This window comes from Psittacula echo (genome assembly GCF_963264785.1).
Source record: "Psittacula echo genome assembly, chromosome: 1".
Taxonomy (NCBI): Eukaryota; Metazoa; Chordata; class Aves; order Psittaciformes; family Psittacidae; genus Psittacula; species Psittacula echo.
In genome coordinates this window covers 160756843-160828280 of record NC_137735.1, presented here as the reverse complement: position 1 = coordinate 160828280, position 71438 = coordinate 160756843, and the positions used below count along the sequence as shown (strand labels likewise).

The 71438-nt window shown below is 42.0% G+C and overlaps 1 protein-coding gene across 1 annotated transcript; it reads left to right on the top strand.

Annotated features, from left to right (window-relative positions):
• Positions 1 to 15591: 15591 nt before the first annotated feature.
• Positions 15592 to 70344, top strand: LOC308217413 (uncharacterized protein; the record flags this gene model as incomplete). The annotated part of the gene is given in 43 exon segments (XM_080610473.1): positions 15592 to 15794; positions 18297 to 18411; positions 18655 to 18828; positions 18941 to 19047; positions 19575 to 19712; positions 20242 to 20375; positions 22882 to 22932; positions 25909 to 25942; positions 26026 to 26095; positions 27424 to 27484; positions 27874 to 28319; positions 28321 to 28863; positions 29580 to 29740; positions 30584 to 30714; positions 30819 to 30874; positions 31654 to 31791; positions 32147 to 32255; positions 33914 to 33942; positions 34046 to 34112; positions 34204 to 34248; positions 35238 to 35323; positions 35744 to 36721; positions 37535 to 37543; positions 37577 to 37773; positions 38485 to 38634; positions 39569 to 39602; positions 39833 to 39971; positions 43185 to 43398; positions 45376 to 45559; positions 46041 to 46187; positions 47374 to 48327; positions 50173 to 50325; positions 51224 to 51399; positions 51592 to 51685; positions 54555 to 54629; positions 55769 to 55903; positions 56943 to 57055; positions 57440 to 57581; positions 58453 to 58734; positions 59280 to 59515; positions 60199 to 60445; positions 68614 to 68659; positions 70132 to 70344. Coding segments are annotated over 43 exon segments (7755 nt in total). The 3' UTR covers positions 70284 to 70344.
• Positions 70345 to 71438: the final 1094 nt, after the last annotated feature.

Here is a 71438-nt window from a genome sequence, read left to right as displayed (position 1 = left end):
GAGCTCCGAGAGGAGCACCTGGGCAGGCTGCACCGTGCAGCGGCCCACGGTGACTTGGCCTGGCTGAGGCGGTGGCACTGGTGGCTGAAGAGGGTCGGCATTGACAAGCGAGACAAGCAGAAGCGGTGAGGGGCTGGGGGCTACTGATGGGACACCTTGGCTGCTTCTGACAGGTGTTGCGATGAGAGGCTCCGAGGCAAGCTCTGCTGGTCCTCAGCAGCCCCCAAGCCCAAGGAGTGTGTTGTGGACCTGCTGATCCAGCGAGAACATCAGCATGGCATGAGCAAGTGCCCTGGCAGCTTTTGGGTGCCATGCGGAAGTGTCTCCCCTTGAGGCTTTGTGTGGGGTCACCTTCAGGTTAATGGCTTGGCAAGCGAGATGTGCCCTGTCAGCTGGGAGAGTGAGCTCGGGAGCTTTTCGTTGCTTGTAGCCACCAGGTTGGCTCAAATGCTGTTGGACGTGCACGCTGCCAACCTGCCGCTTTGTCGTGGTCTCCCTGCAGGGTTTGTTTTGGGGTTGCTCAGGCACCACCAGTTCTCTTCTGCCCTGTGGGTGATCAGCACAGGATTGCAGCAGCAGCAGCAAGCGGGAGGAACAGAGTGTAGGCAGGGTCCCCAGGGCTGCGTGGGGACACAGCTTTGGCTCTTTCGTTGTCTGCCTATGTTAAGTTCATACGTTTACTTCTTAGGACACCCCTGCATCTCGCTTGTGCGAATGGCCATGTGGATGTCATCAAATACCTAGTGCGAAACAGCTGCCGGCTGAACCTTGCTGACAGTTTCAAGAGGTCACCGCTGATGAAGGTATGACAAATATGTTACGCTCTTGTAAGCTGGGCTTACTGACTTTGCATTAAATGGGAGGTGTCTGGCAGGATTCTTGACACAGGCCTGTGTAGAAACATGCATGTTGTACTCGGCGCGGAATAGGCATGTGTTAGCTAATCTTTGAAGATGTCCTCCTTGCGCAGAGTTTGGAAGCTGTGCGAGTTGTGACAGTGACACATAAACACTGGAAGTGTTTCCCTTGTGCGTTGATCCCAGGCAGTGGAGTGCCAGCAAGAGAAATGCGTGGCTATCCTGCTGGAGCATGGTGCTGACCCGAATCTGGCTGATGCTGATGGCAACACGGCCCTTCACCTGGCTGTCCTGTCTCCTAATACAACTGTAGCAGGGCTCTTACTTGAGCATAATGCCAATATTGATGCTCAGAACCAGGTAACCTTGGCAGCTGGTAAAGCTGCGCTTTGGAAAAGGTGCCAAACTCGTCTGTGTTTTTCTAAATGGAATTATTTATTCTTTCAGGATGGTTATACCGCCCTTAATCTTGCTGTCTCCAGACATCAGGAGGAGATGGTAGAGTTTCTTCAGAAAAAAGGAGCTGAGAGGCGTGCTCAAGATCAGCGTGAAAGGTGAGGGGGTTTGTCAAAATGACACACAGGTCTCCTTAGCCATCTGTAAGTGTGGCTGATGAGAGGCATGGGCGTGAGTTTTGAAAAAGAAGGAGCCACGGGGAAGGAGTCCCCTGGAGTGACGGGTAAAAGCCGGTCTGCATTTGACTGCTCTCATGCCTCAACTGTTCTCATACTTTCCGCGTGGGAGACTGCAAAAAAGCATCACCCCAGAGACGCAGACCCAGACCCTGCAGGAAACTTGCCATTAGCTCAGCAGCACCACTGCTTTGCAGAAGGGGGCTTTTTAAGGAGGGGCATAGCTGGTGCATAAGTGCTGTCAATGGAAGCGTTGGGAGAAAGAGAGGTAACACCGTGCAATGGGCAAGGTCCATAAAGTGAAACATGAGGAGAAAACCTCTTGCTACGAGGAGGATGGTCAGGCAGTCAAAGAGCGCAGCCTCCATCCGTGGTGGCTTTACAGAGCAGAGCAGGAGCCCTGAAACAGCATGTCTGACCTCATAGCTGAATCTGCTTTGTGGAGGTGGTTGACCTAGAGACCTCGTGAGGTCCCTTCCAACCTGAATTCTCCAGTGCTTCCGTGTATTTGGCTTTGCCTTCTCCGTGCTTGTACGAAAAGGAATTGCTCTGGGAGCAAGCAGAGATTAGAATGATGACAATGCAGTGCCTGCAGAAGCAGATATATATCATAGCAACTTTTAGATGCTTTAGGACTTCTCTAACAGTTGTCATTTTTGCTGGGGATATGAATGCAATCCAAATTCTTCTTTGGCATGATAGTGATGTTCTTACAACTCTGGCTTCATGGCTATGGATCCCGCTCACGTGTCTCAATGTGTTGAGTACGTGAGGTTTATGGTGTCATTAAGAAGGGCTGAGTTATCAGAGCATCAGTGTCTGTGCTGATTTATGAACCTTTTTGGTAACAGCACCAAGGTTTGATGCTACGTTGAGACCTTTGTTGAAGCTGGGCTTAGTGATGTCTTCTGATATATCTCCTTCCCCTGTCAAGAATGGATGTGGGAATGGAGAAATTCCACCCACCAGGTGTTCTTAGAATTCCCGCTTGCGTTGCCAAGCTCTGCTCAAGCCCTGTCACCAGAAACTACCTGCCTTTTGTTTCAGTGGGGCTCCGACTGATAGCCCTTTAGTTAAACCCCTACGCAGTGGGGTTTAACTGTGAAAAGTTCTCCTCTGCTTGTGCGTAGCTTTACACCCGTAGGCAAAGCTTCTTGAAGGCGGCTACCTGTGCTTAAAAGGTAGGCTAAGGAAAATTTCCTCATGGTAGTAGCCGGCTGACAGCACTACCCTATCCTTAGGAACATGCCTTGTCTTGCCCATGAACAGCTGCACTTGTCACTGTATGCCAACTTCATTTCTTCTCCGCTTGCTGCATTCTGTTAGCCTCTGTCAATTGGAAGTTAGAAGGGCACCTGGGTAAACTGTGTCATCTAAACAGCTTTAGGAATAAAGCATGTTTGATGGGCGTTACTCTAGGGGAAGAAAGGTCTTTACTCCTTATGCCAGTGTTCTGCACAGTATGAGTGTTTTGCTAGTGCACTGCTTTTCAAAGAAGCTTTGGTCAGAGCGAGTGCTTTTGTGCTGTTACCGTGGGGCGTTAAGCTTCCCTTCAACAATGTGGTTGTTTCTGTCAACTCTATTTCCTCTCTTTCTGTATTTATCCTTAGTGAGCTACTGGTAGAAGATGTAGATAGTGAAAACATGGAAGACCCTCATGCAGGTGGTGCAGAAGACAAGGTGGTTCTCAGCAGCTCCGTCCCTGTGAGGACTGTTGACAAGGCTGCACTTGCTCAGGATGCCAGAGGTAGGATCCTTAAGTGTGAAAGAGTCAGTGAGGAAAATCAGTGTGGCCTGCAGCAAAACCGTTCTTCGTCTTTTGGATAATGGGAAAAATGGGAGTGAGAGCAGCACTGAATGTGTTGCTTCTTACCTCATTTGTAGGTGGCCAACCAGTTGGAGAAGTGGAGCAAGAGCACGGTGCTGAATTTCCTGAGGATTTCGAGGTACTTCCTCTGAGAGATGCAGTGGGGTTCCCCTTGCTTTGGGCATATTTACCTCTGGGCTCACTGACCTGCTGCTCCTGCCACACAGAGAGGTCATTAGTTTTGCAGGTGCCTGCTGGTGGCAAGTAACATTTACTGTCTTTGAATTTACTCTGAAGACTGACCCAGTTACTAACAGTGCACCTCATATGCACGTGCTCTTAGAGCATCCTTTTTGCTCATGTAACAAATGTTTTTTAGGCCTGCGCACGGCTGCAGCAGGAGCTTGCTGATGCTCTTAAAAAGCAAGCTGTGTCAGAAGCTTTACTGGAAGTTACTAATCACTACAACAGAGTCTCGTATGAAGAGAATCTGTGCTTGCAAAAGGAATTGGAGACTGTTAAAGCTGAGGTATGGAAAGCCTGTCACTATAGGAATAAACCTGTGGGTGTCAGAAGTCACGGAGAGGGCAGGAGAGGCAGCATTGGTGCTTCAAAGCGTGCTATAGGAAATCAGTAGAGGCATGGGAGAGGCCAGGACAAAAGATGATGAAGCAGTGCAGTTTGTGTTCATCTGCCAGTCGACACAAAAGCGTGAATGTACTCTTCATGTAGAGGGTATGCGCAGATACATGCAGTACCTGAACTCTTCAGCAGCAGCTGACTCCTCTGTGTGAAAAAAGCTCACCTGACTACTGTGGATTCTTCCTGCGATTTGACAGATCCGGGAGTTGGAAGAATGTCAGCTTCAGTCCGAGCATTGTGTCCGAGACTTGGAGACCCTCTTGGATAATAAGGAAAGAGAAGTAGCAGCTTCTTCCCAGAAACTGCAGGACCTCCTGTTGGCATCTTTTGGGACTAATCCTGCTATCAAAGCTATGGAAGAACAAGTGCAGTGGTAAGAGAATAACACAGGGAAGGAAGCTGGCTGTCGCGTTCTGGAACTGTGCGAAACCATCAGGATAGTCTTCTTGTATCGCAGCAAGTCGATACGCTATTGTGGAGGGCGCTTTTGGATTTGACTGTGTTATTTCATGCTGTTCTTTCTGAATTGGTGCTCTGGTGGATTCCTGTAATAAGACCTGTATTTCTTTCTAAGCCTTGAAATGGAATACTCCAGATTGGACGCCATGGTCCAGCAACAAAGCAGTAGGACTGAAGCCCTTCAGAGAGACCTGCAAGCCTCTGCCTCAGTAAGCTGGTCGTAAACGTCCCTTTCTTGTGAGCTCCTGAGCCTAGTTATCTGTTCCTGTGGGGAAATTTTAAGAAGAGGTTTTCCTGGAGAGCCTGGGGAAAACTCAGTTCCAGAATACAGGCTGCTCAGAAAGCAGCCTGGTCCATTCCCCAGCTTTCTGATTTTGAGAGTTTCCGCTGGTACTATAGGAGGTCCTGCGTGACTCTCCAAAGGGTGAGGATGTGACACTCGTTCATTTCCTTCATAGCAGCTTGTCTGGTGCTGTGTTCTGAATTTGTGACAAAAACAACGTTAACACTAACACAGGGATGATGAATCCCTTCTCTGGAAGAGAGGGGAGTAACGGCGCAGCAAATCAAACAACTGTGTGAAGTTGGCTTTCCCAAGATCAGCTCCTGAGCCCTCTCTTAGGCACAAGTTGAGCGGGAGCAGTTCAGGTTTTGCTTTTCTAAATGGTGGCCTTGTTTCCCAGGACACGATGGAATGAGGCGATGCAGAAAAAATTCTGTAACATTGCTCACTAATAGCTGTCTGAGCCCACCCTTTCTTAGGCATGGGGACCCAGCAGTAGAGTTCCACAAAGGGCTTTTGAGGTTGCTCTGGCCATTCAGGAACATGTAACGTTTTATCTAGTCTGCTCGTTGTTCAGCTCTATTGCTAAAGCAGCCATGTGTCAGAGCTACGTTTGTTTTCAGAAGGTCTTCTTGTAGAAAGCGTCAACTGCCTTTGCAGTGGCTCATTTTTAGTCCAAAAGTAAGGTTTTGGGTGTGACTGTTGGAAGAGACCTTTTTTTGAATGACATGGAAGGGCATTATATGTTTAGGTGGCTTTAATTCTCAAGCTTCTACTTTCTCTTCAGGCACTCTTTCAAGTGCTTACTTACGCTAGTTTCGTCGACTTGTTGTTGTTGTCGTTCACGTTTCTTAAGTAAAAGACAGGACATGATGTTTTACGTTAACTGGGTGTAGAAAAGGTGTGTTTCTGGAGCGGGAGGAAGAGGAAGACACAGCTACAGATGACCATTGGGACCCTTTGCAAGTCTGATATTTCCCGCAAATTTTTGAAAATAATCTGCAGCTTTGACCTAAAGAGAATACATCTTCCTCCACGAGTGCTGTAAAAGCTGCCTTCTGACCGCTACTTAATTAATCTTCAAGTGCAATGGAAAAGAGAGAGCATGCGTATCTTGTCCTGTCAGTTCTGTAATGCAGCTTTGACTGGTGACAGCATATAAAAATTCCTCTAAAGCAAGATACCCGGTTTCTGAGGAAACCAGAAGGGCCTAGGTATGGGTGTGTTTGATTTCCCATGAGCATCTCAGGATTTTTTTCCTCTACAGGTGGGTGACCCTTCCCAGCAGCTGAAGGAAGAGTCTAAAAAATGCGTGCGGCTAGAAGCACAAAATCGCGATTTGCAAGAACAGTTGTCCGCCGTGCGTGAGAGCCATGGAAAACTGGAGAAGAGCAAATGCCAGCTGGAAGAAGAGGTGGCTAAGCTCAAACGTCATATGGAGACTAAGATGGTGGATCACAGCCAGGCAGAGCAGTACGAAAGAGAGGTAGAAGGACGAGCTGTGCAAGGAAGAAGACGAAGACTAAGAAAAGTCAATCTGGTTCCTCAGGTAAGTGAATTTCTCACATGTGTCTGTAGTTGCTATTATAGATTTCTGTTATGGTCACCATTACCTGGGGTTTTATTTTTGTTGCTGGATTCCACGTGTTCGTGCTGTGTTCCTGGAGTGTGGTGGGAGAAGGGAGTATGGCTGGCCCAGCTTACTCACTGAGTAAAGCTGGGCCCTCAAAACTGAGTATGTGCAATTCACTGGCAGGGAGAGATCAGCCCCTGAGCTCTCTGTTAAGCACAAGCTGAGCGGAAAGCAGTTCAGGTTTTGTTTTTCTGAATGGTGTCATTGTTTCCCAGGACACAATGTGGAACCTGAGGAAGGCTATCAGGAATGATGTGAAAGCTGTTCTTGTTTGAATGAAGTTCCTGGCTTCACTTTAGTTTTAACACCGGGTTAGGAGATGATAATTACAGTCTTGATGGCCAATCTCTTCATCAGTTTCTGTTCTCTGCCGCCTCTCTACCTCCTTCTCTGTCCGCTGTCTGCAGGTTGGTGAACTTTACGATCTGCTGGAGAAAGAGTCTAAAAAATGCGCACAGCTAGAAGCACAAAATCGAGATTTGCGGGAAGAGTTGTCCACTGTTCGTGAGCACCATGAAGACCTGCAGAAGAGCAAATGCCAGCTGGAAGAAGAGGTGGCTAGCCTGAAACATCATATGGAGACTAACGTGGTAGATCACAGTCAGGCAGAGCGATACAAAAGAGAGGCAGAGGAACGAGCCGCACAAGAAGTAAGACAAAAACTAGAAGAAGTCAATCTGTTTTTGTTGGAAAGTGGATTTTTCACACGTGGCTGTAGTTTCTATTATAGATTTCCATTATGGTCATCATTTCCTAGTATTTTATTTTTGATGCCTAATTCCATGTGTTAGTGCTGTCTTTCCTGGAGTGTGGTGGAAGAAGGGAATATGGTTGGGCCAGAGTGCTCACTGAGTAAAGCTGGGCCCCTGAAATTGAATATGTGCAACTGACTGATGGGGAGAATCAGCCCCTGAGCTCTCTCTTAAGAACAAGTTGAGCAGAAGGCAGTTCAGGTTTTGTTTTTCTGAAGGGTGTCACTGTTTCCCAGGACATAACGTGGAAGCTGGGAAACTTTGTGAAAGCTGTTCTTTTCCCAGCAGCTGGAGAAAGAGTCTAAAAAATGCGTGCGGCTAGAAGCACAAAATCGCGATTTGCAAGAACAGTTGTCCGCCGTGCGTGAGAGCCATGGAAAACTGGAGAAGAGCAAATGCCAGCTGGAAGAAGAGGTGGCTAAGCTCAAACGTCATATGGAGACTAAGATGGTGGATCACAGCCAGGCAGAGCAGTACGAAAGAGAGGTAGAAGGACGAGCTGTGCAAGGAAGAAGACGAAGACTAAGAAAAGTCAATCTGGTTCCTCAGGTAAGTGAATTTCTCACATGTGTCTGTAGTTGCTATTATAGATTTCTGTTATGGTCACCATTGCCTAGGGTTTTATTTTTGTTGCTGGATTCCACGTGTTCGTGCTGTGTTCCTGGAGTGTGGTGGGAGAAGGGAGTATGGCTGGCCCAGCTTACTCACTGAGTAAAGCTGGGCCCTCAGAACTTGAGTATGTGCAATTCACTGGCAGGGAGAGATCAGCCCCTGAGCTCTCTCTTAAGCACAAGCTGAGCGGAAAGCAGTTCAGGTTCTGTTTTTCTGAATGGTGTCATTGTTTCCCAGGACACAATGTGGAACCTGAGGAGGGCTATCAGGAATGATGTGAAAGCTGTTCTTGTTTGAATGAAGTTCCTGGCTTCACTTTAGTTTTAACACCGGGTTAGGAGATGATAATTACAGTCTTGATGGCCAATCTCTTCATCAGTTTCTGTTCTCTGCCGCCTCTCTACCTCCTTCTCTGTCCGCTGTCTGCAGGTTGGTGAACTTTACGATCTGCTGGAGAAAGAGTCTAAAAACTGCGCACAGCTAGAAGCACAGAATCGCAGTTTGCAGGAAGAGTTGTCCACTGTTCGTGAGCACCATGAAGACCTGCAGAAGAGCAAATGCCAGCTGGAAGAAGAGGTGGCTAGCCTGAAACATCATATGGAGACTAACATGGTAGATCGCAGTCAGGCAGAGCGATACAAAAGAGAGGCAGAGGAACGAGCCGCACAAGAAGTAAGACAAAACCAAGCAGAAGTCAATCTGTTTTTGCGGGAAAGTGGATTTTTCACACGTGGCTGTAGTTTCTATTATAGATTTCCATTATGGTCATCATTTCCTAGTATTTTATTTTTGATGCCTAATTCCGTGTGTTAGTGCTGTCTTTCCTGGAGTGTGGTGGGAGAAGGGAATATGGTTGGGCCAGAGTGCTCACTGAGTAAAGCTGTGCCCCTGAAATTGAATATGTGCAACTGACTGATGGGCAGAGATCAGCCCCTGAGCTCTCTCTTAAGAACAAGTTGAGCAGAAGGCAGTTCAGGTTTTGTTTTTCTGAAGGGTGTCACTGTTTCCCAGGACATAATGTGGAAGCTGGGAAACTTTGTGAAAGCTGTTCTTTTCCCAGCAGCTGGAGAAAGAGTCTAAAAAATGCGTGCGGCTAGAAGCACAAAATCGCGATTTGCAAGAACAGTTGTCCGCCGTGCGTGAGAGCCATGGAAAACTGGAGAAGAGCAAATGCCAGCTGGAAGAAGAGGTGGCTAAGCTCAAACGTCATATGGAGACTAAGATGGTGGATCACAGCCAGGCAGAGCAGTACGAAAGAGAGGTAGAAGGACGAGCTGTGCAAGGAAGAAGACGAAGACTAAGAAAAGTCAATCTGGTTCCTCAGGTAAGTGAATTTCTCACATGTGTCTGTAGTTGCTATTATAGATTTCTGTTATGGTCACCATTGCCTAGGGTTTTATTTTTGTTGCTGGATTCCACGTGTTCATGATGTTTTCCTGGAGTGTGGTGGGAGAAGGGAGTATGGCTGGCCCAGCTTACTCACTGAGTAAAGCTGGGCCCTCAAAACTGAGTATGTGCAATTCACTGGCAGGGAGAGATCACCCCTGAGCTCTCTGTTAAGCACAAGCTGAGCGGAAAGCAGTTCAGGTTTTGTTTTGTCTGAATGGTGTCATTGTTTCCCAGGACACAATGTGGAACCTGAGGAAGGCTATCAGGAATGATGTGAAAGCTGTTCTTGTTTGAATGAAGTTCCTGGCTTCACTTTAGTTTTAACACCGGGTTAGGAGATGATAATTACAGTCTTGATGGCCAATCTCTTCATCAATTTCTGTTCTCCGCCGCCTCTCTACCTCCTTCTCTGTCCGCTGTCTGCAGGTTGGTGAACTTTACGATCTGCTGGAGAAAGAGTCTAAAAACTGCGCACAGCTAGAAGCACAGAATCGCAGTTTGCAGGAAGAGTTGTCCACTGTTCGTGAGCACCATGAAGACCTGCAGAAGAGCAAATGCCAGCTGGAAGAAGAGGTGGCTAGCCTGAAACATCATATGGAGACTAACATGGTAGATCGCAGTCAGGCAGAGCGATACAAAAGAGAGGCAGAGGAACGAGCCGCACAAGAAGTAAGACAAAAACAAGCAGAAGTCAATCTGTTTTTGCGGGTAAGTGGATTTTTCACACGTGGCTGTAGTTTCTATTATAGATTTCCATTATGGTCATCATTTCCTAGTATTTTATTTTTGATGCCTAATTCTGTGTGTTAGTGCTGTCTTTCCTGGAGCGTGGTGGAAGAAGGGAATATGGTTGGGCCAGAGTGCTCACTGAGTAAAGCTGGGCCTCTGAAATTGAATATGTGCAACTGACTGATGGGGAGAGATCAGCCCCTGAGCTCTCTCTTAAGAACAAGTTGAGCAGAAGGCAGTTCAGGTTTTGTTTTTCTGAAGGGTGTCACTGTTTCCCAGGACATAACGTGGAAGCTGGGAAACTATGTGAAAGCTGTTCTTTTCCCAGCAGCTGGAGAAAGAGTCTAAAAAATGCGCACAGATAGAAGCACAAAATCGAGATTTGCGGGAAGAGTTGTCCACCGTGCGTGAGAGCCATGGAAAACTGGAGAAGAGCAAATGCCAGCTGGAAGAAGAGGTGGCTAAGCTCAAACGTCATATGGAGACTAACATGGTGGACCGCAGTCAGGCAGAGCAGTATAAAATAGACTTAGAAGAACGAGCTGTGCAGGGAAGAATACCAAAACTAGAGGTAGACTATCTGTTTTTTCAGGTAAGTGAATTTCTCACATGTGTCTGTAGTTGCTATTATAGATTTCTGTTATGGTCACCATTGCCTAGGGTTTTATTTTTGTTGCTGGATTCCACGTGTTCGTGCTGTTTTCCTGGAGTGTGGTGGGAGAAGGGAGTATGGCTGGCCCAGCTTACTCACTGAGTAAAGCTGGGCCCTCAAAACTGAGTATGTGCAATTCACTGGCAGGGAGAGATCAGCCCCTGAGCTCTCTGTTAAGCACAAGCTGAGCGGAAAGCAGTTCAGGTTTTGTTTTTCTGAATGGTGTCATTGTTTCCCAGGACACAATGTGGAACCTGAGGAAGGCTATCAGGAATGATGTGAAAGCTGTTCTTGTTTGAATGAAGTTCCTGGCTTCACTTTAGTTTTAATACTGGGTTGACCAGATGACAATTACAGTCTTGATGGCCAATCTCTTCATCAATTTCTGTTCTCTGCCGCCTCTCTACCTCCTTCTCTGTCCGCTGTCTGCAGGTTGATGAACTTTACAACCTGCTGGAGAAAGAGTCTAAAAAATGCGCACAGCTAGAAGCACAAAATCGAGATTTGCGGGAAGAGTTGTCCACTGTTCGTGAGAGCTGTGAAAAACTGGAGAAGAGCAAATGCCAGCTGGAAGAAGAGGTGGCTAAGCTCAAACATCATATGGAGACTGACATGGTGGACTGCAGCCAGGCAGAGCAGTATAAAATAGACTTAGAAGAACGAGCTGTGCAGGGAAGAATACCAAAACTAGAGGTAGACTATCTGTTTTTTCAGGTAAGTGAATTTCTCACATGTGTCTGTAGTTGCTATTATAGATTTCTGTTATGGTCACCATTACGTGGGGTTTTATTTTTGTTGCTGGATTCCACGTGTTCGTGCTGTTTTCCTGGAGTGTGGTGGGAGAAGGGAGTATGGCTGGCCCAGCTTACTCACTGAGCAAAGCTGGGCCCTCAGAACTTGAGTATGTGCAATTCACTGGCAGGGAGAGATCAGCCCCTGAGCTCTCTGTTAAGCACAAGCTGAGCGGAAAGCAGTTCAGGTTTTGTTTTGTCTGAATGGTGTCATTGTTTCCCAGGACACAATGTGGAACCTGAGGAAGGCTATCAGGAATGATGTGAAAGCTGTTCTTGTTTGAATGAAGTTCCTGGCTTCACTTTAGTTTTAATATTGGGTTAGGAGATGATAATTACAGTCTTGATGGCCAATCTCTTCATCAATTTTTGTTCTCTGCCTCCTCTCTACCTCCTTCTCTGTCCGCTGTCTGCAGGTTGCTGAACTTTACCGTAGGCTGAAGAAAGAGTCTAAAAAATGCACACAGCTAGAAGCACAAGATCGCAGTTTGAGGGAAGAGTTGTCCACCGTTCGTGAGCACCGTGAAGATCTGCAGAAGAGCAAATGCCAGCTGGAAGAAGAGGTGTCTAAGCTGAAACATCATATGGACACTAACATGGTAGATCGCAGTCAGGCAGAGCGATACAAAAGAGAGGCAGAGGAACGAGCCGCACAAGACTTAAGACAAAAACTAGAAGAAGTCAATCTGGTTTTGCGGGAGGAGTTTTCCACCGTTAGTGAGAACTATGCGGACCTGCAGAAGAGCAAATGCCAGCTGGAAGAAGAGGTGGCTAAGCTGAAACATCATATGGAGACTAACATGGTAGATCGCAGCCAGGCAGAGCAATTCAAAAGAGAGGCAGAGGAACGAGCCGCACAAGAAGTAAGACGAAAACTAGAAGAAGTCAATCTGTTTTTGCGGGTAAGTGGATTTTTCACACGTGGCTGTAGTTTCTCTTATAGATTTTCATTACGGTCATCATTTTCTAGGATTTTATTTTTGGTGCCTAATTCCGTGTGTTAGTGCTGTCTTTCCTGGAGTGTGGTGGGAGAAGGGAATATGGTTGGGCCAGAGGGCAATGCGCCGGCTGTTCCCGGAATCGACATCTTGCCCAAGGTAGATTTCCATTTTGCAGGTTTTGGGCAGTATCGCTGCATCCTGGTCTTGTTCTCACTGCTCATCTTTGAATGGGTGTTGTAACTTACAGGAATCCTTTTCTCTATGCCCGAGACAGTGTTCTTTCATGAGTAGCTTTGATGAAAAATAGTGCTAAGAGGGGGGTTCTTTCTGAATGAAAAAATTATCTGGTGTGGTATTTCCAGGGTTTTGCCTTGATGGCTGATGGTAGTGAGGAGGCACGCTTGCCTCAATGAGTAAAACTGGGCTCCTGAAATTCAGTATGTGCAATTCACTAGCAGGGAGAGTTGTCTTTCCCTTTGCGGTTGTTGAAAGTGCATTATCTGCTTCAGACACAGGCACTTCCCCAGGACAGATTAGAAGAAGTCAGAGGCAGTCTTTATGATATGAGATACAGATTAAGAGATCTTCAATGCGAAATGGCCAACATGCAAAACAGCCATCAAGAGAGAAGTTTTCAACAAGAATCCCTGCGTGCGGAACTGGAAAGGTACAAAAAGCTGTATCTGAAGGAAGTCGACTTTAGAAAACGCCTAGGAAATAAACTGGAAAGGTGAGTGCATGCTTTTTTGGAGCGGTAACAAGATGCTATTTTTTCCTCATGCATTTTTCTCCTAAAATCCCTCTCCTACACCTCGTGAGCATTACGTCTGTAAGCGTAAGATGGCATATTTGTTAGGAAAGTACCTTCAGACCCTTCCCCTTCATTAGAGCTGTCTCTTTAGTGCTTCAGCAGTACCACTGATCGTGGCCTTCATAGGGCATCTTTGAAGTTCATTGAGTCTTTTTGTCAATCTCTAGTCATCTCCTCCTCTAATTCTGGGTATGAATTCAGAAAAGATAAATTTCAGGTTCCTTATTGCTTGAGTAAGTACAGGCCTTTCAGAGAACAGAATTTGATTCTGTGAAGAAAAAAGAAGAAAAAAGAAATTCTTTTTTGACTTCAGTTCAGCAGCGTGTCTGAGGTTGGATCTTTCCTTGGGAAAGGGAGAGTAGCTCAGAGTTGTTACACAGGTGATGTACCTTTCAGAAGAAGCTATGTAAACACGTGGCATTCACAGGCTGCTTTGAAGCCCTAATGCTGAGAAGTCCCAAGTGTTGGTAACTCTTGCTGCTTCTTGCAGGTAGTGTCACTTCTTAGAAGCAAGCTCCAAAAAACCTCAGATCAAGCAATGCTCTTCTTTTGGATGCTCTTAATCCCTTTCACTTTCAAAAGTTGAATAATAGTCATAGACCTGGAGGGTAACTTTGTGGAAGTGTTCCTGCCAAAGATGACCCTCTGTATATTTCTGACTGTTTCAGAGCTAATGAGAGACTAGCAGAAGCCAATGCTAAGCTCCTTCAGGAGCGCCGTAGGAAGAGATTACCAGTCATAAGCAGCAGTGCCAGTGAAGGTCTGTTTGAAAGTCCAGTTCAGTGTTCAATTGACCCAGGACATCTTGGCAATGCTTTGTCACTGAACACAAGTCTGTGTGTACAAAGAACCAGCCAAAGCACAAAAAGGGCCCCAGTGTGATCAAGAAACGGGGCTGAAGCCTATATGGAAAATACGGTAAGCATTTTGAAATAGTGTTCTCAACTACTGCTAAAGAGTATCCATAAGCAAAGTTACGGTTTTTAGCCTAAAGTTAGAATCCATTTATAGCTCCAAAGTGTATGGTCTAATATACTGAAACAACTGCTAATGATGACTTTGCTTCTGACAGGTGACTCAGGAGGAGGAAGTTCAGACCAAGCATCCTGGTCCTCAGCAGCCCTCCCTCAAGGCCAAGGAGTCTGATATACGGAACCGGCTTATATAGCAAGAACAACCTCAGCATGGTGTGACCAGCCCCCTCGCCCCCCCCGAAGCTTTTGAATGCGATATGAAAGTGTCTCCCCTTGACGCTTTATCAGTATGTAATAAAGTTAAATGTTTAATTTGCTGATCAAGTAAAGTTTGTGTATTATATGGCTATAGGTTTTGTAATGTCGATATTGAGTGAAGTAATTTAAGTTTTGTGTAAGTGTCAAACTGAATACAGAGGGCTTGATATAAGAAACGCTAGTGCCTGGGAAATATAAAGTACTTTAAGTCTGTGGAATTTAGGGGCCCCACTAAACATGAGTTAATTGTTTCACACTAGCCTTCTAAAGTATAACATTTCACACTATCCTTTCTACCTATCAGTTAGTTCAAAGACAGAGCCTCCCAAACATTTGCTAGCTTGAGATACTCCTTGCCTGCCCATCCTGCAATAAATTTTGCAGGAAGGTCGCCCTGTTCTAAATCTTTGCTAGTTAACAGAAGAATTATAGATATGGCTGGTTTCAGCTAATTGTGTAACCACTGGGGCGTCCAACTGTGCCAAAGGTGAAAAGTTTAAGAAGAGGAAGACTCGTTTCCTTCATCTTGAAGACCCCTACTCACAAGAGGAAGACTCATTTACTTCATCCTGAGCCCCTCGCCCATGACCACGGGGAGGCACTGCACATGTGCAAAGGACCTTTTAGCTCATTATAATACGAAGCCGGGATAGAGCATGAATATGTATAGGCGTGTAACTTTAGAGGATAAATGTAGCGGGAAACGACACTGAGGTGTGTGTCTTTGGTGGAGCAGAGACTCCCCTGCGCACCCAGTGCTGCTTGCTTATTGCCTCTTACCCTTAAACAATCTGAGTAAAATGTTTGGAATCAGTCGTGGCTAAGACTGAATTTTTATAACAAGTAGATGCTGGAGCAGAAAAGTCCCAATTCCCGAAAAGGAGGAGTGGTTATACTGAGACAGAATGTTTGCCTTCCACTGACTAATTCACAATGGGGGGAAGATGGCACTTTTGTGTTGCTAAGACCCAGCATTTAATTCCAAGCATTTTGTTCCAACCTGGCATTTAATAAACTGTGCAGTCTAGCGTGTGTCTTTGCGTACACGTTGGCTGGTTAATTAACACCAGGCTTAAGATGCGGTTTGAAGGAGCCCTTCTGTTTATGGCAAGGCGTTAACGTGAAGAAAAAATTCCTTCCCCGCTTCCTTCTTCTCGTCGCCGGGCAACGGCGCCTGCGCGAGGCGAGCCGTTGTGTGAGGCCGTGTCCGTGAGCCCATAGTGGCCGGCGGGAGAACGAGCTCCGCCCCCAGCAGCTGTACCGTGCCGAGGCCGCTCCCGCATCTTCGCTCGGGCCCTGGCACAACTCGTATGGTGCTTCCTGCCGTTGCTCCCCTGAGGCGGGCCCGTGGCCGCGTTCCTGCCGCGGCATGAAGAGGCTCTTCGGGTTCGGGAGGAAGAGGAAGGCGCAGCCGCCCGTCGGCAGCGCCTCAACGCCCCGTCCCGCCGGTGCGTACGATCTCCGGCAGAAGGACCTGGGCAAGCTGCACCGCGCGGCCGCCTGCGGCGACCTGGCCCAGGTGCGGCAGGGGCTGAAGAAGCACGGCGTGGACGGGCGGGACAAGGCGGAGCGGTAAGGGGGGAGCGGTGGAGGGAGGGCGCTGAGGCGGGATCGGGAGGTCCTGCAGTGCCAGGAGCAAGTGCAGCCCCCGGCAGCAGCTCAGCGGCGCTGGGGGCGAAGGGCCGCGGCAGTGCGGGGAGCGGGAGGGCCGCTCGTAGCCGAGCTCAGCCCTCGGCTGGGTGTGGGAGTCGGCCTTGCGCTGGCAGAAGCCCTTAAATTCGGCCTGGCATCCAGCTGTGGCCTTTTCCCCGGCCTTCTCAGTGCCCTCTTTGACGGAGTCGCCCTTCTTTGCCTGGGGCGCAGGAGTGGAAGGGAGCAGCCTGCCAAAGGCGAGTTGCACTTGAGCTGAGAAAGCTGCACTCCCTTAACTGAGGGTAACTTAAGGAGGGTTAAGCAGTGCGGGCAGGAAAGAGCCACAGAGCAGAATAAACGTGGGGTTTGTTGATGGTGCGTGCGCAGTTGCCTGATGTACCTCTTCTGACTGCGGTGTGGCAGCCAAAGCAAGAACCTGCTTTTAGGTGGCAGTTACTTTGTTCGGTACAGGTAGTCGGTGTCTTGGGCTGGAAGGTCCAGGCGGCAGCTTGCAGGAGAAGCTGCTGCTTCTGGCAGGTGTTATTGTGTGGGCTTTTGAGTCAAGCATAGCAAGTGCTTGGCAGTTGTATCTTCAGGAGGAGTCCTGGACTGCAGTGTAGCTCCTAGCGATCCGTCGTAAGCAGAAGGGATTCAGCTTCAGTTTCTGGGTCTTGTATGTGTCGACCCTTTAATGACTTTTCTGAAATGACTGAGAGTCAAAACTTTCGTGATGTTTGGAAGAGATCCTGGTTTTACCGGAGTAGCTCAGCTCCCTAGGCTGTCTGTCCTGAAGACTGGACTTCTGTCAGGCAGCTAGCTTCCTGCCTCAAAAAGACCTAGATGTGTAGGAGAAGCAGGGAAGAGCATGGTAAGCAGGCACTTCAGTAATGCTGGTGGTGTGCCTGAGTGTTGCCAATCAGTACTTGTTTATGCAGGTGTAGGTGGGGGATGCGGTTTTGAGGTGGACTGAGTGTGTTCTGTGCATATTCCAGGTGTCTGAGTGGAGGTGCGCAATGGCATTTATGGAAATAGCTGCTGAATGTTTCCGTGTTTCCCCTGTACCCTAAACCCTCCATGAGGGTTGCAGGCCCAGCAGTGCTTGTGGGTGTGATGTGAGTTGCGAGTGACCACCAGATGCAGTTGCTTTTCAAGAGTTTCATGGGGTCCTCCAATGACTGAAAGAGTTGATATCAGTGGAAATAGAAGTGAAGAATAGGAAGTGTGGGAAGTAATGGCTGAAATGTGTGCTTTGGTCATCTGAATATCTCGGTTCTGGTCCTTGGGACTTCCAAAAGCAAAATCCTGTACCAGGGATGGGGCAAGTATCACATGTGCAGGCTTCTTCCATAAAATGGGTCCTGTAGCCCATAGGACCTCCCAGAAAATGCACTTTGAACAACATGAGTTAGGAGCAGATGTTTTTTCAGAGGTGCTGTAACAAAGTCTTCAGCCTTGCAGAAAGAGATGTGCAAACCTCAGCCCAGAGTTGGAAGTACTGTAGGTGTGATGCTGGCTAGTCATGAATCCTGGATCAAAGCTAATTGCTAAGAGAGATATACCTTGTCAGCTGCGTGTCAGAGTGAACTCTAGAGCAGCTTGCAGCTGCTGGGTTATCTGCTCAAGCGCTGTTAGAAGCGTGTGCCACCAACCTGCAGTTTCCCTGTGGTCTCCCAGTGGCATGGTTTTGTGGGGAGAACTGCTCAGGCAGTTCTCTCCTACCCCATGGGTGATGAGTGTAGGATTGCAGCCCCAGGAGGAGCAAGGTCTGCCCAGGGTCCGCAGGGCTGGGTGGCAGAGCAGCTTTGGTGTTCTTGTGGGGACAGGCAACTGTGAGCATGCTGATGTTGTTCTCTGCCAGCCCGTGTCCTGAAGTGTGTCTTCTGTGGAGCTGAGCAGGCCTTGCTTCAAGCGGAGCCATCTCCTTCCCTGTTGGTGGTCTGAGGGGCTTGGTTGAGGAGGCTTGCAGCAAGGGTCTGCTGGTTTTCTGAAGGCTTTTCTGTTTGCAGAACCGACAGTAACTTCTTCACGTGTGTCATGTTTCATAGTGCTTAGTGGCAGTAGGAGCTTTATGAAGGAGTCCACGATCATCTGAACCAGTCCTGGTTAGCTTTCAGATACCATCAGGCAGTTGTTTCTTCAGAGGTGAAGGGTTCTGCATACTCACATGGGAATTTCTCAAAAGTTGTGGTAGTCATTCTTGCAATGCTCGAGTCTGTTCTCCCTCTGAGAAATAGCACCTTAGTAAGTGGACGCTGTGGAGACTTTTTGCCAGCCAGCCTCAGGCATTTGGTGTGCAACTACCGTTGCTGGTAATGGAATGAGAAGTCTTTTCTTAAGCTTGCTTTTTGCAAAGTGAAACTTGTGATCATACTGATTTATGACAGCCTGAAATGATTTCCTTAGTTGTTTGTCTGTGCTAATTTAATGTACTTTAACTTTTAGGACACCTCTGCATCTTGCGTGTGCAAATGGCCATGCGGATGTTGTCACATACCTCCTAGAGAACAAGTGTAAGCTAAATCTTTTTGACAATGATAACAGATCGCCACTGATGAAGGTACGTGCAATATGTTATGTTCTTGTAAGTGAAGCTTATCGATTATGCACTAAATGATGTATCTTGCCAGATTCCTTATATAGGCCTCTGTAGAGCCATGTATATTGCAATTGCTGTGGAATAGGCATATGTTAGTTAATCTTCGAGGATGCTGTTTTATTCCGCTATAGGGAAGCTGGAGGAATTGTAACAAAGTGGAATGTAAATGTTGGAAATTTTTCCCTTCTTGTGTGTTGTTGCCAGGCAGTACAGTGCCAGCAAGAAAAGTGTGTGGCTATTCTGCTAGAGTATGGTGCTGACCCAAATCTGGCAGATGCAGATGGGAATACTGCCCTTCATCTTGCTGTTATATCTCCTAATACATCTGTGGCAGGGCTATTACTTGAGCATAACGCCAATATTGATGCCCAGAATAAGGTAAATTTTTAGATTTGTTACAGAAGCTCTCTCGGAAAGTCATGTTAATGCTCATCTTGAGGGGGCTTTTTCACTTTGATTTTTAACTGGATGGATTTATATGTCCTATCAGGAGGGATGTACCCCGCTTATTCTTGCTGTCTCAGAACATCAGGAAGAGATAGTGGAATTTCTTCTTAAGAAAGGAGCTGATGTGCACGCTCGAGATCAGTGTGGAAGGTGAGGGATAGGTCAGAACTCTGCATGGGTCCCTTTAGTATTCATTAGGTTGCATTGATGAGAGTCATGGGCATGAGCTTTGGAAAAAAACTGGGGAGCCACACAGAAGGAGCTGTTTCCGTGTGACTTGTGAAAGCAAGTCTGCGCTTGGCTGCTCTCATACCTCAGTGGGTGATTTTTGCACTGAGGATTGCAAGGAGGTATTGTGTGTGGTGGCCCTTCTGGCAGGAAAGGTGCCATTAGCCCAGCAGCATTGCCTCAATTTGAAAACCCATCCCCTGCATAGCAGCATAGTTTGTATATAAGTATTGTCTATGTGGAAGCTTTGTCTGAAGCTTGAGGATTTAATTGGTTTGACTCCTTCTCTCATTTTATTGTTTCTGTTAATACTTAATGAAAACCGCACTTTCTTTTGTTCATTTTAATGTAACGGGGAAATACTTTTTTTTTTAGAGCAAATATGAATAAAAATAACTCTAGTGCCTACGTAATATTATCTGTTTCCTATAATATTTTGGACGTTTCAGAACTCCACTTATGACCGCTGCTTCTGGTGGGGAGCTTAATTTGATAAAAGCTCTTCTTCATTATGGTGCTGATGTTTCCCATAAAGACACTAATGGGTGGACAGCTGAGGATTACGCTGTTATCCATGGATATTCTAGGTAAATTTTCAACTTTGTCATTGGAATAAGTTGCCTGTTATCAGTGTCTGTTGTCTAAGTTGGTGGTTTTGGGGTAACAGCACCAAGGTTTAATGGTGTGTTGAGACCAGCCTCGAAGCTGTGCTCAGTAATGTCTTCCAATATCTATTGTTGCTGTGCTTAACGTTAACTCAGAATTGATGAAGATTTCCACCCAGAATTCTCTGATAGCTTTCAAATTTTGTTGTGAAGCTGGCATGTGCCCAGAATAAAAAAAGTGGCTGTATCCTACAGTTATCCAGAGGTGGAACTTGGCAAACTGAAATGGGGGTGAACCCTCTCCCCAGATCAGCACCTTTGTCCTGCCTGATTTCCCATACAATAAGTTCTGTGTGTGTTACCCTTAGTGAATGCATATGAGTATATGAATCCGTATGGCTATGAATATGTATAGGATGGACAATGAGTGGCTGTTCACTGTTCTGTTAAATGGTCTGTATAAATACGTGGTTACTTTTACCAAAGATATTTCCTTTCTTTCTCTATGTAGTCTCAGTAAACAGCTGTCAGAATACCCAGACTGGAAAAACACGGGAGAAGCTTCTGCAAGTGATGCACATAGCACTCAGCACCAGGCAGGAGCTTGTGACTTTATGCTGGGTGCACCCGCTATGGACAGAGGAGGTAGGATCCTTAACCATGGAGTAGCTCTTGAGGAAAATCAGCGTGTCATTTTCTTTAGGTGGCTTGTATTGTTAACACTTACTGTGTTCACCATTAAATTCAGTGGAGGCATGCAATGGATGGCACAGAAGGTCGTGTGAATGTGCTTATCTGTGGCTAGTTGGAGGTGCTTCTTGTCAAGCTGATTTGTGTGCTACATGTTCGTTTATAGGATTGTTGCCTTGTGCTTGTCAGGTTGCCCATCTGTGTAGGTTTTCCTCTCGAGAGAAGGGGGCCAGGGAAGGAGCTGAGCACGAGTGTTTTTGTTCTTCAGGTGTGCAATTTTACCTACAGATGGCCATTCATCTTGTGAAAATCCAATTGCAAAAGCAGTAGGTTTATCCTGAGTAGTTGTTCATGCTTTTGTCGTTGGGAAGCATCACATGAGTTAGCAGTAAGATAATGTGTCATGTTGATTTCCAGTGAGTATATATGTCTTTGTTTTAATATTAGTACTCACCTGCAATAAAATTTTGAGTGAGTCATCCTCTTTCTCACCATCAGTTACATTTTTTTTTTTTTTTCCATGTAGTTGATTAGAGACATACTCTAAGAAAAATTATCTTGGAACGGTAACTTTGTTAGCAACAACAATGTAGCATTTATGTTGTACCTTCTTGGACATTGCTTGATTTGGAAGAAAAACGATCTTTTTCGCCCACTTTCAGTAATTTTATTAAATGAGCTTTAGAGAATCCTTATTACTTTGTAACCTAGAAAAACAATTAAATTGCCTTGCGATCAAAAAATTAAGTTCTTCAGTGAGTTTTTAAAAGCTTTATGAGCTCACATAGCTGTTGTGGAATATTAGAAAATTAATATTTTAATGTAAATGGAATTTTGTCTCATCCCTTAAATCTCAGACCCTACAGTGGTGGTTTTTTTTTTCTTTCTGGATTTTCAAAGGTGTTATGTCAGCCCTAGCATACTGAATTACAGACTCTTTAGATTTGAAGTTAGAATTTCTTGGGCAGAAAATAATAATAATGATGCAATTTTTCTAAAGACAAGAGAGATTCAGATTTCTAGTATGACTACTGCTGCTGCTGCTGAACCCAGGACAGTCTACAGTGACAGTATCTGTTTAGGTACTGCACTGCATATTAGTGATTTGTTTCTTCAGTGTTTCCCTGAGTCCCTACGGAAACTCTTGGGTTTTCATCATAGAGTTCCTGGAAAAGAAATGAGTGCTTCAGTATGTTTTACATCTCCTGAGGTCAGGAAGAGTTGTCCTGTATGACCTTTTAAGAGAACTGGGAAATGGAAGAGGGATGAGAAACCGTCTTGAGGCCCCTTCTTCCCTCTTCAAGTGTGTTTTTTCGTAGGAGTCCTTTTGCCACATTCATTCCATGTATCTGTGGTAAAATCAATTTAAGCAAGAGTCCCTTCTGCTTCAAGACAGATGTTATGGCCTTGTCACAAAGAAATTGGATGTAAGGTAGCTGTAATAGAACCCAGAACCACACCGTTTTCTGACTTGAAATACAAAATTTTACTAAGTAGGATGAGTAGAGCAGGTGGATAGGTGATTTCTATTCTAAAACCTGTGTTTCACAACAGATAGACATGCACATGCACACAAACATGCATGCATGATACTCAGACAGTCAGTGCACCCGGTTTGGTTCAGTTCTGGCTTTCCCTATAGCCCTGGGGAAAGAGGATATTTGTTGTGACCACTTGTATCTGCATTCTGGCTGGTGGCATAGCTTTCTGTATGTGTTCAGCATGTTCAGCGTTCCATGTTCAGCATGGTCAACTCAATGCAAGCAGGACTTTTATCTTTAAACTGAGGTAGGCGGGGTCTGTGTTTGCATCAGTCACCAACTGACACAAGTTTCAAGATGAGCTGGTTAAAGGCAAGAAGTTCTGGGTTGCTTTTTTAGTAGGGATAATAAACGTGCTAAAACTTGTGATGAGTGAGTGTAAATAACATAATGGCTCCGAGTTGTGTGGTAAAGTGAGTACCAAAACCAAGATTTCCTTCAAAATTTCTCGTCAGTGGATCTCCAAAGTTTAGCTGTTGGTAGCTAAGGATTTTGGGGATGCTTAGAGGGAGGGATTTTAAGTGTGCTGTATGTGGAAAGCACGTTACAAATATGAAGGAATTACATTTGCAGTCTGTGCTAGGCAGGGGCTAGTCAAGTCGAGGGAAATACAAAGTTGACAGTAAATTTCTGCTAAACTGTTTCAGTATTTGAGAATACTGGAATATGAGTATTTTACACGGAGCAAGTAAATGAAGTTACAGTGTTTGATGCTGTCCCTTGAGAGTAGACTTCTGTAGATTGTAACTGGTTTTGTTCTAGTGCTTACAATGTAGAGTAGGCCGATATTCAGAGTACATTCTGCACTGCTATAGCTTTGTTGATGTACTGCTTGTGTTCTCCAAATTCGGGGAGTTCAAATTTATTCTGATATCATTGTTTCATCTGTCCTTCCCATGCCTTTTCCTAAATGGATATAGGAATGCCACAGTCTCCTAACCAGGCGTCAAGAATGGGAAAATCAAGGAAAGGTATTCAATGCAGTAACACTTCAAATGTGAAACATGTTTCAACAAATACAAACGTTAACTTACCTATGATGTTTATTATCCTGGAAGAGTCCCTGTTTTCATGGTTTTGGTTTTATAAATTAGATGTGAGAGCAAGCTTTGGGTGCTTTTTATTTGTTTGCATGTTTTGCACGGCTCCTTTATTATTGAGTATCTGCTTTGTGTCATTAATGGTAGTAAATTTCTTTCTTTCTTTATTTTAAAATATGCTCTTCTATTACTCCAAAATGGCAATGGACTTTAATTAAAGTTTGAAACAAGCAGCCCCCAGGGACTGCTTTTCTAGATTCTGTTTCTATGGTAGGGCATTAAGGTCCATGTGAAAACTAGCTCATGGACTTTCTGTGTTGACTTCTAGAGGACAATGTGACCTGGTTTTTGATCATTGCTTAAAGTTGCTATGCATTGAAATCAAAAGTTGGGATCACTTACTCATCTGGTTTGATTCATTATAACTGTACTAATTGAAAATATATCTGAAGCCACCTGTGAAGAGTTCGTAACTGAGTGCTGCATACTGTCCGCGTAGAGACAGATTTTTTTTTTTATTCAGCCTGGGAGGTTCACAGGTACATTAGACTGCTAGGAATGAGTGAGTTAACACCAACCTGTGGTATGTCCAAATAACTAAAATTTTCAAATTATTATTTGTTTGCAGTAGGCAACATTAAAAATCGGAGTCTGTGTTAGTATTTTTTCTGGTTTAGCTTGTTCTTGCATTGGAAGTTTCACAAGACATGTCTACATGACTTGTCCACACTGAACCACATACAGTGTATTTCATTGTCTGAAAGCCCTGTTCAGGTCAGGAAATGTACTCATCAAAATTCTCACATAAACCCCGTCTTTAGGTCAGACAACATTTCCGTGTTCATTTGTGGTTTACTGGTAGTAGAGGAGATGTCTTCAGGCATGATATGTCATTGTTTTCTTTTTCCTTTAATGATTTTGTCCATGACCTCAGTTTGGTTGTCATCCTGCTGACTTTATGGAAGGTCAGCAATCTCCTATTTCTAAGCAACTTCATTTTGTTACCATAGTTAACAAGAACTAGTTACTGAGAACTTGAGGAGCTCTGAAATAGCTCCTATGTGGAGGGTTTTTTTGTGGGTCTGATTTTGGTTTTGTTTTTTTTCTTCTGTCTTGGGAATTGAAGACCCCTTTTATTTCACCTTAGTTGTTGGTACTTGAGAGGTTTCAGCACTTTTAAGGCGGGGTTCCCATAGTTGAGATTTCTGTCGTACATGTGTGGTCTGCTAGAGTGCACTCTCATTGAATTTGCAAATGGCCCCAAGCTGTGGGAATCGGTAGATAAGCTTCAGGTTAGCGCTGTCATTCACAGGGACCTTGGCAAGCTGGGTCAACAGACTGTCAGGCCTGTCTCATGAAATTGAGCAAGAGAAAATGCCAAGTCCTGCATGTGGAAAGGAGCAACAGCCACTTGTCACAAAACGTGCTGGGACTGCCTAGCTGGAGAGCTGCTTTGCTGAAAAGGCCTGGAGAGTCTTGGCAGAGAGTGAGCTGAGAATGAGCCAGCAGCATGTCCTGGCAACTGAGGTGGTCAACAGTGTCCTGGGCTGTATTAGGAGCATCTTAGCCACGAGTTTGGGGAAGGTGATTGTGCACCTGTACTTAGCACTCCCTGGGTTGTATTCAGCTCCCTAGGTGTAGTTCTGAGCCCTGCATGCAGGAGGGGCTGGACTCTTGTTCTGTCCGAACAGTGAGCAAGTTCAGTGGAGGGCTTTCAAACTCACCAGGAGCAGGAATGCTTGCCTTTCAAGGAGCGAGTCAAGAAACTGGGCTTGTTCAGCCTAGAGAAGAGGTGACTTTGAAGGGGACCCAGCAGCAACTTCCAGGAAAAGGCAAAGTCAGGTGCTTGCCAGTGGTGCATGATAGGAGGCAAAAATAAAAGAGTCGTAGGTGGAAATGAGAGTTTCTAATTGGGTAGGGGCTGCTTCACCATGATAAGTAAGGACAGTACAGTTTCCCTCCTTGGAGGTGTTCAAGACCAGACTGGTTTAAAGCTTTAAGCAACCTTATCTGACCTCCTAGCTGAGCCTGCTTTGAGGAGGCAGTTGGCTTAGAGGCATCCTGAGGTCCCTTCTAACCTGATTTATTCTATGATCCTACATGCAAGCTGCCTCATAACACTGATGAAAGCTTGGAGTATAATATAGAATGCCCTGGCTACGCGCCTTTTATCTGTTGAATACCCTTTTTGATGCAATGTAGAGAACTGCTGGTGATTCTTCCACCTGAGAATAAGCTTTAGATTTTGATTATGCTTTTTGATTTTATTTACCTTCTCTGAATAATCTGTAACTGGGTAGAGCAGCAAATCTTGGTATTATATAGCATAATGTATGCATAATGTTATATCAGGCAGTAAAATCTCTGTACGTGATATGTACTCATGTGTAATATCTGTAATTCAGTGTTAGGTAATTTACTAGCTGTCTTGCTAAGCCACCAACATTTTGTCAATTGTTTACAGATGCAGTATATTCATGCTATGGGGGGTTTTGGGTGTGTTTGGTTTGTTTGGAGTTTTGTTGTGTACATAGCTTTTGGTTGGTTTTTACCTTAGAGATGTTTCTTAAACTTCTGGGTCCAAAGGGGATACAACTCTTACCTTTTTGGGGTGTTTTTTGTTGTGGATTTTGGGGTGTATTTTGGTTGTGGCTTTTGTTTTTGTTTTTGTTTTTTTTTTCTTTTTTTTTAGTTAATTTAACATTAATATGTTATTAGTTTAGTATAATTAGTGTATGGTATTTGTTTTGGAAATGCATTTGGTGTGGCTGTCTTGTGTTGAATTGACTACCCCAAACTTCATACTGCTGTGACCTGCAGAGTTGTCCCATGTTAAATGTTTATATTTTCTGGTTAATTGTTGGCATGCCAGATCTAATTTCAACTTGTCACTTAATGTTTGAACAGCAATGGATGCGTTTTCCCAAGGAGACTCAATAAGGTGAGACTTTAAAAATGCCACTTTAACACTTACCTGAGGAATGATTTGTGAGGCACAGTACTCATTTTGTCTTGCTTTTTAAGAAGCTCTGAGGAGGGGAGTGATGACAGTTGGCATACTTCTGAGGAGGAGGAACTTGATTTTACCCCCAAGGTATGGTGTGTTTACAAGCAAAATGTCCTGTAAAAATAAATGAGTTGAAGGCAAGTTTTCTCTGGGATTGACAGAAACTGCGGTTCTAGCCAATATTGTTTTCTGCTTAGATGCAGTCTGTGGCCTGGCAGCCTTTCTTCTGCTGTGAGCTTTTCCTAAAAGAGCCATAGCTGTGGCAGACCATGCAGTAGATCTGTGGGTTGTGGCAAAAGAGCCAAAGAGGTGATGAGATAAACAACCACACTCTTTTACTTGTTCATTTGAGTCAGATTTGCAGACCCTAAAAGTCTATACATTACTATTATAACTTGTTCTGTTCTTCTCTGAACATTGTTATTGTTTCCTGTGAATTTGGTGATAAACCCCTAACTGTTAAAGAAGAAGGGCATTTATTTATCAAGATGTACTGAAATCCTTCATTACCTAGTTCTCCTTTCCTCTTCATCAAGCTCCTTAAGAACACTCAATGGATGGGTTACTCGAATGGGTTGTCTTTTTTTCTTCTATGATATGGCATGTCATGCTTGCACGTGATCTCTCACTGCATGTTTTCCCTCTGTTGTTTTGAATGCTCAGATAGCGTTGCTTTTGCCAGCTACAAGCTCTCATGCTTATTGTTTAGCCTAATGTTGTGAAGAATTATCAACTCCGCAGTGATGTCTGGAGCATCTGTTCTGTTGCACTGGGCTTCTGCAGTGATGAAGAACTTGAGTGTGGAAGTTCAGTTACTCCTTTTAGTAATGTTGGAGATGCAAGCATGTTTAGTTTTAACATGATTTCCTTTTCTTGCCCTGATTTAAATAGAAATATTGCAGTTTTCTGGCATTATTTTGAAATGTAGGGATATTTTGGGAAGTGTACTTGCAGGTACTAATTTATGCATCAAGTCTAGGAGTCTCAGCAGTTACTTGTGTTTTGCACATTGGCAGGGAAGCATTCTGAAACTGTGATCTTAAATATAGCTGAGTTTTACTTAATGATTACATATACTGAAACCAGGTTTTTAGAACTGTTATGCATGTCTATATAGTTTTGGAAGTAAGTTGCAAAAGGGTGCTTGCACAGTGGTTTTGGTGAAATACTCACTAAATTGGATATGTGAAGAGTGTTTGTGTAGTAGGAAGTATAGGATGAAGCCAGCACGAGAGCTCCATCAAAATGCCAGCCTGATTTTATTTACTGTTCAAGATTTGATGTGAAAAAAGGATTTGTTGTTATTACTGTGTATAAAAAAAAAAAAAAAGGAAACCCAAACAAAACAACAACAACAAAGAGTAAAAAACCAGACTTTTTTTTTTTTTTTTCCTTAAATATATCTTTATTTACAGAAGCTGCAGAAGCCAAGCTTGACACTGTTAATGAATGCTTCCCAGCAGTACAGGAAAAACAGTAAGCTATTTGGAAAAGACTGCATGATACACTGATATATAAAAGTAGACTTGCTAAGGAGGTGGGTTTGAATTGTTGGGGTTTTTTTCTGTAGGTTTTTTTGGTTTTGTTTGTTTGTTTTGGGTGTGGTGTTGGGTTTTTGTTGTTTTTTGGTTGTTGGTTTTGGTTTTGTTTTTTTTTTTTTGCCATCGTAGCTGAAAAAGTAGCATTTTGAAAACACAGGACTTAGTCATTTCAGGAAAAAGTCATATCCTTAAAATGAAGATATTAATCCCCTCCTAAGTCTTCGTTCCAAGATGACTCGTGTGCATTAATCTGGTAACGTGCCTATTACTGTTTACATAACTCCTTTTGTTCACATGCATTTTTCCTTTTCTTGTGCTTAAAAGATGGTAATGGTTCTAGAATTGAAAGTCTTAAGTCACCAAAGAAATGCCTGAGAGAAAGAACCCTGTCAGATGCAAATGCAAGGAAAGGAAAATGTGGACAATTACTGATTCAAGATGTGTCAGATGGAAAAAGCCTGGAGGAGGAGGAAGAGGAATACGATGACAAAGATAATGGAGATGAGGAGGGGGGTTATGAAGAGGAAGAGGAAGAAGAGGATGAAGATCTTACTCAGGCCGAGAAGGAGGAGGAAGATCTGGAAGATGAAGAAACTCAGTCTAATGGCATAGTGGAGGAGGAGCAGGGTGAGAAAAAAGAACCTAAAGGGGAAATGAATCAGAAACTGGAGTACGTTAGTAGTGCCAAGTATGAAGGGAAAGCTTGGTGTGAAGCTGAAAATGTCTGTGATAACGCTGTAAGTAAACAACTTGATGAAAAGGTGGAGGAAATCTGTTGATACCCCTGTGTCTTTTATAGGTGGATGTTATGAAAGGTCGCAAGAAAATGTAACTGCCATGTCTCCAAAGATAATGAATAATGAAGTATCTTGCAAGTCAGTACCAAAAGAAGCTGTCTTTCAAAATGTAAATAATTTGCAAGATACACAAGAAAGCTGGAACAAGAAAAGCATGATCCAGAAGAAGTTTCACAGAAATGCTGACTCCTGTTTTGTAGACTCTGAAATGACAAACTGGAAAAAGGAGATACCTCAGCCTCTCTCAGGTAGCTGTGGTCTGAAGGAGAAAAAGTCAAGGTTTGGTGATGGCTTTGAAAATGGTGATAATTCTTGGGTAGCAGCAAAAAACCCAAGGCTTGGAAGTCAAAGACCAGACTCTGTTGTTCTTGAATGTGTGGATGATGAAGATACTGAAGAAGAGCAATGTGAAGAAGTAGATGGTGAAGTCTGTGAAGCACTGAAACAAGAAAGTGAAAACTTGTGCTTAAATAAGCGTGAAGAAAATTTAAAAGCGGCATTTTACTCGAGCACCAAAGTGAGTATATAGGGATGATTCAATCACAATGTTATTTTCTAAGGGTAATATAGGTAAGAAACAAATGTTAAACTGGAGTTCTATTAATACTATTCTTCGCATATATCAGTCTTTTGATTATCGTTTTTTGATATTAGGGAATGTCTTACTCCCAGGCAAAACAGTTTCTCAGGTATAAGAATACTATCGGAATATTTTTTATTTTATTTTTTTTTTCCTATTGGTTACAGTGGTTTTGTGGGGAAAAAGAATAGGCAGTCGTCTTTTTTGGGATTCAGCTGAAGTTTTCTCAGTTGTATGTGTAGATTTTATCTGTGAAGATTTACTGCTATTTAGTAAAATTCCTTGTGTGATGGCTGAAATTGAGGAAACTTCTTTTTGTTTAAATAGGATTGAGAGCAGAAAGCTAATGATTGTCCTGAGAGGAAAGTAGGGGAAAAGAAGGAAAATGTTCCAGAATGATCTAACTTAAAGCTAGTGTTAGACTGACATGAGGAATTCTTCTCAGGGGCTTTGCAGAACCAGGCATGAGTCTGTCTGGCGTTAGGCACTGCTGCCTGCTCATACAGATTGCCATGGAAAACTTGAAGGCCTTGTAGAAGAAAGCTCAAAGTTTCCCATTTGTCTTAAACAAGAAAAGGATTTTTCAAGTAATCAATAGGTGGTGAAAAAGATGCTTTTTCAGCCCTTTGCAGTGTTTTGGTTGATCTTTTTAGGAGGAATCGTCTGAGTGGGATGGCAAGGAGGAGGAGCAGGAGAAGCAAGATGTTGGTGAGGAGCTACAAACTGCAGTTGTTGAGGGTATGAAAAATTCTGCTTGTAATTATAGCCGTCAAGTCCGCAGTGCTTCAAAAGACAATGTTGTTGAGAGAAATGAGTTTGTGAATACTGATGGCAATTCCTTTATAAGTATTAATGCACAGCAAATGAGCTGAAATGGTGATTGACACTGAGAAAGCAAATTATCTTCTTGCCTGTGAGTCCTCATGCTCACTGGCAGAGAAGGAAAGTAGTTTTGTGCCGTTTCATTTATTCTTGAAGTGAAATTCTAGCTTTGGATTCCAAATGATGCTATATGAAGCAAGTGGCATTTTTGCTTTTGTTATGCTCTCCCTGAAGTGATCTGAACAAAATATGGAGATGAAAAAGAGGACTCGAGTGCCTTGAGTGTGACAGTAACATTCGTCTTTCTGGCCCATACAAGTCAGATTAAAAAGCTGTGACTGCTCTTGGCTGAAGCCTGTGAAAGATTTTAGTCAAGCTGAGAGAAAGCTGTTCTGTTCCAGTGCCTCACCTTGTCCAGTTTTCAAATGCATAGCATCTCTCCAGTGCCACGCTTGTGTGTGCTTGAAAGCATTACCAGCTCTGTCAGAGCTGAGCACTTGGTACTCACCTCGGGTCTCAGAGAAGGGGAAGGCACATTTTTAAATGGCAGTGCTCTGAGAAGGTTCAGGGTAGCAACCCTGTGTCAAGGAGGATGTTTCCTGGTAGCAGGACAAAAGGAGCATTGTTTGTCGGTGATTTTAGTGTTGTTAGCTTGAGGATGTTTTGGATAGTGTTTCAACAGTACTTCCTGTACAGTGGAAAGTCGTAGTGAATGCCAAATGTTAGAGCTATAGGCTGGAGAGCAGGTGACTTGAACTGTGTGTACCACAGGGCAGCAGCGTGCTGGGGTGTCTTCAGGAATGTTACCTAAACATGTTTTGGGTGTTGCTTGTAGCTGTCAGCTGTTGTGCACAGTCATCTTCTGCCGGAAAGGAGGCAAGAGGAAGTGGTTACGGAAAGGGAATACCATGATGTGGCTGGGTGAGAAGAAACCCTGGAATAACGCTTCTGAGTTTGTCCTCAACAGTAGAGCCGCTGTGCATCTTTTGGATGCAGAGCTTGAATGAGAGGGAAAAGCAGAGTGAAATAAAACAAAATAATCAGTGTCTCCCTTTTCACCTCATTTTTAGGTGCCCTGACAGGAGTGGAAGCGGAGGAAGATGCTGACTCTCCCTGGGATTCTGAGGTACTTCCTGAGAAGAGCATGGGGATTCCCACCAGGGTGGGGAGTGGGAGGGTAGGAATAAGATCCAGAAGCACTTGAGAGCTCGCTTCTGACTTGTGCCCTACCACCGATGAGGCTTCTTTCCTCTTTTTCCAATTCTGCCATATCTTGGTAACTGGGGCCCCTTGAAATACTTCTGCTGTAGGCCAGCTGTTTAGTTAGGATTGGGATAAAGCTAGGTGAACCTGATGACATGGGCCTCATAGAAACTGGCTTTTGAGTTTGGTTTCAGTGTGAGGTATCCCTGCCTGTGGCAGGGGATTTGGAACTAGATGATCTTAAGGTCCTTTCCAACCCTAACTATTCTATGAGTCTATGATTCTAGTATAGTATTGAAGCAGTGAAGTTTCTTGGTGCTTAAAGTAGTCTGAGCTTTTCACAAGCGTTGGCAGGATTTTTGTCCTTTCACGGTACAGGTCTGTTCTGCTGACCTGGTGGCCCTTACAGTCTACAACCTAGATGGTTAGATGTTTCTGAATAGATTCTCTCTAGCTTTTGCAGGTGTATTTTGTCCCTTTTTGAAAGGCATGTTCAAGAGAAGTACGAGACCTGCTGGCTATGTTTGCCCTTTTAGTTCTTTCTGTCTGTGGTGACGGAATGAAAGAAAACAGGCGGTCTGTAGTTAACCACTTGTGGCTTTTCTTATGAGGCAAATTTAAATCTTCCCTGCCCTCTTCTTAAAAATACAGGACTAAAATATTATTTTTGTTGGTTTTGTTGGGGTTTGGTTTTTTTCTTAGGTAGCCTTAGTTTCTGTAAGCTTTGCCTTGCTAGACTTCGTTCAGCCCAAATCACGCTTGCAATTGGGAGTAGCGATGTGTTCGCTCACCCCTGCAGGATATGTCCCTAGGGAGCATAAGCATGAACTTGAATGTCAGGTACAAGTTCAGTAGCAAAATTGTATCACCACAGACCTGCAGTTACTGGTTCACAACCCTCATCTTGAGTTGCCGTGTTAATTCTATTTCGTGGCTCTCCAGTTTGTCAAGGCTTGTCAACGTGACAGAGTAGCTTAGACGAGTTATGCGGTTTTTGCCTAAGGTCTGAAAACACAACTGCTGTGATTTTCCAATACACTATGTCTTGACGTGTCCGTTCCAAGTGTCTTATCAGAGGTTTTTGCATCCCTTAAGGTACTTGGTACCATGCTGTGCAAGATGGCTTAGCAGGAGGTTTTTGCATAGAAATGAGTTGAAAATGCATTTGTACCAATTCTAATGCATTTGTTTTTAGATTATAGAGACAGATTCCGGAAGTCTGAGAAAAGCATCATCTGGTGTGTTGTTCCCAGCTGCAGACAGACATGGAGCATGCTCTCAGGTTGCTTCAGGGGAGCACAATGGTAAAACTTCCCGGTGGACTAAATGTTTGGTTGTAATCATTTATAGGCTAAAGTGAACTTTTATGAGTGTCTGTCTTAGAAATGCTGTTAATGATGTATGCTATAGCAATGAAGTGCTTTATATTTGTTAACACCAGTTATCATAGCTCTTCCTTGTCAGTTTGTGAAGCAAGTTGTCTTGTTTGCATTGTGTGCATACTTCGGATGCATTTGGATTTTTCTGGATTGAGGTTCTTGTTGCCTACTGATGAAAGTATACGTGGTTTAGGACTGACCTTTCTGAAAACTTTAACAATTTTGATGATAATGCAGGAGAAGAAAGCTATGACCTGGATAAGCATTTTTTTTTTTTTTCCTTAGGTTATTATTTTCATAGCTTTCTCTTAGGAGCTAAAATTGTGACTAAAAGTTCAGGTTTTGTGGCTAAAGGTTTTTGTGTGTAGTTTGTGACACTGTCTCTTGAGCATCTTGAGCCTAGGATGGCAGGGGAAGTTTTGCTATTGGGATAGAACTCTTTTTAAAGGATTTCTCCTTTAACAAGCAGTTTGTCAGTCCTGTTTGTAGTAGAGGTACAGCAGAATAGCTGAAGAAGCAAATCCAGTTTTCGTTCAGTAAGCTAGAAGCAAAATGTTACAAGCTCCCAGGAGATTTTAAATCTACTTGTTGCGTAATTGTCATGGAAGTCTGCTTTGTATGATTCTAGTATTTAAGTTGAAAACCAGTGTTTAAAAAAAAAAAACAACAGCCAAACAAAAAACCAACCAACCAAAAAACCCACAGGAAAAAAAGCAGTGTATTAAGGGTGTTATAGTGATTATGGTAATCTTTCTAAGGTATTTCCATACTGGTAGACCACCAATTCTATGAAATCAAATACATTTTGATTTTTAATGATTTTTTTTTTTTAATATAAATTGTTTTCTGTAGAGCCATTCTTAGTAACATTTCTTATACTTTTTTCGTGAGAGGACTCAAACTAAAAGATGACTGAAGCAGAGATTGTGAGGAATAGAGGTGGGCGAGTGTTTAGAAGTTCTTTAATATTGGACAAAAATAAACAAAAATAATATTTGCAGATCGCAACCAAATATTTGTGTCTTTTGTTTTCTTTCAAGATAAACCAGAGTAATCTGACTAGCTTGAGTTTACCTCACTGAAATCATTTGTATAAGATTTCTGTGTCTGCTCCCATATATCTTCTGTTGTATCAATGGAAAGGAAAATACTTCTCACCGTTAAACACTTGTAGGATAATCATAGTGGTAGTGCTGTTGGACTGTTCATTCATGAACATTCATTCCTTAGAGCAGACTAGCTTTGGCTTTTGAAATAATCCTTTATGAAAGCAGGATTCAGATCCTCAGAAGGACTAAATATTTTCATCTTGTTCTGTTAACAAGCATGTTATTGCTTCGTATGAATTGTCCTAGTCCTGTGATTATTTTTTTAATCCAAGATGCACAAAGGGAAGTATGTATTGTCAGTTTCTTGTATACTAATACAAATGCTGTAGGGTGAGCTAAATTGAATGTCAGGTGTCATACTCTTGATGAAATAATGCTTGCACCTAATGCTTAGTTGTAGAAACTACTGATGTTGAATGGAGTAAAATATACCTTCAATTAAATAACACTTGACAAAACGTTTTTTACCTCCAGGCTTTTCAGAGAAATCCAGCAATTCCCAGGTAAATATTTGTTCGTGTCAGACCAACTACTTGTTCTGCTTATTAAATAGTACGTAGTTGCTTTGAATTTGGTTTGTTTATCATTGGATTGTGTCTTTTGTAGTTGAAGACTGCCGAAGCTGTTTCAGAAATAAATAAACCCTCTCCTAAAAATAGACAGGAGAAATCAGGTAACATTCGCTTCATGTGGTTCTGGGTTTTGCTTCTTCATCTTTCTGGACAGGAGTATTTAATAAAGCATCTGACTCATTTGTTTTGCAGATCTGTTGGAGGAATTTGGTTTAGGAGATGCAGAGAATATTGAAGGTATTCATAACAGTCTCTTTGTAGTGTTCTTTTATGGACATATTGTACTTGCATATTTTTTCCTAATATTAAATTAAAGGTTCTAGTAAGATATCCTGGGAGCAGCAGGTCTACTGAAATATGCATCTATGTTTGTGTTTGCTCTCTCCTCTAGTCTGCCATTCAACACTAATATTCTTCCATAATGTAGGCTTCCTCCCCCGTGACTGCTGTCATCTCCCCTTTTCAGGCAGTCCTGAGTTTTACTTTCTTTCCAATTTCACACACCTCCCTCCCCACCCCCTCAAAAAAAAACCCAAGAGCCCAAAACCAAAAAAAACCCTAACACCAAACCAAAGCAACTAAAAAAAAACCCACCCCAAAAACAAACCAACATGTCAAACCACACACACACCTTCTTGGTATTCCTGGTTCTCTGAGCATGTGCTGTGGCTGATTCCAGGCTAGGGATGTCCAGAAGCTGCAGGTGAGACAAAGGGTAATTCTTGGGATCATGCTGTAGCTGTACTTAGCAGGAATGATTACGATGTGCACATTACCGAATCCTGGGTGCCTGCCTGTGCCTAGTTCTGCTCCCTTGAATTCTTTTCCTTTTGTTTTCTGAAAGGATATTAAAAATCAGTGTGATGTCTGTGGACGTACTTTTCTTGGACTTCATCAGGCTCCAATACTTCTCGCCATGCCTTCCCGTTGACACTCCCAGAACTGTATGCTCAGTGAAGGGGGATCTTGTTGGTTCAAATTATCCAGCCACATTACAATTCTAGTAAGAAGGACAAGGACCTCTCTACAAAAACTATGTGTAACTATTGAAGGAAAGGAAGATGTTGAATTATGGAGGTTATGTGTATAGGAGCTCACGCATTTGAGGGGATATGTTATTTTTTGTTAAGAGTTTTTCTTACAAATATGATGATTCAAGATGCACTCTGAGTGTAAATAAGTAGTATTAAGTCATGCTGGTTGTAGAAATGTTTTTTTCGCTGTAGGTGAGTACTCAGGATCTAGCTCTCACATGTCATCATCAGCTACAAAAGAAGACATCAAGGATACCACTGAAAACTATGGAGTACAGGTATGTAAATGCAACTATTTTGAATTAGAGTCTGAATTGGTAAATCATATTCTACACTAAGGTAAAGAAAACATACCAGTCAGTGCGTAATGCTGAAAGGAGAGTCCTATAGATGAAGGCTGTATTGAAGTAAAGTTGGATACAGTCTTTTTACAGTAGGGTAAAATCCTTGTAATTATGTTGGAGACTTGCTTTTCTACTGATTTGTTTAGAGCCAGTTTGCTTAAATTTTGACTAGTGTTTTTCCTTTTGTGTGATACTGTGAATCTTTAGCATCTTTTTTTTTTTAATTATAAAAATTGCTCTCAAAATGTTTTATTTCTGTTACATAGTAAGGATGAGTTTGCAACAGAAATTACCTAGATTAACTGTAACTTCCTTTTTCTTGGAAACGTTTCTGTCTGTACCTGTTTACTTAAGGATAAATATATTTTAGAAACTACCAACTTGATACAAAAAGCAGCCTATGAAAATCAGGCTGACAGACCAGAAATTTCACACCCTGCTGAGAAGTCACGTAGTGCTGACAAGCAGTTAAGTCAAAAAACTTGGGAAGAAAGGTATGAAAAACTGTGGGTTGAAAATGAAAAAAGGGCGTTGAAAACAAGTTTTAAAAACATTACAGCAGAGCTGAAGCAACTGTTTGGTGAAATTAATGAAACTGGGAAAACTGCTTCCCTTGTGGAAGAAGTGTCAGAAGATGGCTTCAGTGAAGAATTGAAGAGTGCTGTTGTTTCATCTCCTGCAACAGAATCAAGTAGTAAGCTAGAAAGTAAAGATGATTTTGGAGATACTAAACTTATGTTAGGTGGAAAAGTACCCAAAATGGAAATTGTAATTCCGAGTCTTGGTGTCTTTCCTTATCAAAATAACTTAAATGCAAATATGGAAGATACCTGGAGTGCAGATGAAGAAGATGGGAGAAACGATAGAGATAATACAAAGATGCCTGTAGCAACAGGAGAGGAAAAGAAAGTGCCTGCAATGAAAATGGCAGAGAAGGAAAATGGACCTAGTAGTAATGTAGAGGGAGATCCTGAATGCTCCCTGAGACATAGCTTAAAATCAGATATTTTGGATGACGTTTCTAATGCTCTTCCTAAAATAAGACCTGTTTCTACAAGTGACGAAGATGCACTTTTTGCAACAGAAAGGAAGCGTGGAAAAGTCTCTGGATTTAATGAAGATCTTCCCAGCAACTACCTTTTGGACAGTAAAAATATAGGAGAAAGAGAAATTGAAAGTCCTTTCGCAAATGCTCAGCAATCACGTGGCATGCTGAAAAGGAATCTTGATGAGCAACTAAAACAAGATATGGAAAGATTTAAGAGTAAGATAGGAAGGCTGCAAATAGTATTCCTGGCTTTGGAGAAAGAGAAGGCAGAGCTGCAAAAAGAGGTAGAAGTTCACCTGCTACCCCTTATTCTTCAGTCTTTCTCCATATCAATGGTCCTGTTCACTTTAGCTATTAATCATTAAGGGAAGATGCTTTGTGCTAATTGGTTTTTGTTTTAATGGAAATACATTACTTATCGATTAATAGAGCAGCGGAGAGTTGTCCTCCCCAGTTTTGGAAAACACAGAATACATTATTGTTCCATTTTAACAAAAGGTGGCACTCAGTTGCAGTGTGAGTAAAAGAAATGCACAGAGTTACATCAGTTCTGATTCTGAATCAGAGAATGAAAATAGCTTCTGAACAGGGTCTTGACTAATCTATTCATTTGCTGTGATTTCTGCATGGTGTGTCATCGTTGCCCTTCACTAAAATTCCTGTTTGCTGTGAAACCATTTCTGGTTGTGGGTTTGGGATCCTGCTTTGGCCCCCATTAGAGAAGCAGTAGCCCAGCACACTTGCAGTTGATTTTCCTCTGTGCTTTTACAGCTAACATTCTGCAGTCATTCAAACTCTTTATCCATCTGTAATGTTTTAATTTTGTTGTTTATGTTTTGATACACACTATTGTTTGCTTTTTACAGGCTGTGTTCTTGTTACATCTTTAATCATGAGTGAATTCAAAGTACTTTCAATGACTTAATATACTCTGTAGTGTGATTTTGTGACAGTGCTTCTGTTATGAATACTTCTCTGTATGAATTAAAAATGTCATTTTTCTTTTTACATTATTTTCAAGGTAAACCCTGAATCTATCTTGACTATTGTGTTTCTCTTCTAGAAAAACTAAGAAATATATAAATGTGTTTTTGTAGGTTGAGAAAGAAAAAGGCAAAGAAAGATGTTTAAAAATGCAGGTGATGGCAAAACAAGATGACCTTGATAACTTAAATACACCACCAAGCAGCACTGCTGATCAGCAAAGGAAACAGAAGCTTACTCTAAGGAAGAATGAGTGTTTGAAAATGGAGAATGAAAGTGCTATAGAAGAAGAGGACAAAAAGAATTTTTCATCTGAGAAGAGGTCAAAACTGATTAAAATGCCAATGAAAGGGTAAACTTATTTGTAGTACTACTTAAGGATCTTTTAGAGTTTCTGATACTGTAGTAGCTGAAGTAGTTTTGTCAGTGCTGAAAGCCATACTGAGTAGTCCACTGCTTCTAAAACATCTAGAGGAAAAAAAATTAGAAAAAACTAAGCTTGTAACACAGGTTCAGATTTATTGCCTACTTTAGAAAAAAAAAAAAATCCTACGGATTTCCTTGTCAGTCCTAAGGCAAAATGTGTCTTCAAAACCAAAGCTGAAGACTGGAAAAAAAGACAGTGATTTTTATAGGAAATGTCTATCCAGAAAAGAAAAGTAGGAACTTGTAGTTTACTTTGCTTTCTGCCTTTTCTGGGTGATTTTAGTTATCTTCATGCAGTTGGTGTTTTCATTAAGTTCAAATGCTCTTTGTCAGGAAAAGGGAAAAAAACCTACCAAACCAATCTCAAAAGTTTGAAGAAGGGAGATGTTTGTATGTAAACCAAAGCAGGAGTTTTTTTCCTGTTCGTCTTTCAATGGATTCTGCTCTCTAGAGGATATTAGATATGTTCCAGCTTACCTGAATCTAGCTCAGGTTCCACGTTTGCCACTCATTCGTAAGGAAGGTTTTTTTAATACTTGTATCTTCTGTCACCTTTGGAGTTAAGTCAGTTGTTTCTGGACATAATTTAAGTATGTTACTCAATTAGCGATTGTCTTTCCATTTCCACTTAATGTAGAAAACTTGCTCTGAATGCAGAAGTTGCAAAGAAAAACAAAAGATGGACTTTGAAGAAGGCGGCTAATCAGCAGTTGAGCTCTTCCAGTGGGAATAATTTTCAAGTACTGGATGATAGCACTTCCAGTGAGACATCTCAAGACGAAGGAAGGTACTGAATATAAGGAATGTTATAAAGAAACCTTACTTAATGATAAAAGTTGACCTGAAAGCTAAAGCTAAGCTTTTAAAAACCTGATGCCTGTATTGATCGTTCTTCATGGGACAATGCTACCTGAATGCCTTTGTGTTCAAAAGCACTTTTTTTTAATTTTTCTCTTTTGGCTTAGAGTGCTTTGAACATACTGGCCAAGTTAATACAGTCAGATATGCACGCATTCTAAATAATTACCTGAGCGTGTGCATTGTGTGAATACCTATGTATTTTTTTTAACTCTTCTTATTTTTAAAAAGGGAGAAGAGAGATTTATAAAAGAGCAGAATTACTCCTTCACTGCAGGCATCTCAGTTTTTCACGGTGGTTTTCTATTTTCTGGCCTTTTTTTTTTTTTTCATTATTTTTGTTTATTTTTTTTTTCTTTTAGCCCCTGCTTTGTATGGGAGTTAAAGCAAGAAACAGAAGGTGTTGACACTGTACAAGCACTGTTCAGCATAGCTAAAACACTGATGTGTTATCAACACTGTTTCAATCAGAATCTGACACACAGCACTGTGTGGGCTGCTGTGAAGAAACTTGATTCCATCTCAGCCAGACCCAGTACACTAGAGAATCCAAGACCTATAGGTTCTTTGACCTGTAAGAGAAGGGTTTTCAATCCTGAAGAGAGCTGAACCCCCAGTATTAAACCCACATGTCTAGCTGTAAGATCCCTATCAGTTTGAGTGAAGTGCAGAGAACAGTTATTTCAACTGTTTGCTTAATATCTTGTCAAGAAAATAGCCTTCCAGTAGACATAATAGTACACAAATTTTTTTTCAGTCTTCAACTAAATCTAATAAAATTCTTACATAAAAGTTTTCAGAACAACTTCAGATAATTGTTCATAATAAGCCTTTCAGTACTGAAGTATATTTCTGTTTTCCAGACCTGCAGCCAGGACAGGGATTGAAAATAACAAGGTACTGTAAAATTAGTTTCTTGATAAATAGTTTGCATCAGCTTTTAATCACTTAACTACGAAGAGTGTTTGCATAGTGATCAACCAGATGCACAAATTGCTGCTAGTATGAGGTTTTGTCATATTTGAACCAAATCTATGGGCTGTGAATGAGAGAATACAAATGCATGAATGATTCAATGATCTGTGATGCTATATGATTGTATACAGAAAATGCTGTATTGTTTGTAGGTCAGCATACAAATGGCTGTAACTGATGACCTTGATTTAACTCGCTCATCCGACACAACTTCAGAGGATGTTGAATCGCCAACTTCAGCCTACGAAGAGGCTATGTTGCAGTTAGAACAGCTCAGCGTGGATACTACAGGTATGTTTTCAAGTCACTTTGTCTTCAGCTGTGTCTCTTTTAAAACACAATTTCTTTGCGCTCCTAGGTATTTTATTTTTATATTTCTATTTAATATTCTTTTATGATTAGAGTTCCCCCTCAAAAAATGTGAAATTACGTCACCTAGCCTTAGATGTCTGTCTGTAATGTCAACAGACACGTCTTGCTTTATCACTGATTCTCGGTCTCTTCAGAGCTTGAGAAGCAGATTCTTGCAAAGTATGGTTCAGCTTTTCTTAAGGCAGTCATCAAAAGTTACCAAGATCATCTTTTTACTCTTTATATTCTCTTGTGGTTTAATGCCAGCTGGCAATTAAGCAGCACCCAGCCACTTGCTCACTTTTCTCAGGTGGGATGAGGAGGAGAATCAGAAGAGTGAAAGTGAGAAAACTCATGAGTTTGAGATAAAGACAGTTTAATAAGCAAACAAGCAAAGCAAAACAAGAAATGAATTCACCACTTCCTATTGCAGGCAGGTGTTCAACCACTTCCAGGACAGCAGGGCTCCATCACATGCAACGGTTACATAGGAAGACAAACACCATCACTCCAAACATCCCCCCTTCCTTCCTTCCTTCTTCCCCCAGCTTTGCATGCTGAGCATGACATCATATGGTGTGGAATATCCCTTGGGTCAGTTGGGCTCAGTTGTCCTGGCTGTGTTTCTGCCCCCAGCGCCTTGTGCACCCCCAACCTGCTTGCTGGTGGGGGTGGTGTGAGAACCGGAAAAGGCCTTGACTCTGTGTGAGCACTGCTCAGCAATAACGAAAGCATCCCTATATTATCAGTTGTGTTTTCAGCACAAATCCAAAACTTAGCCCCAGTGCTAGCTACTCTGAAGAAAATTAACACTATCCCAGCCAAAACCAGCACACTCCTCAATAGCATATGTCAAATAGTGCAGCAAAATAATGGTTTTGCTTAAATATGTATTTGTAATCAGCTGTCGTTAAGATGCTTGCATATATATACATAGTGATGCTTACTTTTATCTAATGCTATGTCTCTAAAACAATGCTAAAATTTTATTAGGTGAGGGTTAACCTGCTCTCACTGCCCCTCCTCAACAGGACAAAATAGGTTGAAAAAGCTTGAGATCAATACATATGGGAAGCTGGATAGATTGGATAGATCGTCTTTCAGTTGTTTGCCCTCCTGAGGCAGTTTTTGCACAGCTGCAATGATGGAAGGGGTGAGATTGTCTTTGAACTCTCGGACTTGGTGACTCACTTCATTCACTGTTGGTGGTGGTGCTTCATACCAAGTCACTGATGCCAATGAGTGTGCATATGATGATGGTGCACTCCGCATAAGTTCCCGCCAGATGAGTCATGTACATCTGACTTCATCTGGATCTATGGGTGTATTCCTGCCATCTGTTCATCTCTAGAATGGCTGATCCCCTCAGGTACTGGATGCCTCTCTCTATTGTGATCCACTTGGCTGAGTGACACATAACATTGTCCTTGTAGGGATAGCTTTCTGTCCCAGCTGCCAAAAGCCGCCTCCAGAGGCTGAGGGCTCATTTCTCTTTTGCAATCGCTTTGTCAGTTCTCCCTTCCTAGCAAGTGATCCCAGCTTGGCTTCCCTACCTTCTAGTTCATGACCGTCGACCCCATTGTCCTAGCATCAGAGCAACCAGGTGATGATGTACTTCAGATGGCTGAAATCTTTTTGCCTATTCCACAGCTCGGTCGAGGTGCAGGGTCGAGAAGTTACCTCTTCTTCCTCTTCCTCAGATTCCTCTATTAATATTAGTAACTCTTAATACCTCTTGTTCAGATGTCATCCCCTCTAGTATGCGCATTGGGTCTTTGTCTTTTTTCACCACATGAGCTGCTCTTTCCGGCTCTCATTTGCTTTTCCCCTCGCTTATAGGAGCAAGTGGTATTGGCACGGATTAGTCCTTTGGTTTAGCTGCATTTTCTACCGCTGTGGTTGGAGTGGTTGCAGTGTCTTGTCACTGGGGTTGGAGTGGGGCTATCATGAAATAAGCCCAGCCGGTAACTCAAAACCATGCAGCCATTTGCTCACACCCTCCTTCATTCCCCCCCTCTCCTGGAGGGATGGAGGAGAATAAAAGGAATGTAAATCCCACAGGCTGAGATGAGAGCAGCCCAGTAACTAAGGTACCATACAAAACTATTAATACTACTACCACCAATCTTAATAATGAATGATAAGGGAAATAACAAGGGGAGAGATATAAAACTAAAAGGTGAAAAGGAAAAGGAAACAATAAGCATGAGTGATGCACAGTACAGTTGCTAACCACCCACCAGTCGATACCCAGCCTGACCAAAGCAGTGATTTGGCCTTGCGGGTAACTCCCCCCAGTTTATACACTGGGCACGATATGCTGTGGTATGGGATACCCGTTTGGCTAGTTTGGATCAGGTGTCCTGTCTCTGTTCCCTCACAGCTTCTTGTGTTCCTGCTCACTGGCAGAGCATGAGACTGAAAAGACCTTGATCAGAGTAAGCATTACTTAGCAATAACTAAAAACATCAGTGTGTTATCAGCAGTGTTCTCAGACTACAGGCAAAAACACAGCACTGCACCAGCTACTAGGAAGGAGAAAAATAACTGTTACAGCTGAAGCCAGGATACCTGCTGTAGTGTCTCCTTCCAGCAGGGAAAATCTACTCCAGCCTGTGCTCTCCGTGGGCCACAGGTCCATGAGGGAGTGTCTACCTGCTCTGGCATGGTGTCTTCCACAGTGCTGCATTGTGGATATCTGTTCCAGCATAATCTTCTCCAAGGGCTGCAGAGGAGTACCTGCTCCACCATTGTGTTGCCATGGGCTGCAGGGGTATCTCTGCTCTGGTATCAGGAGCATCTTCTTCCCCTCCTTCACTGAATTGGCTGTTCACAGGGCTGCTTTTCACATTCTTTTCCGCTTCTCCTCTGCCTGTGTGGTGGTTTTGTCCTTTCCTAAATGTGTTTTCACTTAGGTGCCACCAGCATGGCTGAGAGGCTCAGATGCGCTTTGTAGTGGGTGTGTTGGAACCAGCTCTGTCTGGCATGGGGTAGCCCCTAGCCTCTTCTCACAGGGATTTCTCCACTGCTTGCAGTCTTCCCACTACCGAAACCTTGTTCCCTACACTCAATAGAGCAAATCATTAAATAGTATATACATTGGCAAGTACTTGTGCATTTGTTTAGCTTTGTGTCTCTTCTATCGCAAAACAGGTTCTTCTATTTTGTTGAAAATTCAAAACATACTACTTCAGTATGAGCAGAAAATAAAACATGAAAAAAATCGGTACAAAGCTGTCTGGAGAGAAGTAAGGAGATTGGAAAGTGAAAAGGAAGAGTCAAAATTAATAGTGGAGGAGACTCAAGATTTGAAATCCATATTGGCTCACCAAGAAGTGGAATGGAAAAGTGATATCCAAAGCCTTAAGTATGTAGCCTTGCATTCTGCTAATGTGTTATCTTGTCAGTGCACGCATGTTCCAGAAGATGCTGATGGTACAGGCAATAGGATGAGAAGCTTCTAGTCTTTTGTATATTTGGGGTTTTTGAATCCTGTGGGCAAGTTATACTATAAAGAACATAATGTTGGGGGAAGGAAATGCCTGGATGTTAACTCCATGTAAAAATCTTCTGGATATTGTTTTAACTTTTTTTTTTTTTTTTGTTAATAGCAAGAGAAGAGAACAAGAGAGTATGTATGGGGAAAATGAAATTTCTGAGACAGATTTGAGATGTGTTTTTTTCTTATTCTTGTTTTTGTAGCTACTGCTGGTCTAGAATATTAGGAATTCTAGTAACTCTACATAGTGCAACTCTGATCACAGTTGAGAGCATTTGTGTGCTTGCTTGTTTATTTATTAGGTCAAATTTGGGATTGCCCCTTTCCCCATATTCCTGAACTAGACATGTATGGTGTGAAGTTTTTATCACTGTTCATATCACTTCAGACAGGAGTGTCCAGCAAGCACCATATGAAATTCAGCAAGGATACATGAAAAGCCCTGCACTTGGGAAGAAATATCCCCTGTTGATGATGTATCATAGGATGGCCTCACTGGGGAGCTTGCTGAGCATGCCCTGGCTGTCTCAATTGAGTCTCTACCCAGCCTGTGTTTGTGCTTTGGATTCTCCCAACCCAGGTGCAGGACCTTGCACTTAGCCTTGTTAAACTTCATGAGGTTTGCACAGGCCTACCTCTTGAGCCTATCAAGATCCCTTTAGATGCATCCGTTCCCTCCAGTGTGTCAGCTTCACCACACAGCTTGGTGTCATCAGCAGACTTGTTGAGGGTGCACTCAATTCCACTGTCTGTGCTATCAACAAAGATGTTAAACAGCACCAGTCCCAATACCACCCCTGAGGAGCACCACTCATCACTGATCTCCACTGGCTGCAACAATTTGAGTGCAACCATCCAGCCAATTCCTTATCCTCTGAGTGGTCATCTGTCAAATCCATCTCTCCAGTTTAGAGCCTAGAATGTCATGTGGGACAGTGTCAGATGCTTTGCACAAGTCCAGGTAGATGAAGTCAGTCACTTTTTCCTTATTTACCAATGCCATAACCCCATTTTAGAAGGCCACCAAATTTGTCAGGCCCAATTTCCCCATAGTGAAGCCTTGTTGACTGTCACCAGTCACCTCCTTATTGTCCATGTTAGCATAGTTTCCAGGAGGATCTGCTCTATAATCTTGCCGAGGTGAGACTGACTGGTCTGTAGTTCCTTAGGCCTTCTTTTTTCCCCTTTTTAAAAATGGGAGTGATGTTTCCCCCTTTCCAGTCAGTGGGAACTTTGCCGACTACCACCACAACTCACATATGATGGATAATGTCTTAGCCACTTCATCTGCCGGTTCCCTTGGGACCTGCAGATTAATCTCATCAGGTCCCATGAACCTATGCAACTTCAAGTTCCTTAGATGGTCTCAAACCTGATTTTCTCCTACAGCAGGTTCTTCATTCTCCCAGTCCTCACCTTTGCCTTCTGCTACTTGTGTGGTGTGGCTGGAGCACTTGCAGGGGAGGACCAAGGCAAAAAACATCCTTGAGTACCTCGGCTTTTTTCAGACCCCAGGTAGTGAGGTCTCCCATTGGCTTCCAGAGAGGGCCCACATTTTACCTTAGGCTTCCTTTTATTACTGACATGCTTATCAGTGGTTTATTAGGTTTATCAGTGGTTTATTTAGGTGTCTTGTACACTGACCCATTTCATGGGTCATGAAATGAAGTTAGGATTCCTTAAAAATTTAAAAATTACAGTGAAAATAGGAAATTGGAAAAGACTGTAGGAAATCTGAAAAGATTTAGTATTTTTATGGCATGAGTTGTCTCTGCAAGTTCATCATGTGGAATATCTGCATTTTACATTAGTGCTTTAGTTTCTCAAATATTCTGTCAATCCCAGATGTACTTTGAAACAAGAAGAGGAAAAGACGCTCAGATTAGAGACATTGTATGAGAAAACAAGAGAAGAACTCCGAAGGAAAGAAGATCAATATTGTAAAGAGATGGAGGAAAAACAGCAACTTGAGTTACACTCGAGGAATTTAGAGATGGAGTTAATAACACTGAGAGAGCTCTTGAGACAGGTATATAAAACAGTGAGTTAAACTCTTATTTTTCTGCTTCTTTTTGTTTGTCACTGTATTTGAGTATGCTTAAAGAAGGTGGTACTTTGTTCATGGAGGAGGCATTAGATAACTTGCCAAATTTTGAGGACAGTTGAGAACACGTTGGCTCACAAGTAGTCTGTTAATTTTTTTCTTGTCTGTTCTTGTATTTTTTTTTCTTGGCAAGCTTGTAATTCCTTTTAATGATTCATTTTCTCCTTTTTCAAAATTTAGGTTTTGTTTGCATTTCAGGCAAAGTCTGACTGAGTTATTTTTCTAAATTACTAAAAACCATTCTGTATTTCTTAATTTTTCAGAAGAATTTTAAAATTTATTATTTATAAATGGATTATCATAACTGAGGAAACAAAAATATTTGCAAGAGTACAAAGGACAATGGGAAGATATTGCTAGCTCTGATTTTTCTCAAGGTGCAGGCAGTTTAATTGTATTACTGTAGGTTGAAGAAGAGCGTGATGAAACACAGAAACAGCTCTCTCAGGAAAAGAGTGCCAGAGCCCTGCAAGAAGGAATTTTGAACAACCACCTTTGGAGGCAAAAGGAACTAGAAGAAGAAACAAGAAGAAGTATAGAAAAAAATTCAGAGGTAAGCAATTTTATTTTTTTTTTCTGATTAATTAAATTTCACCATGTTTGTTCTAAAGACATGAAAAATCTTGTATAACATTTTCTGCTTCTTAATGGATTATTTACGGTTTTGCAGTGTAACTCAACTGTGTTAAATACCTCTTTTCGTTTTCCCTAATGTCTTTGAAAGTTCTGGGAAACAGCATCAGTCCTGTATGCACCTGAATTGCATGTTCAAGTAGGAAACAAACAGAAGATGCTATTTATGCTGTTTCCAAAGCTCTTTGTTATTTTTCATTTCATAGACATTTTGTCATTAGTTTTTAAGGATTCTAGCAGTTAAAACACCTAGCTACCTGCATTCGGGTTGACCAGGAAGAAAGCTGTTTGACACTGTTTGTGTTGTCACTACTTGCTTTTATTACTTACTCTGTTATCAAACTGACTGACTTCAAGCATGCCTTTCTTTTTGATCTCCACATACTAAAATTCAGTGAAGGAATATGAAGACTTTTCAGTGTTGCCTAGTGACAGGACAGAGAGCAATGGCCGTAAACTGAAACACAAGAAATTTCACCTCAACATGGGGAAGAACTTCTTTACGTGGGTAGAACACTGAACAGGCTGCCCAGGGAGGTTGTGGAGTCTCCTTCTCTGGAGACAGTCAGTACCTGCCTGGATGCATTTCTGTGTAACCTGCTCTAGGTGGCCCTGCCTTGGCAGAGGGGGTGGACTAGATCATCTCCACAGCTAAATTAACCTTAAAGCAAATATTTTAAAGACATGCACATATAAGAAAGTATTGTAATTTTAAAAGCTTTATATTTGACATATACTTGTGAGGTGTCCCTGCCCATGGCAGGGGGGTTGGAACTAGTTGATCTTAAGGTCCTTTCCAACCCTAACTATTCTATGATTCTATGAGATATTCAAATAAATTCTATTGTTTGGTTGCTGGCTTAAGAAACAAAAAAAGGTATATTTAGGATGTTCATTTAGGGTTTAAGGGCATGTTACACATCCATTGTGCGCATACATTGTACACGTGCATGGGTTCTTAGAATAGCTTATGTATTAATTGATATTTCACTCTCATGTTTGAAGTCATGCTTCAGTATTAGAAATGTTAAACACAGTTTAATGCTGAAGTGGTTTTGTAGATTTGTTTCCTAATTGGCTATTTATTCATGTTTCCCGGCATTCAGGAATCCAACACTGAGAGAGAAAAGGATCTGTTGTACAAAAATCAGTTGCTACAAGATGAGATTGGTATGCTAAGACTAGAACTTGATCAAGTAAGACTTAGGCAGCAGGAGGAAGAAGGAAAATATTTAGAGGAAAATGAAGCCTTGAAAGAAAAAAATGAGGATCTCAAAAAGGAACTTAAACTCAATGAAGAAGCTTTAACACAAACAGTTTTTCAATACAATGGACAGCTGAACTTATTAAAGACAGAATCTGCAGTGCTATCTTCCAAACTTGAGCAGACAAAAGAAAGCAAAGACAGACTAGAGACAGAAATTGAATCATTCCGTTCCCGCCTGAACACTGCTGCTCAAGAACTTGAACGTCATCAGTCATCAAAATGTGATGTTGAACGAACATTTCAGAGAGAACGTGATGAATGGCTTCGCTTGCAAGATAAGCTCCATCATGAACTCTCTGATGTGCGAGAAACCAATAAGAGCTTGTCTCAGCAGCTGAGTAAAGCTGAAAGCAAAGCTAATAGTCTAGAAAATGAGCTTCACCAGTTGAAACAAACACTCAGGGAAAAAACACTGCTTTTGGAAATGACACAAAAAGAATTAAGTCAAGCCCAGTGTCAGGCAAAGGAATGTGATCATGCTCGACAACTTGAGAAAGATCAAGTAAGCAAATTTATAATAAAGCAGGAATCCATGCAGGAGCGATTGGTCCAGCTTCAGAGTGAAAACCTTTTACTCCGTCAGCAACTGGAAGATACGCAGAACAAGGGGATCATCAAAGAAAAAATAGTGACTGATGTGCAGGATAGGTTTAATGATATTTTCAATAAACTCAGAGCTGATACTGAAAAGCAAGTTTGCCTAGTGGAAGAGAGAAATAAGGAATTAAATGCCAAGTGTACTGATTTAAGAGAACAAGTCTTTAAATACGAGACTGAGAAAGCAGAAAGAGAGGTAAAGTATACACTTAGAAAGAACAATTTAAAGTTTCTTAGCTCTTAAAGCTATTTTATGTTTCTAAAATGTACCAGGTGTAAGTTATGTGCATGGGACCAAATAATGGTGATCTGTTCCAGTTTATCATGTTGCACTTAGAATTGTGGAAGGTTTTGGCAAACAGGATATTACTGCTCACATCTGAGCAGAGAATGGAAAAAAGTCTCAGATTTTACCAGGAACAGTGATTCGTCTCTACAATTTTTTTAACTCTTTTGTTAGTCTATTTTATGCCCTATAGAATGATTTTGTGTTTGATATTTATGTCTTGCACTGTTAACACAAAGAACCATCCAATTTGTGAGGGTTGAGAAATGAAAATGCAGACAAGTGAAGTGATGGGGATGGATTTATTTTAAGCTCCTACAGAGGAAAAAAAATGACTTCTCCATAAGTTGCTACCAAAACTGAAGAGTATTAGTACTGTCCAGGTGTTTATTTATGTATATGTGTTGGGGTTCTGGGGGCCTGTCTGGTCCTCGAGAAGGTAATTTCAGACAGTAACCTAAACTTTCGTTTCTCTGTTTTATGATGTGTAGCCGTATTTAAATGCGTTCCTTCTTTATGGCTCTGTAAAAGACTAATTAACTGGACAGAATACTCATCAGGACATCAGCTAAACTGTCATTCTACAAACTCACACAGTGCATGAGTATAAAACATGCTCCTGTGCAGAGCACTAGCATCATTTTATGTTGTTCAAACACACATGAACCAAGTGTTGCTCCTATTACTGCATGTAGATGGCTTTTGTAAAGGAAAAAGAGAGGAGAATAAAGGCAGAAGTAGGAGTGAGTTACAGATAGCTGAAAAAGCTGTAGGCAGTGGGAGAATGCGTTGTTATATATGTTCCTATGAGTAGGTACTCTCTTCTCTATTGTTAGAATATTCTACCAATTCCAGGTAGAGCAGTGATTTAAAAGTTGCCTTACCCATTTTGTTTAATCTTCTTTTGCTTTGTCAAAGATAAGAACTAATCACGTTCAATATTTCTACTCTAAGAAATAAGGTGTAAAGTTTGCCTCCCTTAATGGTTTGAACAGTGATTTAAAATTACATTTCCTTCTTCATAACAAATCCAGAATCTCAGATAATGTCAGATCACCACCTTGTTGTTTATTTGTCAGTTGCCACAGGGGGAGGGAAGAACTCCAGAAGTACTGGCAGTCATATTAATCTGTGAATTGCTTTGTATTCTTACACCAAAATAACAGATTCATTATGAAGATACTTGATATACACATGTGAACTATCCAGATTTTCATAAATCTAATGTCAGTATAAATGCAGTTGGTAGTCTAAAATGAAGGTGGTAATAAGGCTGCAAAAGAATGTGATTCAGCACATACTTAAAGCATACCTGAGAAGAGCTTTCACATATATCTTTTTAATTATATTTCTATAATGGAGGAATAGACTAAAGTGATCTAATATGCAGCCCTGCCTTTGGTCATCTGATTAATATCTGCAGTCAAATTATGTCTCTTACAATAGTTTTCTTTGGGTGTTATTAGAAAAACACATGATCGCAGTGTGTGCTTGTATGTTTTTCAAGAAGAATAATACCTGAGCCTTTTTTATGTTTTGGGAAACAAGCCCTCATGAACAGCTGCTAATAGCTTGGAGGTGCTCAGCTGAGAGACGAAGAGAGGTTGTCATCTGTACAGATGCTTGCTGGTTGCAGGCAAAATTTCGTACCTTTGAATTCAATCCTAAAACAGGTTTAATTATATAGTAAGTTAAAGTAAAAGTTTATTTAATGTTCTTAAAACTTTCATCACACTCATTAAACTGTTTCATTAGGGAGTGGTCAGACAGCTGCAGCAGGAGCTTGCCGATGCTCTTAAAAAGCAATCTATGTCAGAAGCTTCACTTGAAGTTACTACACGCTACCGCTGTGAGCTGGAGGAGGACAAGCTGCGCTTGCAAAAGGAATTGGAAAAGGTTAACACCAAGGTACTTAATGTCTGTAATTGTATGGAAAAAATCTGAGAGTGCCTGATTAAAGCAGGAGTGAATGTTGTCCTAAAACCCTAGGAAAAAAACATCAACTGGATGAATTTAATGATCTCTGAATGAATTGCACTGTTCTATAAACTTGTTGTCCATGTCTTTTGACATGAAGACACTATGTCCTTACATAGACAAAGGTGGTTGTATTTGCTAAGGTGCTTTGCAGAATAAACTGGTGTGTTGCATTTGGTTTGGCCAAGCATGTCTGATTTCTGGAGAAGAGTAGAAATACTGGCCTGCTGCATTTGGGCTTTTTTATGATTTCTATGTTTACCACCTACTCCCACCACCAGGTAACGTGCCAATTCTGAATACTTTTGTAACTTACTCTGCATTTATTTATTTCCCTCCCAAAGCCCACTTTCGCCCTGCTTAAGGATTTCCCATCATTAAGTGGCCTTCTTGAAAGTGAATTGTAAATTTCTGTCTGAGCTGGGGAACATATTTTGCAGTGTTATTTCTGAAAATGTAACCAAATCCTCTTAAGAGGAAGTCTTGAAGTCACTTTAGAAAAAGTATGAACTTTTTTTAATTCATGTTTTCAATGGAGTAAACAAGTGGATAGAAAGAGTGTCACAAGTCACTGAAAGGGCAGGAGAGACAGTGTTGGTACTTTGAACTGTGCTATAGGAAATCAACAGAGGGATGGGAGAGGCCAGGACAAAAGATGATGAAGCAACAGAGTTTGTGTTCTTCTGCTAGTAGACGTGGAGGTGTGAATGTACTCTTCGCATAGAGGGTATGCACAGATAACATGCAGTACTTGAACTCTACAGCAGCAGCTGATTCCTCTGTGTAAAAGCTCACCTGACTTCTGTGGATTCTTCCTGTGATTTGACAGGTACAGGATTTGGAAGAACAGAAACTTCAGTCTGAGCGTTGTGTCCATGACTTGAAGACTGTCTTGGATAATAAGGAAAGAGAAGTAGTAGCTTCTTCCCAGAAACTGCAGGACCTCCTGTTGGCATCTTCTGCGACTAATGCTACTATCAAACAACTGGAAGAACACGTGCAGCGGTAAGAGAACACAGGGAAGCAAGCTGGCTGTCACGTTCTAGAACTGTGCGAAACCAGCAGGATAGTCTTGTATCACAGCAAGTTGATATACTGTTTTGAAGGACACTTTTGGATTCCGCATTATTTCATGCTGTTCTTTCTGAATTGGTGCTCTGGTGGATTCCCATAATAAGACCTGTATTTCTTTCTAAGCCTTGAAATTGAAAACGCCAGATTGGAAGCCACGGTCCAGCAACAAAGCAGTAGGACTGAAGCCCTTCAGAGAGACCTGCAAGCCTCTGCCTCAGTAAGCTGGTCGTAAACGTCCCTATTTTGTGAGCTCCTGAGCCTAGTTATCTGTTCCTGTGGGGAAATTTTAAGATGAGGTTTTCCTGGAGAGCCTGGGAAAAACTGAGTTCCAGAATACAGGCTGCTCAGAAAGCAGCCTGGTCCATTCCCCAGCTTTCTGATTTTGAGGGTTTCCCATGGTACTATAGGAGGCCCTACTTAATGCTCTAAAAAGTAAAGATTTGACATTAATAAGCTGGTGTAACTATTGTCTGCTTTAGACCCTCTGTGATATCAGATGCTGCTTCAAACACTTGTTGCAATATGTATCGTAGATTCATAGAATGGTTAGGGTTGAAAAGGACCTGAAGATCATCCTGCCATGGGCAGGGATGCCTCACACTAGACGGTGGTGCCCATGGCTCTGTCCAGCCTGGCCTTGAACACTGTCAGGGATGTGTCATTCACCATTTCTTTGGGCAACCTCTTCCAGAGCCTCACCACCCTCACAGTATAAAGGCCTTCCTTATATCTAACCTGAACTTCCCTTGTTTAAGTTTTAACCCATTACACCTTCTTCTGTTGCTGCAGTCCCTGATGAAGAGTCCCTCTTTGGTATCCTTGTAGGCCCCTTGGAAAGCTTCTGTGAGGTCTCCACGCAGCCTTCTCTTTTCCAGGCTGAACAGCCCCTACTTTCTCAGCCTGTCTTCACACGGGAGGTGCTCTGGTCCCCTGATCATCCTTGTGGCCCTCCTCTGGACTTGCTCCAACAGCTCCATGTCCTTCTTATGTTGAGGACACCAGAACTGCACACAGTAGTTCAAGTGAGAGCTTATGAGAGCAGAGTAGAGGGACAGGATCACCTCCTTCAACCTGCTGGTCATGTTCCTTTTGATGCAGCCCAGGATACGGTTGGCTTTCTGGGCTGTGAGCATACGCTGCTGGCTCATGTTCAGTTTCTTACTGACCAACACCCCGAAGTCCTTCTCTGCAGGGCTGCTCTGAATCACTTCCATGCGCAGCCTGTAGCATTGCCTGGGATTGCCCTGACCCGAATCGATAACTTTGCACTTAGCATTGTTGAACTTTGTGAGGTTGGCATTGGCCCACCTCATAAATGTGTCAAGGTCCTTCTGGATGGCATCCCTTCCCTCCAGTGTATCAACCAAAGCACACAGCTTAGTGTTGTCAGCAGACTTGCTGAGGCGGCATCAGTCCCAGTGTCCATGTCACCGACAAAGATGTTGAACAGGGTCAGTCCCAACAGCGACCCCTGAGGGACACCATTTTCTAGCTCTTCCAGTGGATGGATTTCATCAGGTCCCATGGGCTTGTGCACATTCAGGTTCTTAAGATCGTCTTGAACCTGACCCACTCCTACAGTGGGCTTAAGGTCTTTATTCTCACAGTCCCTGCATCTGTCTTCCAGCACTTGAGTGGTGTGGTCAGAGCACTTGCCAGCGAAGACTGAGGCAAAGAAGTTATTGAGAAACTCAGCCTCCTCCAAATCCAGTGTAGCTAGTTCTCCTATTTGCTTCCAGAGAGGGCCCACATTATTCCTGGTCTGTCTTTTTGTTAGAAACATACCTATAGAAGCCTTTCCTGTTGCTGTTGACATCCTTGGCCAGACTCAATTCTAACTGGGCCTTAGCTTTCCTGACCATCATGATCCCTAGCTACCTGAACAATATCCCTGTGTTCTTTCCAGGCTGCCTGTCCTTGCTTCCACCTTTTACAAGCTGCTTTTTTTCCCCTCTTAGGTTTTCTCAGCAGCTCGCTGTCCATCCATGGAGGCCTCCTGCCCCTCCTGCTGCATTTCCTTCTAGTTGGGATGCAATGCTTCGGGTCTTGGAGCAGGTGATCTTTGAATATCAACCAGGATTCTTGGGCCTGCCTGCCCTCTAGGGCTTTATCCCATGGAACCCTGCTGAGCAGATTCCTGGAGAGGCCAAAGTCTGCTGTCTTGAAGTCCAGGGCAGTGAGCTTGCTGCATGCCCTTCTCACTGCCCTGAGGATCTTTAAGGGTATTCATCAAGTTAAGTCATGGAAATTCTACAGGAGATACTGATGCCAAGCACTTTGTGCTGGAGGCCTGACTGACATCATCAGACTGGAAAAAAAATTATTTTTTAATATTTTGGAGCAAAACATTTATTTTTATATTTTATTTGTTATATTTTTATTTTATAATACAAAATATATTTTTATATTATGTTTTGGAACAAAACACTTTTGCTGTGCAGAATTGTTTTTCCTTTGGCCACTTGGTGTGTGTTTGTTTTCATGAAAGAGAGAAGAGAAATGCCTGTTGTATCATTTTCAGAACTTGGTGCGAGTCTTGGAATTTCCCACTGCCTCTAATTTTATGAAACATTAATTCATTAATTTTAGCTTAGGTAAGGTGCTTTTATCTGTGGCCTGCATGAAGGAAATTATTTTTGTATTGTAACCAGTAAACAAGAGCTCTTGCTACGACTGTAGATTCTTATTAGGACTGAATAGATTTTGAAAATAACTGCATGTAAAAGTTGGGCTTTGTGAGTACTAACAAGAGAAGAGGGAAGGCAGTCCTGATGCTGATCCTTCCCTTTGGTTAATAGGCCATGGTTTTCAAATGTACCGTGAGTGGGAAAAGCTACTTCAGCCTGTTTTCACTGAAGAGACTTTGTATCCTGCATGGTGCTCTCTCTCCCTGAGGCAAAAAACTAGAGCTGATGACTGCAAACAATTTTATAGTGACATCAAACTGTGGCTGTTTTGGTCATTGGTGCTTTATGTAAATGCTGTAGAAATAAAGAGGTGAAGAGGGGTATGTAATATTTATTTCTGGTAATGAGGTGTGAACTTCAGTCTGGAAAGTCATAGTGCTTCTTTTAATGCTTCTGTAGGTTCATAACCTCTTGGAAGACTTGTTAACTAGCTTACGGACAACACAGACAGCTGCAGAGGATCACCACCAACAGGTACATGACTGGCTTCTGTGGATGACTGGTTTAGTCTTGGAATATTTTGTATGCAGGTAATTAATGAAAACACCAGGTGGGCTGTGTAGGCACAGTTAAGCTGAAAAATACCCTTCTAGTTTTAGGGCAAAGTACCCTCAAGGGAAAAGGCTGTAAGTTTCCTCATTCTCCTGCTGCTGTGTTTTCTGTCTGTGTTGTGGTGTGCAAGAACTTGTGTTCAGCATGATTTGTTTGATGAATTCTCTCTCCCATCCCACTGGGGGAGTGAGCAAGTGGCCATGTCATGCTTAGCTGCCTACTGGAGTTAAACCATGGCAGATGATGAATAGGATGAATGATACAGGCAGAGGGAGATAGGTCTGTGGTTGAAAGCTGCAAAGGGAGACTGGACTGGGGAGATCCATGTTATCTTTGCAGCTATGTCAAAGCTTTCCCTTGAGATCATGTTAGCTTCTGTTGTAAGACGCAGCATTTCACTACTCTGTAAGGACACTCTTGAGAAAGTTGTACACCCTAAGGTTTTTTTATCTGAGCCTTTCTGCTAAGGTTTTCATGACTTTCTGTAGATCATTAGACATCTTTTCATCTATTTTTTTCTCCCCTTACAGAATGCCACTAAAAGCATCTAGTTAACTTGCATTCTTTATATGTGAACTGAATCAGCAAATTCTGTTCCACTCAGGTGCATCTGTTGAGCAAAACTTTGTTCTTTTGGGTAGAAGCATAAATAGCATTGCTGATTTGAAAACATTTTCTTACTCTTGGGAGATGTACAGAAGCCATGAGGGTAGGGTATTTTCTGTGGTGGGCACTAGCGGAATTCTTATCTTATAAAGTACGTATTGCTAGGAACCCCAGACAACCTTTGGAAGAAAGTTATAGGGCGATTTTGTGTGTGTACGTGTCGTGTCTTATCCCCCAAAGCTGCAACCTTATCTTGCCACTTCTACAGCATTCATTCTTTCCACCAGGTACAGCTGCTGTTCCTGGTTATGTTATAACTCTGCATTAACTTTAACCATAGATCTTGGTTTGGGAAAAGAGCATTTAGGCCTGTTTCCATTTATGTTGCTGCTGTCTGTTGCAGTGTTGTCTATCTGATCACCTTAGATTTTCTTTTGCTGCTGTTGCTTTCGTAGATGCAAAAGCAGAATGTGCTGGGTCTGACATCAGATGACTTACACAGCATCTGGGAAGAGCAGCTGAAGTCAAGATCCCACCTTGAAGAGCGTGTTGCTCAGCTTGACAGGGAAAAGGCTGAACTCCTGGAACAAGTGAGCCCAGAAAATTCTCCAAACACCTAGTCAATACCCAGAGAACTGTGTCCACCTTTTTGTTGAGTTCTTGCTTACTCTGCTTTTTTCCATTATCCCTGTCATTCAAGCTCGAGTATCTTGTCATTTGGGGATCATCCAGGAAAAGCTAGTTGGGTATCTCTGTGTAAATTCTGCAGCAATTCTATTGGGAAGAGTTCCCAGTGTGGTTTGCTATCAGTTGAGCACATCAAATAAGGCCACAGTTCCCCAGTTCTTTCTTGGATTCCTTCTGATCATTCTGTAACTCCTTGGTTTCTGGGCAGTGTTAAAATGCTTCGTGTTTCCAGTGCAGTACTTCAAGGAGCTGGTGCATGTTTTCAGGGTAGCAGGAGCTTAAAAGCCTTGCAGAAATCTGTACTGAAGGAATACTAAGCAAATGAACTAGTGATTAGGAAGCAAGAAATTGCTGCCAGTTTCCAGGGGTCAGTCTTTCCCTTTTCTCCTTTGCTGTAGAAGAAAAATGGAAGTACAAAACAGTTACCAACTCTCCTCTGATTTGGCTGAGAAAATGCCAAGAGGGAGATGTCAGTAAGTAAATACCCAGAAAGAGGAGATGTAAGTAATAGTAGAGGGGAATAAAGCACTGAAGAACTCTAAAAGATCAAATTCCTCCGTAAGCCCCTGCCTTTTGGTTATTGAAGGTCCCATGAAAGCTTTAGATTGATCTCTTCTCCTGTGATGTGCATACCTACATAATCCCTGCTATGAGAAGAGGAACTGCCAGAAGTGTTCTCCAGTACCTTTTCCAGCTTTTTGCCTTGAAGCATTAGAAGAGAGTGGCCTTAGTGTCAGAGAAGACATCTGTTTCTGTTGTTAGCTATTGTCCTGTTTGTTGTAAAACATGAAGGAATTAGCTATTCTCAGGAATTCTGTCCCTTGACATTCTGTGGAACTAGGCTAACAGAGATATACTGCAGCTTCTTTCTGGAGAAGGCTAGATGCACATACTGCATTGTTCCTATGATCTGTGTGTCACATATCTTTTCTATTTTGAAAGTGTGAGAATGAAAGAAAGAAGGTGAAAAAGCTGGTCGAGTTGAAACGCCCAGTCGAACTGCGTCTGGATCAGGAAATGAAAAGAAACATTGAACTGCAGAAAGAATGTAAGAGGTATGGTTTCTTAGCATGGTGAACTGTTATTGGACTTTAATGTACAAGTAGGTGTACATAACAGTTTGTGAGCCAATTCAAGCCTCATCTTACTTCTTGCCAGGCACTTCTCTGTGTGAGCCTATAGTTTTCCATAGCTGCCAGAAGAGCTGCAAAGGCAGGTTGCTTTGTACTTACTCTGCAGGGAAGGGAAGTCTTTCAATCTTCTTTTCACATGAAATTTGGACCCTCCAGGTGATTTGCAGCACAGGAACGGTGTTTTTTCTCAGTAATACCCAGTTAGTGATGAAGCAAGCCATGCCTGTGCTTTTTACATAACAGTATGTGAAAGAGGATGGTTCTTCCTGTGCCTCATTGGGTTTTTTTGACCAATTTGCTGTGCAGGTTGAAGAGGCTTATGAGCAGAGCTATGAAGAAAGTAAGGGTATATGAGGAGAGAGAGATGGAGTCCCAGCTTAATTGGCAGGGAGAAGTGAAGAACAGGTATTCTGAAATGATCAATGAACTTGGTAGATTAAGAGCAAAGGTGAGTTTTGGTTTGTTCAGGTTTTTGTGGTGGTGGTGGTGGTGTTTTTCCTCTTGAAACCTGTGTTATTCCTTTCCTATACTACTATTCTCACTGATTTTTTTTTCTTCTTTTTTTTTTTTTTTCCCTTTCTTGGATGTATTTTGGAATTGATTGACCTTTCTTGATGCTCTATCTACTACTCCAGTAATAGATGACTATAATACTGGTAGTGATGAATAAATGATGATATGATGAATAAAGAAGAAAACGTTATATGCAGAGCAGTATCTGCAAGGGAACATCAAGAGCAAGCCAAAACTGGCACTAGGGCTGGCAGGGCCGCGGAGCAGTCCCATAGGTCCTCACCAAGCAAGGCAGAACAGGCACTGTGATAGCAGGCAGGCTCCCTATGAGTGCAGATTGTCAGTCCGGTCCATAGGGATGGGCAGGTCTGCCGTGCTACCAGTTTATCATGTCCATGGCTGAGGGTTAGGGCTGAGAGCAGTGAGGCCTGGCACAGGCCTGGCTGCACCTTGAGGCTGCAGAAGCATCTTCAGGGTCTCACAGATGAATCCCTTCGCTGGCAGAGAGGCGAGTAACAGTGCCGTAAATCAAACAACTGTATGAAGTTGACTTTGCCAAAAATTAGCACCAAAATTAGGCACAAGCTGGGCGGGAGACAGTGCGGGTTTTGCTTTTCTAAATGGCATCATTGTTTCCCAGGACATAATGTGGAACCTGAGGATTGCTGTCAGAAATTATGTGAAAGCTGTTCTTGTTTAAAAGAAGTTCCTGGCTTCACTTTAATTTTAATACTGAGTTACCAGATGATAACTATAGTCTTGATGGCCAATCCCTTCATCAGTTTCTGCTCCCCTACTGTCTACAGGTTGGTGACCTTTCCCAGCAGCTGGAGAAAGAGTCTAAAACATGCATGCAGCTCAAAGCACAAAACTGCGATTTGCGAGAAGAGTTGTCCACCATTCGTGACAGCCATGAAAAACTGGAGAAGAGCAAATGCCAGCTGAAAGAAGAGGTAGCTAACCTCAAACATCATATGGAGACTGACATGGTAGATCGCAGCCGGATAGAGCAATACAAAAGAGAGGCAGAGGAACGAGCCGCACAAGAAATAAAACAAAAACTAGAAGAAGTCAATCTGTTTTTGCAGGTAAGTGAATTTCTCACACGTGGCTGTAGTTTCTATTATAGAATTCTGTTATGGTCATCATTTTCTAGTATTTTATTTTTGGTGCCTGATTCCGTGTGTTAGTGCTGTCTTTCCTGGAGTGTGGTGGGAGAAGGCAATATGGTTGGGACAGAGTTCTTTTATGTATGTGCAATGTGCCAGTAGTTGCTTGAATCGACAGCTTGCCCAAGGTAGATTTCCATTTTACAGGTTTTGGGGAGTGTTGGTGTACACTGGTCTTGTTCTCACTGCTCATCCTTGAATGGGTATTGTAGCTTACATGAATCCTTTTCTGTGTGCCCTGTCTTACAGAGATAGTGTTCTTTCATGAGTAGCTTTTATGAAAAATAGTGCTAAATTATCTCATGTGGTATTTCCAGGGTTCTGCATTGATGGCTGATGGTAGTGAGGAGGCACACTTGCCTCTCTGAGTAAAGCTGGGTCCCTGAAATTGAGTATATGCAATTGACTGGTAGGGAGAGTTCTCTTTTTCTTTGTGATGGTTGAAATTGCATTATTTGCTTCAGACACAGGCAGTTTCCCAGGACAGATTAGAACAAATCAGAGCCAGTCATCATGCTTCTCTGAGAAACCAGCTAAAGCACAGAATAAGAGATCTTGAATGTGAATTGGACAGGATAAAAAGTACCCAACAAGATGGTATTTTTCAACAAGAATCCACACATGCAGAAGTGGAAAGGTTCAAAGAGCTGTATCTGGAGGAATTAAAAATTAGAAGACGCCTAGGAAATAAACTGGAAAGGTGAGTGCATGCTTTTTTGGAGTGGTAACAAGATACTACTTTTTCCTCATGCATTTTTCTCCTAAAATCCCTCTCCTACATCTCGTGGGCATTACGTATGTAAGCGTAAGATGGCATATTTGTTAGGAAAGTACCTTCAGACCCTTCCCCTTCATTAGAGCTGTCTCTTTAGTGCTTCAGCAGTACCACTGATCGTGGCCTTCATAGGGCATCTTTGAAGTTCATTGAGTCTTTTTGTCAATCTCTAGTCACTTCCTCCTCTTATTCTGGGTATGGCAGAAAAGATAAATTTCAGGTTCCTTATTGCTTGAGTAAGTACAGGCCTTTCAGAGAACAGAATTTGATTCTGTGAAGAAAAAAAAAAAATAAAATCTTTGACTTTATTTTAGCAGTGTGTCTGAGGTTTGAGCCCTCCTTGGGTAAAGGAGGGTAGCCCAGAGTTTTCTTACACAGATGATGTACCTTTCAGTCCTAAGTGTTGATAACTCTTGCTGCTCCTTGCAGGTAGTGTGACTTCTTAGAAATAAGTCCCCAAAAAACCTCAGATCAAGCAATGCTCTTCTTTTGGATGCTCTTAATCTCTTTCACTTTCAAAAGTCGAATAATAGTCATAGACCTGGAGGGTAACTTTGTGGAAGTGTTCCTACCAAAGATGACTCTCTGTATATTTCTGACTGTTTCAGAGCTAATGAGAGACTAGCAGAAGCCAATGCTAAGCTCCTTCAGGAGCGCCGCAGAAACAAATCTTTATTCACAAGCAGCATTGTCAGTGGAGGTCTGGCTGAAAGTCCAGTTCAGTATTCAACTGAACTGGGCCATCTCTGCAACAACTTGACACTGAACAGAAGTCTAAGTCTAGGAGGAAGCTTCCTAAGTCCAACCTGGAACGCATTGTCATCAAGAAACAGGGTTGAAGCCTACGTGGCTAAGGTAAGCATTTTGAAATAGTGTTCTCAAGAATATCCATAAGCGAAGTTATGTTTTTTTAGCCTGAAGTTAGAATCCATTTATAGATCCAGACCATATGGTCTAATATTTCAAAACAACTGCTAACGATCAAAACAGTACACAGCTAGAGGTGGTAGGGATGAAGACTTCTGGTTATCAAGGTTATACAGATTTCCAGGAATGCTCTAAGACCAACAAGTGCTGAAATGTGAATAATGAGTTGTGTAACTACATTCTTTAAAAAAAGGAACTTTGATCAAGAATACTGTGGCATAGAAAATTCCCAGCTAAGTTCTTCATTAAATTTTAATGCATAGTATGTATGACCTATTTAAATCAGCTAACTTTATGATGAGTGCAAAATCCCATTAGACATCTTTGTTTGAGACATATTTTCCTTCTTTACTGATCTTTATTCTGGCAGTTTCTTCACTGGAACTTGTTTTAGAAGATTAATAACGACAAAGGATGCTTCATAAATAGGATGATATGAATGGGATTGCATAACTTTACACCACAGTGCTGGTCATATACTGTGCATAGAAGGCATTTAGTTTTGTAGTTCCTGCTATGTGTTATTACAAGAAAGGGTAAAATTAGCTGCTCCTCAGGAGGTCTTCACAGGTTTCTAATTTTGCAGCAATGCTGCAATCTCTGCAATACCTTTTGCTGAGGTATATGCCCTGTAATTAGCAGTCAGTGTGATAGCACATCCCTCACAGAATGGTGGACATTATGAGATTTGGAAAGCAGATGTCAAAAGGTGTGATCAGTTTCCCATTTAGCATAAGACTGAGGTGTGGAGGAGCTTCTCTATTCAGTGTTCTGTCACTTGTGTATTCTGTTGTTGAATGTGAGAAGTATTTGTTCACTTTTAAGTCAATCTTAGTTCAGTGGTGCCACCCACATTGGAAAGAATGCTTTTAAACAATGTGTCTCCACACTGCACCTGGTTTAAGGAGAAAAAAACCCCAGTCACCCAACAACAAATGTAACAAAGCCAGACAAAGCAGTATACATAATGGGTGGCAGTTGTAGTTACAAGATGAACTTTCATGTATTGCTGTGAAAGTGTTTTTTGGTCAGAGAGGTGGAGATGCATTACAGAAGAAACTTGGGAGGCAGTTAGTACTGTAGTATCTGCAGGGGCTATTCTCTGTGCAAGCAGTAGAAGGGGGGCAAGATTTTGAGAGGACTACCTCACAAGTGGAAAAAGGAGAAGACCAGGACAAAGGGACAAGAGGGGTGGGGAGAAGGGAACAAGTGAGGAAAAGAAGGGACAGAAAGATGGGAGCAAGTTTGTTAAGAAAAAGGCAAGGAGGAACCCATCCTACTTTTAGGGAAAAAAAGCTGCCCTAGTTTTAAAGTGTTAACAGCTATGTCTTTTTTTGAAGAATAATAATAAACAGGAAAAAAAAGACAGTGAAGGAAAAGAAAGAAAGAATACTAAGTGCTTTTTAGCTGAATTACAGTAACATTCTTCAGGTGATCCTATCCATTTTAATTTTCCAGAAGAAACTGGAAGAGTCTGGATATCTCAAAGTTTTGTCAATATCAGGAGACCTTTTCTGGTTTACTACCTTTCTTAAATGTATTGCAGAAATATTTTAAAAGGCTATTTCCCAGCTTATTGTTTTTATCCAGTTGCTAATATATGCAGATGCATATTTCGAATTGGTATATAGGCTGTTCCAACTTCCTTGTGAAGAATGATTCCCAAATCTACTTGTGAAAAACCTTTGAGCTGATTCCAAGAAAAGCATGCATTAGATCTGAGAATGGTGATACTGTTCTTACTCAATGTGTCCTGACTTCAGTGGCACACGTAAAGTTTCTTTTCTGAGCATGTCTCTCATATTTTGTGATAGATTACTATGCTGAGTAATGCCTTTAGGATTTGATACTGTATTTTGAGGCATCGCTTTGGAGATTTAAAAAAACAGAACCAAAAATACCCATCAGCCTTGAGCAGAATCTCAAGGAAGTTCAACAGTTATGTATGATATTTTCCCAGTCTCCAATTACTGACATCAGCTGAAGGTTTGTTTGTTCGTTTGGGAGCTTTCTTACATACCTGAATATCTCCTTCCTAGTGCAGTTTTGTTAGTAGTACTTGGTCCCTAGAAGTTGTCTTTGATCTTGTTTACAAGGTACAGAAACTTTTAGTTTGTTGTCAGCTGAGCTGAGAATAATTTACTCTTACTATACATAGTTTGTCTTAAAAGGGTTAGCTTTTAGTTTTAATAGAGTATTAAATTCTGAAGTTTTCTTCCTTGAATGAAGATGAATGGTTGGACTTGATGGTCTTAAAGGTCTTTTCCCAGCCGGTTGATTCTATGAGTGAAACTTGCTAAATGCTCAGAGAACTCACCAATTTCTTAACATTTCTACCAGGCCCTCTTAAGAGAAAGCTGGAAATCTCAGCCTGGCTGTTTTCTCTCAATCAAAGCTGCAGGCTTTGGCTGGTTTCTGGGACTTAAAATTACTGGTATGAATTTATCCTCCCTGATACTAAATCCAGCTGCACATCCTTTTGTGATACTTCTTCCTGTAATTGCCAGTTAGGGAACAACTGAGACTAATTGTAATCACAAACTCTGTGTAACCTCAAGTCACAGTTTGGTGTCTTCAGGCCAAGAGTACAGTTTAGTGTATTCAGGCAAGTCTTAAAACCTGATCTTCTTTTTCAGAGTCCTTCAGAAAAAAGTAACAGGATTCTCAGAGGTGCAGTAGTTGCTGAAGGACATGCATCTAAGTGGGTATTTCACTTAGAGCTGCTGGTTTAATTTTCCTCAACTGAGTGCAGTATGTCATTAACAGTGTTTAAAGCCATACTGTATCTTTGAGGAACTGAAAGGAAGGATTCTTAACATGTATCTAAAAAAAGGGGATTCAACTGGGAATAAGGCTTTAAGTCAGGAAGTAACAAAAGGGGAAAACTGCATATATCCCTCTGCATACAGTATTGAGTGCTGGATGTCAGTCAGTTCCCAAATGCAAAATTACCAGATGCTGTTATTTCTGGAGGAATCTTGTACGATTCTGGAGACAGGAGGTAACAGGAGGAAAGAATTTAGAAATGACAGTTTGTCTATTTTGAAGCACTTTGATGGTTGTACTCTGCCTTTTGTAAGCGCTTTGCTGCTTAGTACTCTGCCTGTCAGATTGTTTAAAGATGGAAGAGTTTCTCTGACTTTAAGGCTTTTCTATACTTCACTGTTTACTTCAGTTATGCCTCCAGTTTTTTTCCCAGTAACCTGGTTCCCTTCTACCAAATTTGTCTTGCCTTTGAATTCAAACTGAGCAGTGTCTTCTGGCTGGAGATTACAAATACTTATGCCAGCAAAGCTCATAATCACAGGGAGTTAAGGAGCTTAAACTGAAGTGTGTCTCAGGTAGCCATCGTGCACTTCTTTTTTTAGTCAAAGCTCTCTGCGCAGGTTTGGTGTTTCTCACAGTAATTTCCTCAAGGTGAGAAAGACTATCTGAGGTAGAGGACATGCCGTTCTTAAGAGGAGGATGTTTATGTAAATTTGGTTTCTGCAAAAGCTTTGAATAGCTTCTGGGGCAAGGGGGTGAAAACATTTCACACTATTATTCAAAATGCTGGTTATTAATTCTTTGTCCATACAGCTGTTGGAAAAAACATTGGTAAATGATGCTGGTTGCAAACAAGAGGAAGAAGTGCTCCTCTAGCAGATGGAAACAGCTGCTTCTTTTAGACGTAACTAAGGAGTGTGGAGTTTAAAGGCTTGAAAGATCAGTTTTCCTAAACTGCTACTTAACATAATAGGCAGTGTCAGTGATTATGCATATAGGCTTATATTTTGAAGACGGTTGTGTGGCAAGCTCAGTAAAAAATGAGTATTCTACAACTTTTATATCTTTTTTTTTTAGAATAAAGAAATGTATTCCATTACAGTATAGCCCCTTCCCCCTTATCAGATATGTATGCTACAGAAATGAATAACCTTGACATGGAAGTGCAGAAGTATCTTGAAAAATACAAAAATGTTCATATTGACCCAAGCTCATTGACCAGTAAAACCCCAATCACATACAAATGTCCTTGTTTTTTATGTCTTTCGGCTTTTGTTTATTATAATTTTTATTAGATTTTGTTGTATTTTTAATTTTGTTATTTTAGGAACAAAGAATAGATGACAAGTACTTTAAAAATTCTGTGCATGTTACAATTACAAGCAGTGACTGTAGCGACTAGCAGCTCATTATGTTCTGGAAGGAGGCTGGCTGAAATTTGTTTCATAGTAAAATTTGTGTCATAAGAAGGATGTATGTGTGTATTGCCTGTCCTTTACAGGAGTAAAATGATCCTAGATGGGGTCTTTTTCTCTTCTAATGATCTGGTTTGCTGACTCCCAAATTGCTCATGAATTGGTATCTAACCATCCAGAACTAAACTGAGTCAGATGAAACACAAATATGAGGTACTGCTAGTGTCCTGTGTACCATAATTTGGGAACTGCTGCCTTAGTCCATAGACCCAAGGCGAGGAATATCTGCTGCAAGTGCTGCAAGGAGATTTTGAGACTGAAATTCTATTGTTAGGTTTAATAAATGCCAAACTTAAATCCTAACAGCTGTGCCAAGGACAGATGAAAATGAATGTGTGTGTCTTGAAACACAAAATAATAGTGAACTCTGCTAGCTGCAATCAGTGTGAATTAGTGCATTTATGAAACCAGCTTTCTTAAGTAACATGAAAAAGGGAATGTCTGCTTCCTACTCTCAGTTTCTGTTGCTTTTCTGATTTTGTTTTCCATCTGCTCTCGTGTATTGTACCAGTATTTGTATTGTTAGCTTTTTTACTTGCTTCATTAACATATACGTTATGTTCTTATTTCTCACTGAAGAGTCTTGAACTTAAGGTCATTTTTCTTTCTTCTTCAGTTCCTTAACCAAAAATCTGTTCTTTCTTCCCTGCAGCCAGATATGTGACAAGGTTTGTAGCCAGTATTGTTTAATGTTGGGTGTATTTTACACTAGAAATGTTTTGTCTATTTAAGCTGTTAGGTTTCAATTGAAACTTAACTTATGCATTCACATTTTCGTAATATTTTTAACATGTCCGAGTGAAACAAAGACTGCTGTAGAGTACTTTGGTGCTCTATGTATTTGTAATTTTATGGTGTCCTGGGTTCAGTGGTAGCAGTCATTTTTCTCCTTCTTAGTAGCTGGTGCAGTGCTGTGTTTTTGACTTTCAGCCTGGGAACAGTGCTGATAACACCCGTGTTCTTAGTTGCTGCTCAGTAATGTTTACTCTGACCAAGGACTTTGAGTCTCATGTTCTGCCAGGGAGGAGGGGAAGCCAGGAGGAAGCAGAGACAGGACACCTGACCCAAACTAACCAAAGAGGTATTCCATACCACAGCACGTCATGCCCAGTATATAAACTGGGGCCAGTTACCCAGAAGGGCTAGATCACTGCTCAGGTCGGGCTGGGTATCGGTCGGGGGGTGGTGAGTGGTTTTATTCTCTTCCCTTGTTATTTCCTCTATCGTTATTATTATTGGTGGCAGCAGTAGTGGTTTTTGTTATACCTTAGTTACTGGACTGTTCTTATCTCAACCCATGGGAGTTACATTCTTTTGATTCTCCTCCCCATCCCTCTGGGAGTGGGGGGAAGAAGTGGGGGGAGTGAGAAAGCGGCTGCGTGGTTTCTGGGTTGCCGGCTGGGCTTTAAACCATGACATATGGCTTCTGTGGTAGTTAACCATCTATAAGATGACAGTGTATGGATTTCATCTGTTATGATGGAACTTCTTAATCTATAGGAGTATGCTAGTTTATCCTCCTTGCCAGTTCTGATATTCAGAAAGTTCTTGGTAGTTACAGTGGTTGTGTCTGAAGTACCAGTACTGTTCTGAAGTTGGGTTCCTAGTCTCTGAGTATAATCTCACTAGTTACCCCTGGGGGTAACTAGTAAGTCAACACTGCTTTCTGGAAAAGAGTTCTTGAGAAGATTGGCTGCTGCAAGGGAAACCAGTATGTTGCAGCCTGCAGAGATGTGCAGTATGATTAGCAGTACCTGCTCAGGAGCTTTGGGATAGTCAGCTGTGATGCTTTTTCCAGAAGACTAAGGGGGAGTGGAACAGTGGAAGCAAGTTATAGTCTTCAAAAGTGTATTTTGCCTGGCTCTTACTCACTTGTCAGAAATCAGTGTGTGTTGGCTTCCACCTATTTCCTCAGGTGTGGATGAAAATCTCAAAGATGTTGATGTAGTAAGTAAGAGGGAACAAGATCTTTTTCTTCTCTTCATTCATCCACAGATGTTGTGGAGGGTCCTGTGGACCTTCTGATCATTGTGAATGCTCCAGAAACCAGAGAAGGTGGTTTCTTCTAACACTTCAACTCCTATTGCTTTGCTTAGGATTGGTCCTGGATCATCTTTTGATCTAGGCATTAGTTTTCCTGTTTTTTTTCCTGTTACCTATGTTTCAGTTTGTGTGTTAGGGGATCGCTTCTAGCAGGACTTTGATGCTGCTTTTACCTGTTTGAAAACAATTAGAGATTTGGATGATCCTTTTCTGTTGTTCTTTTAGCTCCATGCTCCTCTCTTCTAGCTGTGAAGACACACACTGTTCCAGTCTGGAGGAGTAGTGGATTTGGTCACAGCTATTCCTGCAGTCCCAGAGAGAAGGCCCTTCTCTCTACTTTGCTGGCTTCTTGGGTGCACTTCTTTGGCTGTTGGAGTTAGTCTGTTACTGCTCCTCTTGTGAGAGTATGCAGAGTGCTTCCTTTCCTGAAGCTCTTGCGCCCTATGACCTGTTGAGCACATTGTACAGTGTTCTGGTTCTTCTTTTTGTTGTTGGTATGTTGCTGGATGAGCCTCATCATTTCATAAAATACATAAATACCCCCAGGGATTCAGTACTAAAATCAGAAAATCACAGAATGGGTGAGGGTGGAAGGAGCTTACAAAGGTCATCTACTCCAGCCTCACCCCGGCTCTGTGGAATTTCCCTGTTTAGATTTGTGCCCATTCCTCTTGTTCTTTTACTTTGGCAGCACTGAGATTATGATTCCATCTTGTTTGCTTCCCCCCACCAGGTATTTATACACATAACTAAGGTCCCCCTGAGCTTTCTCTACTCCAGTAAACAGTTGCAGCTCTCAGTCTCTCCACATAGCTCACATAGTCCAAGCCCTTCAGCATCTTTGTGGCCACCAAAGGCGTGGAAGCTGTGTGGTGTCTGTTTTGAAATTCACTTCTGTATGTCACAAACTTGATGGAAAAAATGCAGGAGTCACAAGTATCATCAGATGTAAACAGCAGCTTATAGTGCTTGGACTGTGACTCTCAAAATATCTGATTTCTTCTTATGGAGACTTTGAAGTCAGAATCATAAGTGAGAATAACTTAATTGGTAGCAATAACCACCTTCTAGGGAAGAAAGGAGAAGCGCTTCTTTCTAGTGATCAACGCAGTTTTTTGGTTACATAATAAACCCCACAGCACTTGCTGAGTAGAAGCTGTAGGTGTTTTTATCTTTGCTTATTACAAAGTTCACAAGAAAAAATTGTATGTGTTTTTATATGTGTGTCATGGTATTTGCAATAACAAAGGAAAACCCTGGCATGATCTGTAGGAGCACTTTCAATTCTCCATCTTAAGGTGGAGAAAAGAATATTGGCATGTTTTTTTCTATACAACAATATGTGTCAGTTCTTTGGCAGCTGCTGCTGCATCCCTTCTCTTACAAACTTGCAGCAGACAACTGAACTTGTCCCTGTGGATGGCATTTGTACATATCTCAGCAATTAGCTGACATTCTGCTCATGTATTTGATGCTAGACTTTAGCCTCACCTTCATTGTAATAACTCCACTTTGTATTCTTCCTGTGTATTTTTTAAATGCCTAGTTAAAATCCAGCTGGTGAGTTACAGATTGTTGTGCTACACTTAATGTAGCTCAGCAATGAGAATACTACAGCCTGGCTGATCAGGAGGTTCTCTTCATTGAAAATCAAACCTCTAACCCCTAACCAAGACGTTTCTATTTGGGATGATTTTTTTTTTTTTTTAGTTTTTATTGTGTTACGTGTGTGTTTTAACTTTGTTTTAGAAGTTTAATATTACAAAAAGTGTAACTTAATATATTAAGTGTACATTTTCTGTATGATTCTAGGTACGGCAGGAACTGGATGAAAAAATCACCAAAGAACTCGAACAGGGTAATGTGTCATGTTAGAAGTGCTTTTAAAGGAAAAAGATGACTGTTCCTAATTTTTGCAGATAATGGCTTGAAAGCTATCAACTTCCCATACTAAGCACAGGGGTTTTCTGCTAACTTTCCAGTTTAGATGTCAATGGGAAAACCTCCTGCTTACCACAATATTATGTGGAATGTTATGCAGTTGCCTGAAAAATGACAAGAACAAAGAAAACTAACCTGTTTATCACACAGATACACTGGCTTAAGCAGAAATCACCTTTCGCTAGAGTTAATCCTCAAGCACATGAAACATAAAAGAAGCCCTGAGATGAGATTGTGTAGATTTCAGCTGTCATTTCTCCTTCCATGTACATTTGATTGCATTCAGCACTAAACCATACCAAACACATTCTCTGCTGTTAGTTCTTGACTTTTGACTGTATTTGTAGCTTATATGTTGCCACCTGTTTTGAATAAGCAAGAATAATATAATCAATGTCAAAAGATACCCTTTCTTTAGGAAAAGATCAATTAGTAATATTTAGGCAAACATAAGATGAGTAGAATGCTTGTAATACATAGCATAAAACACGCTCCATAATATGAGGCTAGATGTCCGAAGAGGAATTCCACCTGTTTCATGGTAGCTGTTCCTCCAGGCTCATGGCTTTGCAGTGACTGGTGCCATTTCAAAGCAGGTAGACCCTAAGAGAATTTTGTTCTGTTCCTGTATGTTTTTAATCAGATAGAGTGTTCAGCTGTACCTTCCTAGCTCTTCCCATGTGTCTGAATGAACACAAAGCCATTGCATTGCGTCCATATGTATTATTTTGAACATGATTTTGCATCTGCTAGGAATCATGAAATATGTTTGGTTTGGGACCTTGTCTGAAAAAGATGACTGGAGAAAGATGTCAAATGCAAGTTTGCTCTCTTTGGGTATGTGTTTTCATGGAGGAAAGAGTGTTTTGCCAGGGCGAGTTACAAAGACACTCCTCAGAGAAGGTGCCAGGCTGGGAAATGTGTCCTGGCCTGACTGCAGAGCAAAGGTGTTTGCATTTTCACAGGCAGATGCTTTAAAAGTTTGCCACAGTGAATGCAGAATCTGTTTTTTAGGAGTAGTGTTCCAGTAAATCACTGGTTTGAATGTTTAGGGAAAACGGATACTTGAGGTCGAAGAGGTCTGCAGGGGGCTAAACCTAGCACTGGTTCATGAGCAAGACTCGTTTGTGGATCCCCTGAGATGTTAAGTGTGTAGCCTCTGGAATTTCTTTAACTAGCTTTAGAAATATCATTGACTGATAAGCAAAGATAGAAAAAAAATGTTTCTCCCTTTGTGCCTAGCCCTTTCGTTGTTATATTCCCTTGGAAGTTTTTGAATCTCTTTCTGGACTGCAGTTTCTCCAGTTACCCATGATGTTTTTACAGTAATATCTTTGGCCCTGTCTACTGTAAAAGTAACACCAGGAACCTTTTCTCTTTTCTCCCTAGCTACTGCTGAACTTGAAACTGGATCTGCTGGAGCCTCTCCCATGATATCTACTGATGGATCTTCAAAAAATGTCCATGTTGTTGACCAAGATCCTCTTTGCAGGGCAATACAGGAGTACCGTGATGTTTTAACCAAAAATTGTCTGATTTGAACAAAATGCTATGGAAAAGCTCTGGAAATAAATTTGTTTACATAGTGCATCTATGGTTTCCCATCCCATGGTACAGATGTGAAAACATGTTTATTGCAGTGTGACTGTTCGTCTGCTAAATGGATGTCAAGCACGCTGCACTTACCTGTTGGTTTATTGCTGCATAGTTGTTTTGTTTTGCACCTATAGTAAGAATCATATCTATTTTTTTCTAACTGATTGACTAACCTTGATTCTTGAGCTTGACAGAACTGCCAAAATGTTTCTTATTTACATGGATGTATTATTTCACTCCACTCGTGTTCTGTGTTTTAACAAAAGAGCTCCCTTTGTTCTGTTTAATCCTTTCATTCTATGTGGTTTTAATGTTTCCAGTGTTATTTTAATGCTTAGGATATTATTCAATGTGCTTTGAGTGCATGGCTTCAATCCTAATGCAGGGAATATTTCTGCTGATAAAGTTTTACCAATGTTAAAGCTGGAGAATAGGGCACTTTACATTACTGTCACTTGATGCACCTTAGGTTTAAAATTACTGGGAGTGTATAGTAGTGCCAAGGAAGCTGTGATGTGGTCCGTTTGGTCTGTTTGTTTTGTATCGCAGAACCACAGAATAGCTGAAGTTGGAAGGGACCTCTGGAGGTCCCCTGGTCCAGCCCACCTGCCAAACCACCTAGTACTGGTTGACCAGGACTATTTTGGCTTTAGAATATCTCCAAGGTAGGAAACTCCACAGCCTCCATGGGCAACCTATGCCAGTGCTCACCCTCCATCACAGTAAAGAAGCGTTCCCTGATTTTCAGACAGAACCTTCATGTTTCGTTCTGTGCCCATTCCTTCTTGTGTTATTGATGTTGATTTTTGTATGAAAAATTGCTGCAGCTTTAAACATTCACAGGTCCTACATCAACACCTGTGGTGCACCTGAAGCAGTTCATATGGAGTAAAAAAGATATCAACTTTCAGTCTCCTTAGTACTTTCCAGAACTTGTGTGTTGCAATGGCTAATCTTTTTGTCACTGCTAGCAGCTGATATGGTGGCTATAGCCCAAATATTAGCCAGTGTTGTGAGACTGCTGGAGGGGAAGGGATGGCATCCGGAGGGAACTTGACAGGCTCTAGAGGTAAGCTAGTGCAAACCTCATGAAGTTCAAC